Source organism: Myotis yumanensis, unplaced genomic scaffold (genome assembly GCF_028538775.1).
Source record: "Myotis yumanensis isolate MYYU_CA2020_CCGP unplaced genomic scaffold, mMyoYum1.0.hap1 SCAF_9, whole genome shotgun sequence".
NCBI classification, from domain to species: domain Eukaryota; kingdom Metazoa; phylum Chordata; class Mammalia; order Chiroptera; family Vespertilionidae; genus Myotis; species Myotis yumanensis.
This window is the reverse complement of record NW_027223760.1, coordinates 13,272,924-13,336,128: the sequence shown is the minus strand read 5'-3', so window position 1 is coordinate 13,336,128 and position 63,205 is coordinate 13,272,924. Positions and strand designations below refer to the sequence as shown.

The 63,205-nt window shown below is 42.7% G+C and overlaps 1 protein-coding gene across 4 annotated transcripts; it reads left to right on the top strand.

Moving 5' to 3' along the window:
• The first annotated feature begins 2,933 nt into the window (after positions 1-2,933).
• Positions 2,934-19,661, top strand: LOC139016774 (leucine-rich repeat-containing protein 37B-like). 4 transcript variants are annotated; one of them, XM_070424994.1, is made up of 11 exons: positions 2,934-2,989; positions 4,447-4,518; positions 5,144-5,218; positions 8,183-8,298; positions 10,096-10,227; positions 10,483-10,610; positions 11,425-11,523; positions 17,817-17,854; positions 19,158-19,212; positions 19,294-19,394; positions 19,509-19,661. In XM_070424994.1, the coding sequence occupies exons 1-11, from the start codon at positions 2,970-2,972 to the stop codon at positions 19,588-19,590; spliced, it is 918 nt and encodes a 305-aa protein (XP_070281095.1). In that variant the 5' UTR covers positions 2,934-2,969; the 3' UTR covers positions 19,591-19,661. The 4 variants fall into 4 exon arrangements, with proteins under 4 accessions (XP_070281095.1, XP_070281097.1, XP_070281096.1 ...); XM_070424995.1 differs by having other exon boundaries at positions 2,940-2,989; positions 19,161-19,212; XM_070424996.1 differs by lacking the exon at positions 11,425-11,523 and having other exon boundaries at positions 2,936-2,989.
• Positions 19,662-63,205: the final 43,544 nt, after the last annotated feature.

Below are 63,205 nucleotides of genomic sequence, written 5' to 3'. Positions count from 1 at the left end.
GAAATAAAATGAAGTAAACAACTGCTCAATAGGTTATGTCATTCATTACTTCTACTGTGAAATACTTTGTAAGCTACCTATTTGATGCTAGCATAAAATATTCCCATCCATTAAAAAATGCCTATCAATAAGCAATCTAAAACAGAACATGCCAAGCACTGTACCTAGAACTATAGGCACAAGATAGCTATGTCAGGGTTCCTACCCTTCTGATAATTGATGCTCTCATAGGGAAAATAAACATATCAACTCAAACCATAGAGCACAAGTACTAAATGGAAGACTATGTGCTGCAGTGGCACACAAGAGGGAGCCATGAAATAATAAAACTACATTTCTTTTAAAAATCATTTTTCTCTCTACTTCCCAGCTATTTGTTTATTTGATAAATATTTCAGTTTGCACCTGTTTGCATGTCAGTAGACAATGCTGATGAGCAAGACCCAGTCCATACTTTAAGGAGTTTGTACTCAGAGGAGATAGGATGCAAAAATAACTCTATTAAAATTTGGTAAGAAATGAATATATAAATTGGTTTTGGTGACAGCAGAGGGAAAAAAGACTTTATGTTGGATCAGCAAAGATGTCAGTAGAGCAATGCTGTTTGAACACGACCTTGAAGGGCTTTTGGGGATCAATGGACAGACATCTTGAGTAGAATAAGCTTGCAAAAGGAGCTTGGGAAAATATACCTTGAGTAGCTGTAGAGTACACGTAGGCGGAGGAGGAGATTAGAGCCAGATCTTCTGGAGTTTTGAATACCAAGTACCAAGTTATCACACCATTGCTCGAGGAGAAGCTTTAGCCTACAACAGAGTCACTTGGAGGGCTTGTTAAAACCCAAGCTGTACCCTCAGTTACTAATTCAGTCGCTCCACAGTCGGACTGAGAATTTCCATCTTTAATAAGTTCCCAAGTGATGCTGACTTGGTATTTGAGAACCACTTCTGGAGTGTTAATCTGGTGGCTGTGTGCAGGATGGTTTAGCAAAGGCGAGATTATAGATGGAAACACCAGTCAGAAGACAGTTAGAAAAGTGAGGAGAAAAGTGAGAAAAGTGAGGGACTAAAGTGGAATCAATGGAAATAAGACAGTGAATTATAGACAAGGGATGGTGTTTTCAAATAAAAATCCAGCACCATGTTGTGTTGTGTTGTCCGACCACTGTACAACTGAAGCCATTAAATACATGGATATTAAAACAATGTATAATAAGAAATGAATTGCTATTAGTATAATAGAAAGTATCATTAGTTCAACGTTCTGTATTAGTTCAAAGTTCTGTATTATTTAGAGCAGTCACTTACTTTTAAGTTATGTGAAAAGGCATCTTTTATTTCTTCTGGTATTGAATTTGTCTAAAACACAGAAGTAAACCAGGGAGGTGTGTAGATGTGAGTCTATTTTTTTTTAATGTTAGACATTTATAAATGTACACGAAGATATAAACTTTAGCTCATAGTCTAAATTTGATGAGACCACAAAGGGTCTTCTAATCAATTCTTCTGCTCTCAGGAATAAATACCTTCAAAATGTATCCAGATCTATAGTTGTATGTTGTATTTGTGAAGATCCTGATGGTGAGACTTTTGAGTGAGGGCAGTATAATGGGTTCTAGATGGTTCAAATCACAATTCTTAAGGTTTTCAGTTTAGACTAAACCTGTGTATTCAATATTATTGTAAGCTCTACCAGTTATTCCTACTAATTAGATACTAATAAGTAATTAAACACTATTTTTCTTTTACTTTTTCTAGGGACTTGTCCTGTAATAAGATAGAATTTATTGAAAAGAATGCATTTGATTCATTACCTCTTTTACAATATATGTAAGTTATAAATATAACCTCATTGTGTTTAGGAATTTCATGAAACGTAATTGTAAACCTTTTTGTTATTTATTTTGAAGTAAGATTAAAATTTTATTACTAGAAAACTACTAAAGTTATGTAGAAAATCCCATTTGTCTCTAGCATAGATTAGTGTGAGAATTCTGTCACATTCCGAATGAACCATTCTATCTGCACAGCAAAAGAAACCATCAACAAAACAACAAGAAAGCCCACTGCATGGGAGACCATATTTGCCAATGATTTTTCCAATAAGGGTATAATCTCCAAAATTTACAGAGAACTCGTACACCTTAACAAAAGGAAGATAAATAATCCAACAAAAATGGGCAACAGGTCTAAATAGGCACTTTGTGAAAGAGGACATACAGAACACCCAGAGACATATGAAAACATGTTCAAAGTCACTAATCATCAGAGAGATGCAACTCAAAACAATAATGAGATAACATTTCAGACCAATCAGAATGGCTATCATCAACAAATCAACAAATGATAAGTACTGGTGAGACTGTGGAGAAAAAGGAAGCCTCCTCCCCTGCTGGTGGGAATGCAGACTGGTGTAGCCACTGTGGAAGACAGTATGGACTTTACTCAAAAAGTTAAAAACAGTATGAACCATACTATAGCAGTGGTTCTCAACCAGGGTGATTTTGCACCAGGTGACACTTGGCAATAGCCAAAGAGAGTTGTAGTTGTCAGAACTGTAGATTTGCTAATGGCATCTAGTGGCAGAGGCCAGAATTATTGTTCAAGGCAAAGGACAGTTCCCCATGATAAAGAATTATCTAGCCCCAAATGTCAATAGTGTTGAGGTTGTGTAGCTTTATTTCAGAGAAATATAGATCAGTTTAATAGAAGCATTTTTTTTATCTAATGCACCACATGTATAAACATGAAAGCATAAACCATAAGCAAATATCTCCCATAGAAAGAATTTTGGTATATAGAGGGAGTATTGAGGTTGTTTTATCATATATAAATTAGAATCTCTGCTAAAGGATAAGTGATCTGAAAGAATTTTTTTCTCTTCTTTTGCTCTTGTCTTTTTTTAATAGAAATCTTGGTTGCAATTTAATCACCAAAGTGAACTTTGGAACATTTCAGACCTGGCATGGAATGCAGCTGTTACACAAGTTGTAAGTGAAATAGAAGATGAACACATGTAAAAGCTATGTGTAAAAACTTCATACAGTGATTGGTTGGCTGGGTATAAGCTCAGTTTTTTTTTTCTTCTTTAAATGAGGAAACTAAGGTACAAAGTGTCCAAGAGACTTGTTTAACTGACATATGCCATGCTCTGCTTTCCCAGAACTGACTTTTGGCATGGGCTTCTTTGTTTTCAAGAATTGAGGGGGGAGGGTGATAATACTGAATTGAGGGGAAAATTTATTTCAGCACTGGGAATAAAAGTTTGTGTCAATTAAGAAATTTATTTATTTGATTGATATGTAATCAAAATATTATTTATTTTTTAAACAAACATCCATTAAATTCCTAGTAAATGTCAGGCACTAATAGTCAAGAAATTGACAAGTAAATAGGTGATTACATACATTGTAAGGAAGCCTGTGATGCAAGAATACACATGGGAGTATGTGATAGGAGCATGGCTTTCACCAGTTCCTCTTACATCTATCCCATTTGTGGCTCCAAAAGCAAGGAATTAGGTCTATTTTTCTATTCATCTGGATGGTTTACACTGGATTTTTAAAAAGTTCTGGAGATGATAGAAAAGCACCTTGAATTATGAGGACATTGGAAATGGTATTTCCTTGCCCTGGCCGGCTTTGCTCACTGGATAGAGCACCGCCCTGGGGACTGAAGGGTCCCAGTTTAAATACTGGCCAATGGCACATGCCTGGGTTGCAGGCTTGATCTCCAGTAGGCGGTGTGCAGGAGGCAGCATATCAATGATTCTCTCATCATTGATGTTTCTATCTCTCTCTCTCTCCCTTCCTCTCTGAAATGAATAAAGAAATATTGAAAAAAAGAAAAAAGAAATGGATTTTCTGTAGAGCAGGAGCTTCCTCTCAGCATAGTTAATAATGGGGTTTTCAATCTGAAAGGTTCTTCAGTATATTTTTCTTTGCTATCCACTTCTTTCTTCTTCTTTTTTATTTTTTACTTTCTCTTCTGCACTTTATCATTCAGAGACTTGGGTAGTTCCCCAATTAAGAATCCTTTGTAGCCCTGGCCTGTGTTATACAGTGGTTGGAGCATTGGCCCATACAACAAGGGATTCTGGGTTCAATACCTGGTCAAGGGCACATAGCTGAGTTGTAGGTTCTATTTCTGGCCCTCATTGGGTCATGTGGTGGAGGCAACCAACCCATGTGTCTCTCTCACATCGATGTGTTGTTGTTGTTTTTTTGTCTCTCTCTCTCACTCTCTCTAAAAAAAGAAGTGGAAAAAATATCTTCAGGTGAGATTAACAACAACAAAAGAGAATGCTTTACAGATTCTAAGGGTGATCTCTGGGAATAGACGAAAAATGATTTTTTTAACCTTCACGTTTTGAACCAACAAAATGAATATAAACTTTCATAGCAGTTATTAAAAATGCAGACAATTTTAATTCTATTGCATTTTCCAGAATTCTACATGAAAATCCTCTGATGACTGTTCAAGATCCATATCTTTTTAATTTGCCAGCATTGAAATATTTGTAAGTATTGCAACAATTTCATGGCTCATGAGATGATTTCTGTTCTTACTTTTGTCAAAGAAGAACAATTTTGCATTTTGACAAAAAAACTCATAATTTAAATTTTAACTGGGTTATTCTCAAAAATGATTTATTGGCACAGAAAAGTGATAAAAAATGTACAAGGGCAAGACAGCCAGCAGAGAAAGGGAGCAGTGTTGAAAAACACATTCGGACATGGAACATGTAGATGCATGGAGAAATACCATGGATCTCAAAAAGAAAAAAGGAATAAGTTATACATTCTGTGCTTTTTTAAAAAAGTGATCAAATAGTGGTTGGAACAGAGAATGAGAAGTAGGATGATGGTAACACAAAAACAAAATAACACATTGTACTGTTCACCAAAGTCATTAGTTTGATGATGAAAATACATTAATTTGATGATGCAATACATTTAAATTTCTTCAAGAAGAGCTCTCTAAAATGATTATGTATGGAAAATAAACTAAAGCACCTTGAATTATGGAGCTGGCTTGACAGAGAAGCCAGAATTTAGGTCAACAGATGTTGTTAAGTGTCTTTTTCAAGAATAAAATTTTTGTCTTTGGGTTCATATCATGCATGTTTGGTCCTTCTCCTTCAGAGACATGGGAAGAACACAAGTGACATTGACAACACTTGATAACATTCTCATGACAGCTCCTGAATTAGAAAAACTGTAAGTTGATTTTTCTTTTTGTTTTTTAAATATATTTTATTGATTTTTTACAGAGAGGAAGGGAGAGAGAGATAGAGAGTTAGAAACATCGATGAGAGAGAAACATCGATCAGCTGCCTCCTGCACATCCCTTACCGGGGATGTGCCCTCAACTCAGGTACATGCCCTTGACCGGAATCGAACCTGGGACCTTTCAGTCTGCAGGCTCCATCCACTGAGCCAAACGGGTTTCGGCAAGTTGATTTTTCTTCTATTTATTTTCACTTGGTTCTTATGGTTTGCTTTTTTATTTTCTTAAGTCGGGTTTATTTAAGTATAATTTGTATTTAATATAATTCTCTCTTTTAAAGCGTACAGTTTCGTGAGTTCTGATAAATGTGCAGTCTTGATAAATGTAGCACCATCACATTAGAGATCCAGAACACTTTTATCATCCCCACAGGGCCCCTCATATTTCTCCTTTTTTTTAAAATGTATTTCTTTATTGATTTCAGCGGGGAAGGGAGAAGGAGAGAGAGATAGAAACATCAATGATGAGAGAGAATCATTGATTGGCTGCCTCCTGCACACCCCTTACTGAGGAATGAGCCCGCAACCCTGACATGTGCCCTTGGCCGGAATCGAACCTGGGATCCTTCAGTCCACAGGCTGATGCTCTATCCACTGAGCCAAGCTGGCTAGGGTCCCCTCATATTAATCTGCAGTCAGTTCCTCCTCCCACCTGCAGCCCCTGTCAAGTACAGGTCTGATTTTTTATTGTTATAGTCCTGCCTTTTACAGAGTGTCTTATAAATGAAATCATGTAGAGCAAGTGTGTCAAACTCAAAAGCTAACACGATCCAAATAAATGAGGCATGTGGCCGTGGGCTGTGAGTTTGACATGCTGTATGTAGTGTAGCTTTTTGTGTGTGGCTTCTTTCATGTAGCATGATCCTTTTGAGATCCATCTTAGTTGTTGCATCTATCAGTAGTACATTTCTTTTTTTATCGCTGCATAGTATTCCAATTGTGTGTATATACTAGTTTGTTTCTGTAGTAATCGGGTAATGGATATTTGAGCTGTTTCTAGTTTTTTGGCTATTATGAATAGAGATGCTAAAAATACTCACATGCAGGTCTTTGTGTGAACATACGTTTTCATTGCTTTGGAGTAAGATACCTAAGGGGGGGGCTGCTGCATTATATGCTGAGTGCATATCTAACTAGTAAAGAAACTGCCTAACTGTGTTCTAACGTGGTTGTTCCATCTCGCCTTCCCACCAGCAGTAGATGAGAGTTGCAATTGCTCCACAGTTTCACCTGACCTTTATATTTCTGTTTGATTTTTTAAATTAGCCTTTCTAGTAGGAATGCATTTGTATTGCAGTGTGATTCTAACTTGCATTTTCTAATAGCTGATGTGTGGAATGTCTATGTGAAAAATACATTTTTCAATGGAGTGTCTGTTCAAATCCATTTTAATTTGATATTTATCTTATTATTAAGTGTTAAGAGTGTTTTATATCAAGTCCTTTCTGTAAGATATGTGTTTACTAAATATCTTTTCCAAGGTTGTGCCTTCTATTAAACTTATCACTGAAGACCAGAAGTTTTTAAAAAATATATATTTTTATTTAGAGAGGGAGAGGCAGAGGGAGGGGGGAGAGAAAGAAGAGAGAGAGAGAGAGAGAGAGAGAGAGAGAGAGAGAGAGAGAAACCTCAATGATGAGAGAATCATTGATCAGCTGCTTCCTGCATGTAACCTAGTGGGGATTGAGCCTGCATCCAGGCCTGTGCCCTGACCCGGAATCCAACTGTGACCTCTTGGTTCGTACGTCAATTCTCAGTCTCTAAACTACACCGGCAGGCTGGAGTGTTTTTTTGTGTTTTTTTTTTGTCTTTTTTTAATACTAACCAGGAGATATTTTTCCTATCGATTTTTAGTGAGGGTGGAAGGGAGGAAGAGAGCGGGATAAAAGGGAGAGAGAGAGAGAGAGAGAGAGAGAGAGAGAGAGATCAATGTGAGGGAGACATATCAATTGGTTGATTGGTTGCCTCCTGCACACCACAAAGCCATCATTAAATCAAACTGTCTATAACCTCAAAAAGCTGTATCATGTCCCTTTTATAATTCTTCCTTCCCACTCCTCCTTGCCCTCCCCAATTCCTGTGCAAACACTGATCTGCTTTGTGTTACTATAGGTTAGTTTGCATTTTCTAGAATTTTATATAAATGAAATCGTATAGTATCTACTCTTTTCTAACTGGCCTCCTTTCTTCAGCTGATTATTTTAAGACTAGAGGCTCAGTGCATGAAAATCGTGCAATGGGGGCAGGGGGGCGGGGGAGTATCTCTCAGCCCAGATCTTGGTGGATGCCCAGTGACAGCTCCCTATAGGTAGTGGGCCTAAGCTAGCACTTGAACATCCTTAGCATTGCTGTGGAGGCAGGAGTGGCTCCCGCCACCACCACCACCACCACCACCGCTGTGTTCACCAGCCATGAGCCCAGCTTCTGGCTGAGAGGCATTCTCTCTGTGGGAGTGCACTGATCACCAAGGGGCAGCTCCTGTATTGAGCATCTACCCCCTGGTGGTCAGTGCACATCATAGCAACTGGTCGTTCTGCAGTTTGGTCGATTTGCATATTAGTCTTTTATTATATAGGTTTAGTCTATGTTGTTTTGCCTATCAATAATTCATGTCCTTTTATTGCTGAATAGTATTCCATTAAAAATGGATATATCCGTATTTTTCAACATTGATGGCTATTTGACTTGTTCCAATTTTTGACTATTACCAATAAAGCTATTGTGAATATTTATGTACAAGTCTGTTTATGGAAATATACTTCAATTTCTCTTGATAAGTGCCTGAAAGTGGAATGGCTATGTCATACAGTAGGTGCATGTTTAAGTTTTAAAAAACAACTGTTTTCCAAGTAACTCCTTTGTCACTAATATAATTCTGTATGTTTCCACTTATAGTATCTTACCTAACCATTTGGCCTGCTGCCTCTGCCAATTTAAAAATCATATTGAGGCTGTTGCAAAGACAGTCAAACTGAATTGTGAGATCGAATGTGTGACCGACACACCTTGTGGTGAGTCTCAATTGCCTGATGATAAACTTTTTAATTTTTATTTTGTTTTCATTTTTTATTTGTAATCAATGACGATACATTTTTAGGCAAATAAAGTAACTGTATTATTCTTATTCAATTGCTCAGAGTTCAACTCTAAAATTTTAAGAACTTCTCTTTGCTAAAAGTCAGATGAAGGGAAGGGTATTACCATTAATGGCTACATCGTGTGTGTTGTGCTCTCTGCTGGGTGCTTTGCTTCCAAATGAGAACTTGTTCATTAGAGTGTCACAGTTTGTAAACTCTTTTGTATGCATTAGGTTTCAATTGCCCTTTGCAGTGTAGACAGATGAAGATACATTTTAATTTGTTTGTTTTGCAAGTTTATGAAAAGAGTACAAATGATGCTGTTTTATGTAAGTTTTATTTGGAACCTGAGAGTTTTTGGATCCATCACCAGAAGCTGCTACCCAGCCCTTCTATGGCATGGGAGGGCTCTTTCTTTAAAGACTATGCACCTCTGAACTTGCTCTGAAGCACAAGGTGTTCTATCCACCAAACAGTCGTGTGCTTTTAAGTATTTTTCCACACGTTAGGTTTATTGGCAGCTACTTGATAACTTCCCAAATGTGTTTTCATGCCCAGAGAGCTTAAATACAAGTTTCTATCAGTGATCTGTGCTACTGATATAGAGTCAGTGTTGCTTATTTTGAAAACAATGTTTTGACCAATGATATTACTCCCTTCTGCCCCAACAGTGGGCAGAACAGGCATTTTCATCTCCTTTTAAGGTGAGTGAAAACAAGACCAGAAAGGGCTGACAGCTGTCACCTCGTGCCCAGGTCTCCAGCTCCCAGTTTGGGGCTCTCCACAAGCCCATGCTCTTTCCCAGGACGTTACCTCCTTCTCTCACCCTTATCACAACCAGCAATACTTTTAATTCTTCTGAAAATTCTTGTGTACCAGCTGCACAATGGTGCACTTGACCTTCACACAGTCAGAATCTTTGGATGGTTCCCCAAGTACAGCTGAAAATATAAGAAATGACATGAAATGATCACAAAGTAGGCATCTGACAAAAGTTATTTTTCCCTTATGTATTTTAGAACCCCAAATATTATTCCATAGATTTATTGAACATTCCACAGTGGTACACAACCTGGCAAGTCTCTTAATGTACATCCTAGATGCCTGCCTATATCTTAAGCACAGAGTGAGGGTAGACTTTTTTTTTCTGTATAGAGCCGTCTGTTATGGGGCTGGCATATGTGAAGGCAGGGCCCAAGTGAGGAATCGGTGGGTTAGTGGAGAAGGGTGTGTCCAGATGAGGACGTGTTAGCCGTGGGTGTTAATCGTGGTCATCTGTGATGGTAGCAAGAACACAAGCATTCTGAAGAGCGGAGAGAGGAAGGCTCAGGCCCCCTCTGCATCTGAAGCAGGACAGGATGGGTGCGTGAATGTGAGGAGCTCACAGTAGATCTGCAGAGCGTCTAACTGAGTGGGTCTTCCAGCCCTGGCTTTCCTCCAGTAACCGGCAGTTGGCCCTTGGGGACCAATGGAATAATCCTAAATATAGTCACCATATGTCATGCTATGGAATGTTCTAAGTAATTAACCACTTTAAAAAAAGAGACAGTTTCTCCTTTTGTTTTGTGGACAATCATAGATGTAAGTTGGGGTTTATATTTCTCTTCTCCAAACGGCACTCAGATACTTGCTGATTCCCTATATATTGGACTTGGATGTATGGCTGTGGGCTGACAAATAACTATCCCGTGAGTCTTTCAATATCAAATTCGATTTCTTCTTTTTTGACAGATGAAGAACTCATAATAAAAGGACCGCTAATGAACACATTACAGGCCCGGCAGGACTCCAGCACTGAGCTGACCATTGAGCCAGAGAGGGCATCCTCAGTCAAAAAAGGCGACACTTCCGCATCCATTATGAGTGAGCAGCTAGACTTTAATGATAAAAGTGATGTTAATAGTGCACTAAATTACCAATTGCCTTATTTCTTGGAGGGAAATCTAGAAGATATAGAATCAACTTTATTACCATTCATTAAACTGCCTCTTTCAAATGTATATGATGCAGATATGTCCCTGAATCATTTGAAAAACAACAGATGAAATCCTTCTCTTAAACCTGAACTTAACCATTCAAGTTTCAAAAATTAACCGAGGAAACTCTTTTCTGGAATAGGCCTTCTGATGAGACTGCTCACTGAGCAGCAGGAAGTAAAGATATCCAACGCAGAGTGGAATGAGAAACAATGGAAAGATGAGAGGATGCAAACCCTCGGGAAGCAGGAAGAGAGGGTGTCTAATGAGGTAAGGACAGGTCCTGAAACACCTGACCTGGACTTGTAGTCAGTTTAGGACAGTGATGGAGAACCTATGACACACCTGTCACAGGTGACACACAAACTCATTTTTCTGGTTGATTTTTCTTTGTTAAATGGCATTTAAATATATAAAATACATATCAAAAATATAAATCTTTGTTTTTCTATGGTTGCAAATATCAAAAAATTTCTATATGTGATATGGCACCAGAGTTAAGTTAGGGTTTTTCAAAATGCTGACTCGCCGAGCTCAAAAGGTTCGCCATCACTGATTTAGGACATGCCATGAAAGTACTCAGGTAGGAAGACCAGGAGCACCTCCTCTCAGTCCTGTCTTGATCATGTGACTTTGGCTTAGACAGTGATCTTCCACTTTGCTCATTTAGAGATCTGTGCCACTGTTCCTAGGGTACATGAGAAGAGGACCTAAATTCTAAAATAAACAAATTGTACAAGAACATGCTAATGATCAGATTACATAACACATCAGATGTGGTATGTTCTTTAAAAACCTATAAGATTTGGTATATTGCTTAAGAACCATGTGGAAAGGTGGGGTTTTAGAGTAGTAGTTAAGAATAGCTAGCAATTCATTAGAATAGGCTAGAGAATAGTTAGTTTTTATGCTTTCTGTATCTTTGTGGGTTTTTTTTAATGTTGTTGTTGGTGTTCTTGTTCTTCTTATTCTCCTCCCCCTCATTCTCCTCCTCCTCCTCATCCTCCACCTCCTCTTCTTCCCCTCCCTTTCCACCGACCCCTCTTCCTCTCCCTCGTCTTCCTCTTCCTCCTCCTCCTTCTAGCTCAGGCAAGAAGTGCCAAGATATAAGAAGGAAATCATCATTGCATCACCTGTGATTGCAGTAACAACGTTTTATTTTGTAGTTTTCTGTCTCCTTGTGGTAAGACAACAGTTAATTCAGATTTCCAATATATAGTCCATCTTTGAGGAGGTTCAGAACCCACAACCTGAAAATCAAAGCCACTGTCCTGTCTACTCCTACTTGATGTTCTTCTTTAGTCATGAGCACTGAGATATGCTTTATTCTTTTTTTTATTACAAATTATATTCTTGGGATGTCTAAAGGAAGCCCACTCCTTGAAATCTCTGAAAATGAAATCAAGATAACAAGCCATTAGACCATTTTAAAAATATATATTTTTATTTTATTTTTTTAAAATATATTTTATTGATTTTTTACAGAGAGGAAGGGAGAGAGATAGAGAGTTAGAAACATCAATGAGAGAGAAACATCGATCAGCTGCCTCCTGCACATCTCCTACTGGGGATGTGCCCGCAACCCAGGTACATGCCCTTGACCGGAATCCAACCTGGGACCTTTCGGTCCGCAGGCCGACGCTCTATCCACTGAGCCAAACCGGTTTCGGCAAAAATATATATTTTTATTGATTTCAGAGAGGATGGGAGAGGAAGAGAGAGATAGAAACATCAATGATGGGCTGCCTCCTGCAAGGCCCTTATTTTGAGCAAGCCCGCAACACAGGCATGTGCCCTTTACTGGAATTGAACCTGGGACCTTTCAGTCCACAGGCTAATGGTCTATCAACTGAGCCATACCAGCCACTAGACTATTTTGAAACTTAAGTTTTATAGGCCTGATTTGATATGATAGCAAAATTTCTTCAACTCAAAATGTACGAGGTTGAGTTGATGTACTCACCTATTACTCTCTTCCTGATTTCTTACTTTGTTGGATAAAATGAGGAGAGATATAGAATCTCCAACCTCATGGAGCTATGTCACCCTAGCAGATGGGACATGGCATAATGATAAAAGTGTGATCTTGTCAATTCTTAAGGTATACTTAGCAGCTTTCTTCTCCAGTGTGTAAGGCATGGTGTTCGTAGGTTCAGTTAAAACACTGCAACCTAAATCCTGCATCAGGCTTCTCTAAAGCATGTCATGTTAGAGTCACCTGTTCCTAGAGCTTGTCTGTGTCCCTTTTGTTCAATTACATAATGGTGTACTTTTCCCTATAGGCAGATTGCTGACATTAAAAGAACGATTTTGTAAGCTGATGATCTTGACTCTACCCCATAAATCCAACATATTTTCTTTACCCTTTCAACAGTCATGACAGCCCTCCATTCCAGCCAAAGGCACCCCACACCATAACCTAGCCACACCAGCCCCATTCCCACTTTTTAAAATGCCTTTGCCCATCTAAAATTCCCTTATTGTGCTCTCCCTGGGGAAGTCTGGTGAATATCTCAAAAGCCAGCTCAGGTTCATCTTTCTTCATGAAGCTTTCCCAGAGTCTTCCAGCCATGCTGTTCCTAGTTTTTTTGTGAGCTGTGTCACTATTTTTCTTTGAGGTAATAGTAAGGCAGTTCCATCCCCTGAGAACTTAAAAATATGGTAAACAATTTTTAAAAATGTGCCTCCCCAAGAGAGAAATACCTGGGTGAACACATCATGGAGCAGAGCAGAGATGTGTAAAGACCAAGTGGCTTCAGACCTATATGTTCCTAAGACTTTTGAAATGTCACATTTTAATATTCTAATCTGTGGAAGAAAATGAAAAATGGGAATAGAAAAGCCACCTAATTATTTGAGAGGGAAAATAATAGCAGATTTATATTCTCATCTTAAACAAACATATTTACAAAATGTAAAAAAAAATAGAACCTGTATAAATACTAGAAGTAAACAGAAGCAATATATTTATAATCTGGTGGTGGGAAACAGCTTTTTGAGCCTGATACCACAGGCAGAAACTTTGATAGATTTGACCACCTTGTCTGTGACACCATTAGCAAACTTAGCACTGGTTGATGCCAAGCACAGGATGAAGATGTTTCCATATACATGAGTGATTCAATCCCCACAATCCTGTGAGGAAAATAGTACCACCTTCTCCCATAGATGGAGATGGACTTAAGCTCCCAGTGGCAAAGGCAAAAGCAGGACCCTGTTCTGCCTGACTGCGAAGTCCGTGCTTCCTACTCCACTGTTCTGTGTCCTTAAAGACAAAAACACTGGGGCCATAGCCGCTGTTTCTCAGTAGTTAGAGCATCAGTGCAAGCACCGAAGGGTCCCAGGTTGATTCCAGGACAAGGGCGGGTACCTGGGTAGCAGGGCACCTGCCATGCAGGAAGCAACCAGTTGATGTGCCTCTGTCACATTCCTATTTCTCTCTCTTCTTTCCCTCCTGCCCCCTCCCTCCCACACTCTCTGAAAAACAATGGAAAAAATATTCTTAGGTGAGGATTAACAACAACAAAAAAGAGCACTGGGGAATATTTGAAACATTGAAATTCAGTGAAAGCCACTAAGGATTAAGTTACTTAATGTAAAAAGAGTTCCATAAATCAACAGGAAGAAGACAATCTAGGGTGGAAGAGGGCAAGGGCTGTGAAGAGTATGCTGTGTGTAGACATCTGTCACCCTATCTGTCCATCTTCTCTTGGTTTATAGGGTGTGGATTTTATTAGCGAGGTCTTTGTCACCTCACAGTATGAAAGTAGTCTGATATTTTCTTCTAGTCCTTTTTGTAATATTTGTTTTTTTTTCTCAAATTAAAAAAAACTATCATTGGTTTTATTTGCTTTTCTTGTGGTTGACTGTTACTCCCCTACATGAAGATCCGATTGTCTTAAAATGTTTTATTGAAGATCTCATTCTTTCTTTACTGACCTGAAATCTGTGGACTCTATTCTGTTGACCCAGTTATCTTTTTTTGTACCAGTAGCAGTATCACTATACATATATTTTGATTGATTTCAGAGAGGAGGGGAGAGGGAGAGAAAGATAGAAACATCAATGATGAGAGAATCATTGATCAGCTGCCTCTTGCACATCCCCTGCCAGGGATGGAGTCTGCCACCCGGGTATGTGCCCTTGACCAGATTGGAACCCAGGAATCTTCAGTTTTCAGGCCAACGCTCTATCCTCTGAGCAAAACTGGCTAGAGGATATAATTGTCACTATATAATTCCAGTTCCTTTTTAAACTCCTTTTTGGAAGCTAAACTCCTCCTTTTTGATCTTTTTCATACATTTCATTGCATATTTTCTCTACCAAATGTCAGTTGGTCGGTTTATGTTTAAAAATCATCTTGGAACTTGAATAGGATTACATTGCACTTGTAGGTTAATTTAAGGAGAATTGGCATCTTTACTACCTTGGAGGAACATAGTACTTCACTTGTGTATTCATTCTAAAGTCTTTTAGAAGAGTTTTAATGGGTCTTAACATTTTTTGTTAAGTTTGTTTCTTTATAGATTTTATTGATACTGTAAATGGTCTTTCATTTTTTTATGGGATTTTAAATTTTTTTAAATACTCAAATCTTCATTGTTCAGATTATTACAGTTGTTTCTCTTTTCTCCCCCTATAGCTCCCCTCCACCCAGTTCCAACCCTGTCCTTTGCCCCCCACCCCCACTGACCTCATCCATAGGTGCATGATTTTTGTCCTGTTTCTTCTCACATCCCCTCCATTTCCCTCCACAAGAACAGTTAGTCCACGCCCTTTCTATGCCCCTGATTCTATTATAATCACCAGTTCATTCTGTTCATCAGATTATTTATTTACTTGATTTTTAGATTCACTTGTTGATAGATGTGTATTTGTTGTTCATAATTTGTATCTTTACCTTTTTCTTTTTCTTCCTCTTCTTAAAGGATACCTTTCAGCATTTCATATAATACTGGTTTGGGGGTGATGAACTCCTTTAGCTTTTCCTTATCTGTGAAGCTCTTTATCTGACCTTCAATTTTGAATGATAGCTTTGCTGGATAAAGTAATCTTGGTTGTAGATTCTTGGCATTCATCACTTTGAATATTTCTTGCCACTCTCTTCTGGCCTGCATAGTTTCTGTTGAGATATCAGCTGAAAGTCATATGGGTACTCCCTTGTAGGTAACTGACATTTTTTCTCTTGCTGCTTTTAAGATTTTCTCTTTGTCTTTTGCTCTTGGTATTTTAATTATGATGTGTCTTGATGTGGTCCCCTTTGGATTCCATTTGTTTGAGGTTCTCTGCACTTCCTGGACTTGGAAGTCTATTCCTTTCACCAGATAGGGGACGTTTTCTGTCATCATTTCTTCAAATAGGTTTTCAATATCTTGCTCTCTCTCTTCTTCTGGCACCCTTATAATTCCGATGTTGGTATGCTTGAAGGGGTCCCAGAGGCTCCTTACACTATCTTCATAATTTTGGATTTCTTTTAGTTTTGCTTTTCTGATTGGGTGTTTTTTGCTTCTTCGTATTTCAAATCATTGGCTTGATTCTTGCGATCCTCTAGTCTGCTGTTGGAACTCTGCATAATATCCTTTATTTCAGTGAGTGTATGCTTAATTTCTAGTTGGTCCTTTTTCATACCCTCGATGTTCTCACTAGATTTCTTAAGGATCTCACTACATTTATTGGTGGTCTCTTCTGTCTTACTAAATTTGTCGACGGTTTCTAGAAAGTTCTTGAAAAACCTTAAAAGTGTGATTTTGAACTCTAAATCCAATAGTTTGCTTTCCTCCATTTCTGTCATGTTTCTTTGTCTCCACATTTTGGCTGCTTCCCTGTGTGGATAGAGTGGCCTTCTGTGCTAGATGTCCTATAGGGCCAAGTGGCTTAGTCTCCCCAATTACCTGAGGTGGATATTCTTGGTGCACCCCCTTGTGGGCTTTGTGCACAGTCTTGTTGTAGTTAAGCCTCGATTGTTGTAGTTATCACTGGGAGGAATTGACTTCCAGACCAATTGGCTGTGAGAATCAGCTGTGTCTGCAGTGGGAGAACTTCTGTGCTGAAGACACCCTTCTGGGGCAAGACTTGCTTCCTTGGGGCTTTGGTGATCACTGAGTCTGCCCCCTGAGTGTGACCCTTATGGATCTGAGGAGTTGTAATCTGGATGGTCCCACTCTGACCACTGGGTACACTGGCTCTTGGATCTAAGGAGGTGCTAATTTAGCCTCTGCCTGAGGCTACCCAGCAGGAGCTACAAAGAGATCTGCAGATTCCCCTTCTTTTTGGGGGGGGTTTGGAGGTGCCCAGATGAGGCCCAGCTGTGAAGCAATGCAAGCTGCTGTGGGGCCTTGGGCCTTCTCTTGCAAGTGCTGGGTCTGTCTGGCCCAGCTGCAAATTGTTGGGTAATTTTCAGATTGCAAAGGGCCAGGATATTCATATGCAAATCCTCTGCCTCATCCTGGGTGCGGCTGGATATCAGGGAATCAACAGGGCAGAGCAAGCAGCTATGGCTGATCCTCAGCCCTGCCCTAAGAAGCCCCGAATCTCAGTGTCCCAGTAATTGCTGCAAGGAACTCTGAGGGAAAGCCGCCCTCAACTTCCGAGTTTTGTCCGCTGCCAGACAGTCCAGTTTCTCCTGGTATGAGTCCTGGGTCCCCAGAGACTTCCCCGAACTGCAGTTCAGAGCAGTTGGGAGCTGGAGACTCTCTCCCGATTCAAAAAGAAAGCCACGTCCTCAGGTACCAGCACCTTTCCGTGCGCTAGACCCTCCGTACCTCTGCACTTTACTTTCGCAGCTCCTCTGACTCTCAGTGTGCTTTTCTCTCTCCTTCTAGTTGTAGAATTTCCACTCAGCCAGCCTTCCTGTAGTTCTGGATGATGTCTGTTTTGTCTTTTCATTGTATTTTTGAAGTTGTTGTGGGAGGCAGCAATTTCCGGTGTTTACCTATGCCGCCATCTTGGTTTCTCCCCTATTTCATTTTTTATTAATTATTTGTGGTATGTAGGAAAGCTATTGAAATTTGCATGTCTTGATTTAGCCTTCTTACTGAGTTGTCATATTACTGCCAAAAAAATTTTAATCTATGCTTTTGGGCTTTTTAGGTTGTGCATCATCTCATGTGCAAATAGGTTTTGTCTCTTTCTTCCCAGTACTTCATTTTTCCTATTACATTGATTAGGACCTCCTCGACAATGATAAATAGTAACAGAAAACAGAGCTGCTGTGTAGGTTTCGGGTAGATACTTTCATTTTCTTTGCTACTTCTAAGAGTTTTTATTGGGAATTATGTGCTGAATGTTATCTGAAACAGCCAAGAAAATGCATTGCCAGCTGCATGCAAGGTCCTAAGATAGGACTATGGAAGAGTAAAAGGACTAGGCAGAGTCTGTCCTCAAAAAGTTACCATCTCACTTAAAAGAGAAGGAATAAAGTTTTAGAAAGAGTGGTCATTGTATGAATAATCACGATGCTGTTTTCTTCCAAAATAGATTTTTCGGAGGAAGTTACAAAAAAGACGAAGCTCAAGGTAAATATGGGTCTGGAGATTTTTAAAGTAGAATTTTATAAGGAAAGGACCTTCCTCTTTCTGTAAGCGGCCAGAGGTGACCTCTGAAAATGGTTTATTATTCACTTGAGTCAGAAAACCTCACAAAATCATGGAAGTCAAGAGATTTAAACCTTTGTGTTCACTTTAAGGACACTCGTGAAAGTACACGGGTCATCAAGGGTATGCATATCTGAAAACCACCAAGCATCTCAAGGATGTCACTTTATAGGAGCAATGTGTGCATTACAGTGGTAGAGTTGGTAGGCGTGCTCAGGCCAGAGAGAGAGAGGCTGGGTCAGGATTGGGTGCAGGTTGGTGACCCCAAAGAGTGCTGAATTTTTGCTGCTGTTAACATAAAAAAAACATTGTAAAGAATTTTTGTGAGTTTATTTGAGCCAAACTGTCGACATGCTGGGAATCAGAACCTCTAGGAATTGAGATAATGCTCCAAAGAATGGCAGGTTACATCTGTATTAATGCATTGCAATCAAAGGAAAGGGATGTAGGTGGATTACATGAAATCCACTGGTGATAGATTAAAGAGGTGGGATAAAGCAAAGCAGGAAAACCTCTGGGATAGGATAAAAAGTGAAATGGTGGACATGTGCTGCTTTTACATAGATGGACACAGGATAGTTCCACATCATTAACAGTTGACAATTAACTTGACAACATAACAATGAGGAAATGTCCTGGTGATATTTGTTGCACCCTGAAGGTCCAGAAAAAAGAGGAATTTACAAATTACCCAGACATTTCACAGATATGTTATCTTAGAGGTAAAAAGACAAATGGGCTCAGTAAAGATCTAAGTTGATCTTTGTCAGGGAAAATACTGGCCTAGGACATGACAACCCACTATAACCTGTTTGCAGTTAAATATTGAATTTTCAGACCATCTTTTGTGGTTACTTTAGGTCTCTGAGTCTGCAAGACTGCCTTGCAGGCCTCCCCTGAGCTTTTCAGGTTGGCATGTGGCCCCTTTTGTCCACACTGCACATGCTTAAAAATGCAGTAAGCAACACTGAAAATCCTGCCTATACCCCATGCCAAGCCACATTCACAGGTCTCCCAGAGACATTGCAGGGCCATTTTAAACTGTCACAGAGAATTGGAAGCCCAGCACGCAAGGAATCATTTTCAAGGTCCCAGGTCTGTGGTGATTTTGCTCAGGAATATGGACCCAGGTATCCAAATAGTCCGAATAAGACCAGAACTATATGTGCGAGAGTCATGGAGAATGGCACGAATCACTAACTGTTGGTATGTATTTTCCTCCAAGCAGCTTTTTCTCCAAGTTCAAGACATCAAAGGCATCATCAGATATTGACATCGAGGTAAATTTGAGGAGGACAAAGTACTGTGGCGGGACAAAGCAGGGCAAATGTAGAGTTCATGTCTCACGATCTGTTTTCTAGGAACGTGGGTTTTGGAGAAAGCGGCTTCTTTGGCTAAAAAATATTTATGGAAGAAAGAAAAACACACCAAAGTCAGAGGAGCAGGAGGTCTTCCTAAAAAAGTAAATAATTGGGAACACTCAGAATTCTTATGCAAAATGAGGAAATAATGAATAGTTTAATTGTTCCTTTCAAGAGTCAAAACCTTGACCTTCTTCTTTTTCTTCTTACCCTAGGAAGCGGAGTACATCCTCCCCTTCTTTAACAAACATTGACTCAGAGTCAGCTGAGGACACAGGAGGGGAAAGTTCTACCTAAAATATCAAAATGAACGCCAACTTAAGGATGATTGATTATGGCTTATTAATAAAGCATCCCGGTGTGTGAAATTCGTGCATGGGGGGTGGTCGTGTCCCTCCGCCCGGCATGCACCCTCTCCAATCTGGGACACCTCAAGGGATGTCGGACATCCCTCTCTCCATCCGGTACCAGTGGCTCATAACCACTCGCCTGCCTGCCTGCCTGATTGCCTCTAAGTGCTTCCGCCTGCCAGCCTGATTGCTCCCTAACCGCTCCCCTGCCAGCCCAATTGATGCCTAACTACTGCCCTGCTGGCCTGATCTCCCCCAGCTGCCCTCCCCCACTGGTCTCATTCCCCCCAGCTGCCCTCCCCTGCCAGCCTGTTTGACCCCAGCTGCCCTCCCCTGTGGGCCCAATCGCCCTCAGCTGCCATCCTCTACTGAGACCCGTCTCTTCCACTGGGACCCGCCTCCTTCACATGAGGTGGAGGAGATGCCGATACTGGCCTCCTCTGTGCCGTGTGGAGGCATGGGAGTCCTAGACCTCACCACGTAGAGCGGCACTGGGCACGTGGCAATCTTTTGGTGGCTATCTTGTGATGGCCATCTTGTGATGACATCGCTTGCAAGGACGTGAGGACCACCTAGGCCAGGGGTGGGCAACCCCTGGCACGCATGCCAAACATGGCACGCCACTAAGTTCTGCTGGTATGCAAAACCCTCTCATAATCTTCCATTTACAATTTCTTTCTTAATATCGACTTTTTTATTTTTCAGATAAATTCAGTGTAGGTGCATCTTAGATAAATAAACAATTTAACATAGTTATCTTTAAGACCATAGACATGGATTGACGAGAGAGGGGAAGAGCAATTTCTATGCCTCTGCCTTAACTCTCCCTGCCTTCCTATATCCCACCAGTGTTTTGGTTTCAACCATATACGATTGTGACTCTTTGTTCTCACTGATGAATTTTGTTAAGTCTCCTAATAGGAATAGTCTGACGGATGAAAGTAGTAGCTCGTGCATATCTCTGAAGGTCACAAAATATAAACCTGATGTAAAATCTCTGTCATCAGTGATACAGCAGCAAAAGTCCCACGGATAATATCAGAGTCATAAAGTTTTCAGTCAGACTATCAGTGTACATGTATACATTGAAAAATAAATGTAGCCCGGACTGGTTTGGCTCTGTGGATAGAGCGTCAGCCTGCGGACTGAAAGGTCCAGGGTTCGATTCCGGTCAAGGGCATGTACCTTAGTTGCTGGCACATCTATCTCCAGTTGGGGGTGTGCAGGAAGAGGCTGATCGATGTTTCTCTCTCATGGATGTTTCTAACTCTCTATCCCTCTCCCTTCCTCTCTGTAAAAAATCAATAAAATATTAAAAAAATATATATGTGAAAAACACCGGAGTTTGCTGACTCGAACAACTACTTCAAAAATACAAATAAAAGACAGAATGGACATCATCCAGAACCACAGGAAGGCTGGCTGAGTGGAAATTCTACAACTAGAAGGAAAGAAAAAAGCACACCGAGGCTCAGAGGAGGCCCAGTGCGGAAGTAAAATACTAAAGTGCGTAGTGCATGGGGAGCAGGCTGGCGGCTGAGGGCGCGTTTGTCGTTTTCAATCAGGAGGGAGTCTCAGGCTCTGAGCTCCAGTTCCGGGCGGGTCTCTAGGGACACAGACTCACACAGGAGAAGTGCAACTGTCTAGCATCGGTCAGAACCCGAGGGCAGCTTTCTCTCCTTGGGGCTTGCAGTGATTCTCAGGACACTGAGAAGCAGAGCCTCTGAGGGCAAGACTGAGAGCAGCCATAACTGCTAGTCCCACCCTATTGATCCCATGGGACCAAGCCCTGCTGGGAGGCTTTTGCTGGATAGCCACAGGCAAAGGCGAGATTAGCACCTCCCTAGAGATTCAGGAGCCAGGAAGCCCAGAGGTCAGAGTGGGACCATCCAGTTGGCAGCTCCATGGGACCATAAAAGACACACTCAGGGGGCAGACTCCGTGAGCACCAAAGCCCCATTGAAGCAAGTCTTGCCCCAGAGGGGAGTCTCTAGCACAGAAGTTCTCCCACTGCAGACACAGCTGATTCTCACAGCCAATTGGGCTGGAGGTCAATTCCTCGCAGTGATAACTACAACAATCAAGGCTTAATTACAACAAGACTGTGCACAAAGCCCACAAAGGGGTGCACCTAGAGTGTCTACCTCAGGTAATTAGGACACTTAGCACAGAAAGGCACTCTATCAACACAACGAAGCACAAAACATGCAGAGACAAAGAAACAGAACTCAAATGACAAATGGAGGAAGGCAAACTGCTGGGTATAGAGTTCAAAACCACACTTTTAAGGACTTTAACACTTGGAGTGGGGGAAACGAGTTAAGTCGGCTCGCGTGAATTGCGCGTACTCCGCGGGAGCCGTCTTAACTCGGTTCATAGATTTGCGGTGGAGTGCGGGAAACGTGTAAACTCGGGCCGATTGTAACTGCGTATTACCAAATATTTGTTTGTTTGCCGTTCACAAAGATACCTACCTGCGTATGCGAACCGTTTCATATCCATTGGGGTAATAGGTATCATAAAAATCCCTGATTTTGCTCGGGAAACCTAAATAATTGCCCGCGCCATCTTATATTTTGGCGGGAAATTCACCCCACACCAGAGTGTTAAAGAACTGTCTAGAAGCCGCCGATAAATTTAGTAAGGCCCTCGAAAAGACTGGTGAGACCGCCGATAAATGTAGTGAGGCCTTCGAGAAATCTAGTGAGACCCTTGATGTTGTGATAAAGAACCAACTAGGAATTAAGCATACACTGACTGAAATAAAGAATATTATACAGACTCCCAACAGCAGTCCAGAGGATAGCAAGAATAAAGTCCAAGATTTGAAATACGAAGAAGCAAAAAACACCCAATCAGAAAAGCAAAATGAAAAAAGAATCCAAAAATATGAAGATAGTGTAAGGAGCCTCTGGGACCCCTTCAAGAGTACCAACATCGGAATTATAAGGGTGCCAGAAGAAGAGAGAAAGCAAGATATTGAAAACCTATTTGAAGAAATAATGACAGAAAACTTCCCCTACCTGGTGAAAGAAATAGACTTCCAAGCCCAGGAAGCACAGAGAACCCCAAACAAAAGGAATCCAAAGGGGACCACACCAAGACACATCATGATTAAAATGCCAAGAGAAAATCTTAAAAGCAGCAAGAGAATAAAAGTCAGTTACCTACAAGAGAGTACCCATATGACTTCCAGTTGATTTCTCAACAGAAACTATGCAGGCCAGAAGAGAGTGGCAAGAAATATTCAAAGTGATGAATGCCAAGAATCTACCACCGAGATTACTTTATCCAGCAAAGCTATCATTCAGAAGTGAAGGTCAGATAAAGAGCTTTGAAAACCAGTTTTAAGTGCAAGAGAGAAAATAAACCCTTGCTGCTGAATAGAGAAGCCGTATAGCCTCAGAGGCCAACCCCAAAACACGGCCACCCAGAGTCTGAGCCACAAACTGACTCTTAGGTGAACACAAATAAGGCAATCTGGATCACAAATATGTCCTGCTTCAAAATCAGGACTGTGATTTACAACACGGAGGAACAGTGTATCGCAGGGAAATTCAACATTCTCCTGAATACCTGGCAGGACTAAGGCAAGCCAGGCTGAAGAGTAGAAGAACCGAAAGACCTTCACTACTGCAAATTTCTTCTTTTTTCGCCTTTTAACTAAGAAACCAATTTTTTTCTTTTTCTTATTTTTCCATCACCTGATTTTACCCTTTTAATTACTACGTTTTTATTTTTAACCAGTATTATTACTGCTATCATTTTACCATTTTTTAAAGTGCCATTTTATTTTGTCTTTATTTTATTTTGGGAGTAGTGTTCTCCATTCTATTTTCATCATTCCTTTAGCATCAATTTTCCCTACCTCAATTTTACCTCTATGCTAAAACCCTCTTCCTCACTTTTCCCCTTTTGGTGTCCTGTTTCTCTTACCCTATTCCTGCTTTAGATTTTCCCTATTCCGTCTTTTTACCCCCTGTCTATTTTCACCCTACTTATATATCCTATTTCCAATCCACTGCTCTAAACCCTTATACACCTATCCCTTATCCTTCTTCACTATCCAAATACTATTTCTCTTATCTTTCTATTGTTTTCTTGCTGTTTGCTTGATTGTTGAGTATATTGATTTTTTGTTTGTTTGTTTTGTTTTGTGCTTTTCTTTGCTTTTTTAGGACTGGTTGTGAGGTTGTTTTGCTTTTTCTTTTTATTTTTTTCTGCTGGTTTTCCCCCTCCCTCCCCTCCCCCACCCCCCCGGGTATTTTTGTGCTTCTGTTTTCCCTTGACCTCTCTTGATATCATTGGTTGTTTGTAGTTTGCATTCATCTCCAGGGATCTGTTGCTGGAATTTGTTGGGATTAGTGGCAGTTCTATCAGAGTTTTCTCCTCATACAAATAATCTCTTCCCCTCTTCTACTTCATTCTCTTTTCGCTCTCCCCCCCCGCTCTTTTTTTCCCAATTTCATTTTTGCACTCCTTTTTTGTGATTTTTTTTGTTTTTCTTTTCTTTTTTCTCTTTTATCTTTTTCTCTTCTTTCTTCCTTATCCCCTAATCCTCTTACTTCGGGTGGTCACCTTTATTTGGGCTTGTTGATATTGTGAATATATTTGTGTTCAGTGCCTGGTACGTTGTGCCTTGTTGTGTTGTATTTTGTGCCTTTAAATCAACGCAGCAGATCCAAGCAACAGCAGCCTCCTGGTCACCACACCCTCTGTCTGAGGAACAGCAGCTGTACGTGAAGCCTCCCCCCACTAGTCAGAAGAGCCACCACACCTGTGAACAGCACCCACCAAAGGAGCTGCTACCAACTGAGAAGCAGCTTCTATCGCAACCACAGCCCAAGGAGCCAATGCCACCCAGGGAGCAACCACTGAAAGACTCAACATCTAGATATGTCAGTGAGATCAAACATGGGAAGGCAAAGAAACCCACAAAGGAAAGAAAAGGAGAACTTGCCAGAAAAGCAGCTAAGTGAGACAGAGGCAGGCAACCTGACAGAAAAAGAATTCAGAATAAGTGTGCTAGCATGCATAAACCGGATGGAGGAAAAAATCAACAACATATGCAAGAAGCAAGAAGAAACAGATGAAAAAATCAATAACTTATGCAAGACCCAAGAAGAAATGAAGAGTGATATAGCTGCAATAAAAAACACCATTGAAAGCATCAACAGTAGACTAGGAGAAGCAGAGGACCGAATCAGTGAATTAGAAGACAAGGAAGCAAAACACACCCAAACTGAACTGCAATTGGAGAAAAAAATCAAAAGACAGGAGGAGACCTAAGGGAGCTTTGGGACAACATGAAACGAAACAACATACAAATAATAGGGGTGCCAGAACAACAGAAAGAGGAACAAGGATTAGAAAACCTACTCAAAGAAATAATATCAGAAAACTTCCCTGAGGTGGGGGAGAAAATAGTCACAAAAGCACAGAGTCCCAAACAAGGTGAACCCGAAAAGACACACACCAAGACACATCATAATTACCATGGCAAATGTTCAGGATAAAGAGAGAATCTTACAGGCTGCAAGAGAGAGACGGAAAGATACATACAAGGGATCTCCCATTCGATTATCAAAAGATATCTCAACAGAAACACATCAGGCCAGAAAAGAATGGACGGAAATTTACAAAGTGATGCAAAGCAAAGGACTGAATCCAAGAATACTCTATCCAGCAAGGCTAGCATTCAGAATTGAAGGGGAAATAAGAAGCTTCATAGACAAAAAAAAAAAAGGCTAAGGGAGTTTATCACCACCAAGCCAGCAATGCAAGAAATGCTAAAGGGACTGGTGTAAAAAGAAGAAATGAAAAGCTCAGAAAGAAAACAGCCACACAAAAAAAGAAATGGCTACAAACAAGTACTTTTCAATAATAACTTTAAACATAAACGGACTAAATGCTCCAACCTAAAGACATTGAGTGGCTGAATGGATAAAAAAACATGACCCATATATTTGCTGTTTATAAGAGACCCACCTCATTAGAAGGGACTCAAACAGACTGAAACTGAAGGGATGGAAAATATCTTTCAGGCAAATGGAAAGGAAAAGAAAGCTGGGGTAGCAATACTTATATCAGACAAAATAGACCTCAAAGTGAAGGCCATAACAAGAGATAAGGAAGGCCACTTCTTAATACTAAAGGGATCAATACGAGAAGATATAACCATTGTAAACAAATATGCACCTAATGCAGGAGCACCCAAATACATAAAAAAACTCCTGAAAGATATCAAAGGAGAGATCGACAAGAATACAATCATAGTAGGGGACTTTAATACACCACTGACATCACGGGATATCCTCTAGACAAACAATCAGCAAAGAAACAGCAATCCTAAATGTCTCACTAGATCAGATGGACTTAATAGACATTTTCAGAACACTTTACCCCAAAGCCACAAAATATATGTTCTACTCAAGTGCTCATGCGACAGATTCAAAAATGTTCCACATATTGGGTCACAAGCAAAGTCTTCCCAAATTCAAGAAGATTGAAATCATAAAAAGCATCTTCTCAGATGACGATGGCATAATATTAGAAAGAAACTACAATAAAAACAACCCAAAATACTGAAACACTTGGAAGCTTGCGGTGGGCTGTTTCTGTTTCCCGCGACCCGCACGGGAAAACGACAGGTTCTTGAGCGGAGGAGCTGGGGATTAAGAAATTAAAGAAAGACCAAGATGCAGAAATAGATCTTAAGCTGGGGCCAGGTGGGCGCCATCCTCTCTGATGGAGAGGCAGCAAAAGCGGCTGAGCCACACAGCAGGTTTATTTTAAAGGCCTATATTTACATATCTAGTTCCCCGCCTGCCTGATTAACATGCCCAGCCTTATTGGGGAAGCATGTTCCCAGGGCGTGGCTGCCTATACTCTGAGTTCAGCTGATAATAATAAGAAAATGCCTAGGTGCCTCCCAGGCGGCCCTCTACATCTCCCCCGTTTTTGTTTTTTAAGCTACTATAATAAAAGTAAAATTTTAAACATTAATAGTAGGGCTCTAGAATTAAAACAATTGTAAACAATGCAAATGCAAAAACGAAACTACATCCATGTTATCATTTTCAAAATTTGAACGTTAAGAACAAAACTGCTTATTAAATATTAACAAAACAATGCCAATGCAAAACAACAATATGAGAAATCAGAACTATGGACATATTAACATTTTTTCTACTAAATGAAAAGAAAAGTCTCTTTTGCTGCTGGTGTATATTTACTCAGAGTCCTTGGACTTGGCCGTGCAAGACTTTTCAGAAGACTGGCATCTAACAGATGCTAGCATGAGCAGGAACATGGTTGAAGAAGTAGCTTCAACTTCTTGCTTTTCCACAATCTGTTGCGCTTCAGTCACTAACTTCTTCAGATGACTCCATATTGGTACAATAGTCCCTTGCGTCTTTCAGTTTTCTTCTTCTTCCTCTTTGCTATCATTAGGGCAGTACTTATTCCTTGAGTGAATGGACACAGGAGCTTGTCTGAGTCCATTGTGGTGATGGATGTAACACTCTGGCACCCTAATTGGCTGCATTACTCCTTCTTCCTTGCTCTTGGTCCTGGGTAACCTGCAGCAATGGACAGGTACTGGCTGCTATCATGACAAGGCGTCCTCACCATCTCCATCTTTGAACTGTCTCTCCTGTCTTTGTGGCTGGAGCAATCTGATCAGTTGGGATCTGTTGTTGCAGGAATCCACATGGACTGGGAGCTGTTCTTCTGAAATATACAAACATATTCTCGACCAAAGGTTAAGGGGAAAACCTTACTTGGGGTCTTTTCTCTAAAATGATCTTCTCCTGGCTTTCCCTGACATCATATGTTTTTTCTGGGTGTCTCGCTGTTAGCATTAAATGAAAAATTTTATCTAAATGTAATTTAGTTATAGGATATTTTTCTTTACATGGTATTTTTCCACTATCCCCCCTTTTTTATTTAATTATAAGGAGAATTTTGGAAAATTTACAATGCAGTCTAGATAACTTTAAATTCCAACTTTTTGCAGAAAAATATGACTGCTTTAGGTTCATAGCATGTTAAGCAATTTTATCACAAAATGAAAATTTTGGTTAATACCTTTTGAATAATTACTTATTTCAAATTAGCCCAATTTAATTTGAAAACTTTGACAACTATTTTACTGTGAAATTTAACATTTTAACAATAATGTTAATTTACACTGTAAATATTAATTGAAAGGATCACTTTACGTCCTTGAGGAGGCTTAAGCATTCCTCTTAGGCTAGATTTAAATTTAGAGTCTGTTAACTAAGCCTTCTGTTTTTCTGGGTACCATTTTCAGCTGGACCAAGTCTCTTCTGTTAATTGGTTCCTGATCTGGGCTGGGCATGGGAAGCAAGAAGCAGCCATGGGGACAGGAGACCTCCCTCAGAAGGGGCGAGTGTTCAAGCCCCTACACCATTGGGGGGGGGGTGAGGATCTGTGTCCCACCTCTGTTGAACCCCAAGTTTTCTCCTACTGGCCCCCCCGACTGTGCCTGTCTTAGGTCGCCCCACCCTGTGGGGTCTTACCCATCATTGACTACCAGCCGTACTCTCTGGGCCAAGTAGGGTGATGTGAGATTCAGTTCTGTCTCCTTGGTAGTCTATGTCCCTCTGGCCTCCATGCCCAGCAACTGCCTTTGGATCGCCTCGCCTGCTGGTGGGCCCCGGCATTGATCATAGGGAACCCACGTTTCTTCTCCAGAGAGGGCCCAGCTTACGCCATTGGGCAAGAGACAGATCCATGGTACCAGCTTTTCATGATCTCAGTATGAACGAATAGCTCAGATAACCGCTGTAGACAATTGGAATCCTCTTGGCAAAAAAAAAAAAAAAAAAAGGTCAAGAGAGGTCAACACAGAATGCTTAAGCGCCTTCACAGGAGGGAATAAATCCTTTCATGTAGAATTAATTTGTAAGTTTGTTTGGGATAAATGCACAATATACCGTTGTAAAGCATCAAAATTATTAATGAAACTTGTAGAATAATACCATGTAAGAATATTCTTTGCTCTAGGTCATGACAACTTAATTTTAAACTCAAGGTTTGGAATGTGGAACCTAGTTTTCAAAAAAAAAAAATTTACAGAAGCAGATACAGTATGCTATCTAAATTACAGTTTGGGGTGAACACATTATCTAGAGTCCTTGGTAACCTAGGTTAAACTTAGGCATGTTATCTAAATTACAGTTTTGGGTCTCCAGAACACTGAGCCGACACATTAACTGGAGCCCTCTGACCTTGGGATAGTCGTGCTGTCCCTCCCAGGTAAAGGAAAAATGTGCCTTTTACTAGGATTCAATTGCTTACAAGGATAGTAATTTAAGTAAGTATTTTTTTTTTTTAAAAGGCAAAGCAAGTAAATTCAGTGTTTAGTATACTTCTGATTCACAAGGGGCAAATGCTGACCCACCTCCAGCCTAATTTTAAAATGCAGTAGCAAGGAGCTTTTGTCATTTCAAATTACATCTTAAAATTCCACTGCTGTATTTTAAGAAATATTAAACAAAATAACTTGTTTTGCCCTTTCTCAGAGGCAAAAACATAAAATAAGTATTTATTAATTTTTATTTGATAAAGTTTTCCATGTGATTTCAAATATATTAAATTTGGTTAAATTAAAAAAAATCCTTTAAAAAGAGAGAATAGAGAGAACCAAGATGGCGGCGTAGGGAGCGGACCTGTGTGTGCTGCTCTCTCACAGCATCATTGAAACTATCAACTATGAAGTAAACAACCACCACTCAGAACCATGGGGAAGTTGGCCCAGTGGAAGATCTACAACTGGAAGAAAAGAAAGAAGCGCAGTGAGACTGAGTGGGAGCTACGGAGGCACCAAAACCAGAGGTACGCAGTCACACGCCAGGCGGGCTACAAATGGATTCCCGGTTTTTTTTTCAATTGGAAGCGGTTACAAACCCTCAAATCCTCTGGGCTTGCTCGGGGCGGGTCTCTGAGGCCCCAGATCCCACAGGGAGAGGCGGCCACGGCCTTGCAGTGGTCGGAGAGCGAGGGAAGCTCTGACACGCGGCTGCTCGCCAGCACTGAGGGACAAGAAGTCCTGGTGTCCCGGGGAGGCGAGGGGCGCGGAGACGCCGCCTGCCATCGCTATTTCCTCCATGCTGGCGACTCCCTGTGACCCCGCCCTACCCTCAGGGCTGTGCCAGAGGCACAAGAGGGAATGACTGTGCTTTTACAAACTCTCAAATCCACTGCGCTGGTTCGGGCGAGTCTCTGAGGCCCCAGGCCCCAAGGCGAGAGACAGCACGGCCTTCCAGTGGTCAGAGAGCGAGGGAGGCTCTGGCGCGCGGCTGCTCGCAGGCACTGGGGGACGCAAAGTCCTGGTGTCCTGGATAGGCAAGAGGCCGCTGAGTCTCCGCCCTGGAGACTCCCTGTGACCCCGCCCTACGCAATTTACATTCCCATCTGGGCTGTGCCAGACTCACAAGTAGAAATGCCTTTGCTTCTGCAAACTTTCAAATCCTCTGAGCTGGTTCAGGCAGGATCATGAGGCACCAGACCCTACTGGGAGAGGCAGCACGGCCTTGCAGCCATCAGAAAGCGAGGGAGACTCTGTCGCACAGCTGCTCGCCGGCACTGGGGGACACAAAGCCCTGGCAGAGATTCAAGGGGCCGAGGAGACTCAGCCAGTGCTATTTGCTCCGCCATGGCGACTCCCTGAGACTCAACCCTAATCAATTTACATCCCCATCCAAGCTGTGCCAGGTGCACAAAAAGACCCACCTGCGCTTTTGCAGCCTATCCCAACAAATTGCAGACTTCAACTGCTCGCAGACATGGGAGACACACTCAAGAAGCAGACCCAGGAGAACCAGGATGGCGGCATAAGGAAGAGACCTGTGCGTGCTACCTCACACAACAACATCGAAACGACCAAATATCAGACAAACACCTATCATACAGAACCATGGGAAAGTTGGCCCAGTGGAAGCTCTACAACTGGAAGGAGAGAAAGAACATTGAGACTGAGTAGGATGTGACACCAAGTACAGAGCCCAACCCAACAAACTGCAGATCTCAACTCCTCGCATAGAAAAAAGCGCATTGAGACTGAGTAGGATGTGCAGAGGCACCAAGTACAGAGCCCATCCCAGCAGGCTGCAGATTTCAGCTCCTTGCATCTGGGAGGGACGCAATCGGGGGGCAGAGTCGGGTCCGGGGCCGGCCAGGGCTGGGCCTGACTGGGCCGGCACTGTGGAACTGCTGTACCAGCAGGCACACAAACATGCCCACTGGTCCCAGTCTCTTGTGGGGCGCTGGGGGACAGCAGACAGGCAGTCTGTGCACTTGGTGGAGGGCAGGAGTGCTGGATGTTCAACCACCAGGAACGCCTGGAGACTTTGTCTGGTGGGGAGCCGCCGGCAGGGGACAGAGGGCCAAACTTCCTGTTTCCCCGGTAAGGCTGGGATGGCCCCGGTGAGGTCGGGATGGCCCCGGTGAGGTTGAAACGGCCCCGGTGTGGTAGGGACGACCCCGGTGAGGTTGAAACGGCCCCCGTGAGGTAGGGACGACCTCGGTGAGGTTGAAACGGCCCCCGTGAGGTAGGGACGACCCCGGTGAGGTTGAAACGGCCCCCGTGAGGTAGGGATGACCCTGGTCAGGTCGAAACGGCCCCCGTGAGGTAGGGACGCCCCTGGTCAGGTCGAAACGGCCCCGGTGTGGTAGGGACAACCCCGGTCAGGTTGAAACGGCCCCCGTGAGGTAGGGACGACCCTGGTGAGGTTGAAACGGCCCCCGTGAGGTAGGGACAACCCCGGTGAGGTCGAAACGGCCCCCGTGAGGTAGGGACGACCCCGGTGAGGTTGAAACTGCCCTCGTGAGGTAGGGACGACCCGGTCAGGTCGAAACGGCCCCGGTGTGATAGGGACAACCCCGGTCAGGTTGAAACGGACCCGGTGTGGTGGGGACAATCCCGGTGAGGTTGAAACTGCCCTGGTGAGGTCGGGACAGCCCCGGTGACGTTGAAACGCCCCCGTGAGGTAGGGACGACCCCGGTCTGGTAGGGACAACCCCAGTCAGGTCGAAACGGCCCCGGTGTGGTAGGGACAACCCCGGTCAGGTTGAAACGGCCCGGTGTGGTAGGGACGACCCCGGTGAGGTTGAAACGGCCCCCGTGAGGTAGGGACGGCCCCGGTGAGGTTGAAACTGCCCTGGTGAGGCTCAGACGGCCCTGGTGAGGTTGAGACTACTCTAGTGAGGTTGGGACAAATAAAGGGGACCAGTATGGACTGATGAACAGGGGTAGATACAGAAGCAGAGCAACATTGAACAGAATGTTAAACTACAGTGAGAAGCCTGGGGAGGGTTGGGGGGGGATTAAGAGACCAACTGAAGGACTTATATGCATGCATATAAGATTAACCAATGGACACAAGACACAGGGCCGGGGGTGGGGCGGGGGGTAGGGGCCGGGGAAATGTCAAGAGGGGGAAAAAAGGAGACATATGTAATAATCTTTGTAATACTTTAAGAAATAAAAATTATTAAAATATTTAAAAAAAATAAAAATAAAAAATAAAAAGAGAGAATAAACTTTTGAAAACATTTCAGGGTCCGTGAAATTTCATAAAGTCATTCCTTGGTTATAGTTTTGAAATCCAACTTGAAAGACCATCAAATATATATGATTTTAAAATTATATACTTCTTATAACTACTAGGAGATATCAATTAAATTTAAATTGGTTTTAAAATTTCGGTTGAGATCACAGAAATTGGATTACTGTTATCAGTCCCTTTTAAATACTTTGACATAATCTATTTAACTTTTGTTTACCGAGGGAACATAAAACTTTTAATTGTCCTTAGTTTAAGGAAAGTAGGGTTTTCTAGATTTAAGAAATTAGAAAAATAACTTAGCCTTGTAAAGGAATACGAGCTTTATTGTAGGCCATTATAAAGCCAACTGCTTAAAACATTGGTCTATCATATCACTTAAATTATATTAAGACCGTGATTGCTAAATTTATTAAGCATTAAAAATATCTTCTTAAAAATAGTATTAAATAAATCCGAGAGGCAAGCATACTTTATGCCTCATTCGCATTTTTGTAGTAAAATTCCGCCTTAAAGCTCCACCTCTGAAATCCCATCCTGCCTCAGTGAGAAGACATACCTTTTTGGCTAAATCTGAGGGAGGGGCCTTTGCTGTTTCAAGATGGCCGCCCCCAGGGGAGCGGCAGGCCATGTGGCTGACATGGCGGCTGCCAAGTCACGAAGACCAAAATGGTGGCTGTCTACACTGTTCTTTGATAGAGCAAACCAACATCCCTAAAAGATAGATGACCAACATTATATTGTAGACAAACAGAAATCTCATTAGCTGTTTATACCTTTCATAATTATCTTAAGGAATATCAATCAAATTTAAACTGGTTTTTGTATTAAAAAATTTTCAGTTGAGATCATAAAATTAATCCTATTTTTTAAATCAGACCAAGAAGTAACATATTTTGAATTTCTAATTATTTAAGAGAAAACACATTTTATTTTTTCAAAAACAAGTTATACTTTAGATATTTAATTAATTTCTCCAGATTCAATTTGTACTTTAAACTTTCAGAGCTTACAAGTCAAATATTAGCAGTTCTTTGATTAACTACACTCTTATATTTTTAAGAATAAATATTAAAATCGAATAATTAAATTTAAACCACGTTTTTTTTTCTGCCCAGGGAAACTGAGAAGCAAACTTGCAGGTATTAAAAAATGACTACTGGTGGAAAGTTGATTTCAAAGGAGCCGCTTTGGCCTCTTCACCTTTTCTGGGAAGGTTGACTAGCAAAAGGTGTAGCCATTGAAATGCAAATTAACATTCCTAAAGATGGCTGCTAAATTTCAAAATGGTCACAATTTTCCTGCTGGGAAAGTCAAGAAGGGAATCCATGGCTATTCACATGTAAACTTGACTATCAACTTCCTGGTGGTACTTGCCTCAGGGTGGGAAATTTCAAAAGAGCTGCTTTAAATCGCCTTGGGAAACCACCCTGTATTTCTTTCTCGGGTTCATCTCCGCCATTTTTAAGGCCAAAACAGTCTCGGGTTTTTATTCTGTACACAGCAAAAGGTCAATTCAGCTTAAAACTATGTGCACTCGTTTTTAAACTGGCCTTTTCTCTTTACATGTGCACAGAAATCCCGGATACATTTATGAATTTGTAAAAGCTTTAAGTCATTAGCTGGAAAAAAGGATAAAGATGGTGAAGATGAGGTGAAGAAGTGGCTTTCTTGGGGAGTGGCGTCCATATTGGATGGCCACGTGGGCTTCCCCCACCTCCTTGTTTCTTAGGGGGAAGATTCAGTAATGGTCTGGCATTTACTCTTTTTATTTTATTTATTTTTCAATTTTTATTTATTTTTATTTTTCAAGGAAAGAAAAGATTTTTTAAGATAAAGAATCATTGGAGGCAGAGGAGGTGTAGATGGTATTCTTAGAGACTCCCACCCTTCCCCTCCAGGCTGTAAGGCGGTGGCAGCACCCCACTTAGACATTTTTATACTCTCCTGTGCTGAATCAAGGCCATCGCCAATTAAAATAGGACTTTTCTCTGGACTTTTTGCTGAGTATTGGTCACACAACTGCTTTCTAACCTTTTCCCAGGTTTCATCAACAAAGCTTAAGCAAGAAATCAAGAATATGACTACAACTAACAGAGCATAGTTTAAAGCATACTTATAAGTATTTGAGAGTAGAGATCTCTTTCCCGAGACTCTGAATTACCAATATTTTACACCCGGTTGATTCAATTGACATAATACACTCCTTACCTTCAATCTGTCGTGTGCACACTTCTAGGAGCGACCCCCTCGATTTCTTCTCTTGCCTCCTTACTCAATCCCTGTTCGGTACGCCAAATGTGATGGGCTGTTTCTGTTTCCCACGACCCGCACGGGAAAACAACAGGTTCTTGAGCGGAGGAGCTGGGGATTAAGAAATTAAAGAAAGACCAAGATGCAGAAATAGATCTTAAGCTGGGGCCAGGTGGGCGCCATCCTCTCTGATGGAGAGGCAGCAAAAGCGGCTGAGCCACACAGCAGGTTTATTTTAAAGGCCTAGATATACATATCTAGTTCTGCCCCTGCATGATTAACATGTCCAGCCTTATTGGGGAAGCATGTTCCCAGGGCGTGGCTGCCTATACTCTGAGTTCAGCTGATAATAATAAGAAAATGCCTAGGTGCCTCCCAGCCGGCCCTCTACAGGAAGCTGAATAGCATGTTATTAAATATTGATTGGGTTACCAATGAGATCAAAGAAGAAATTAAAAACATCCTGGACACTAATGACAATGAAAACACAACAATCCAAAACCTATGGGACACAATGAAAGCAGTCCTGAGAAGGAAGTTTATAGCTCTACAGGCCTATCTCAAAAAACAAGAAAAAATGGTAAGTAAATCATCTGACTCTACAACTCAAAGAATTAGAAAGAGAGCAACAAGAAAAGCCCAGAGTGAACAGAAGGAAGGAGATAATAAAGATTAGAGCAGAAATAAATGACATAGAGACCAAAGAGACAATACAGAAAATCAATGAAACCAAGAGCTGGTTCTCTGAAAGGATAAACAAGATTGACAAACTTCTAGCCAGGCTCACCAAGAAGCAAAGAGAGAGGACCCAAATAAACAAAATCAGAAATGATAGAAACGAAATAACAACAGACCCCACAGAAATACAAAGGATTGTTAAAAAATACTATGGACAGCTTTACTCTAACAAACTACACAACCTACAGGAAATGGAAAAATTCCTAGAAAAATACAACATTCCAGCACTCAATCAGGAAGAATCTAAAAATCTCAATAGGCCAATAACTATGGAAGAAATTGAAGCAGTCATCAAAAAGCTTCCAGCAAACAAAAGCCCACGACCAGACAGCTTCACAGGGGAGTTTGACCAAACATTCAAGGAAGAACTAAAACCAATCCTCCTCAGACTACTACAAAAAATCCAAGAGGAAGGAACACTTCCAAGCTGATTCTATGAAGCCAGCATCACCCTAATACCAAAATCAGGGAAAGACAACACAATGAAAGAGAATTACAGGCCAATATCTCTCATGAACATAGATGCCAAAATCCTCAACAAAATCTTAGCAAATTGGATCCAGCAGTACATCAGACAGATCATACACCATGAAAAAGTAGGATTTATTCCAGGGATGCAAGGATGGTACAATATCCGAAAATCAATAAACGTGATACATCACATAAACAAATTGAAAGAAAAAAACTACACGGTCCTATCAATTGATGCAGAAAAAGCATCTGACAAAATCCAACACCCATTTTTGATAAAAACTCTCAGCAAGGTGGGAGTAGAAGGATCATTCCTCGACATAATAAAAGCCATATATGACAGGCCCACAGCCAACATCATACTCAATGGACAAAAACTAACACCATTTCCCCTAAGAACAGGAACAAGACAGGGATGCCCATGCTCACCACTCCTGTTCAACATAGTCTTGGAAGTATTATTAGCCATTGCAATTAGACAAGAAGAAGAAATAAAAGGCATCCAAATTGGAAAAAAGGAAGCAAAACTGTCCTTATTTGTAGATGACATGATATTATTCATAGAAAACCCTAAAGCCTCCATCAAAAAACTTTTAGACTTAATAAAAGAATTCGGCAATGTAGCAGGATACAAAATTAACGAAAAGAAATCTACGGCATTTCTATACACCAATAGTGAACTTTCAGAAAGAGAGATTATAAAAACAATCCCATTTACCATTGCACCAAAAAAATTAAGCTACCTAGGAATAAATTTAACTAAAGAGGTAAAAGACCTCTACTCAGAAAACTACAAGACGTTGAAAAAAGAGATAGAGGAAGACATAAAGAAATGGAAGAACATACCATGTTCTTGGATTGGTAGAATCAACATCATTAAAATGTTCATACTGGCCCAAAGCAATCTATAAATTCAACGCACTTCCCATTAAAATACCAAAGGCCTAATTCAAAGATCTAGAACGCACTCTCCAAAAATTCATCTAGAATAAAAAAAGACCCCAAATAGCTGCAGCGATCCTGAGAAAGAACAAAGTAGGTGGGATCTCAATGCCAGATATCAAGCTGTATTACAAAGCCACTGTTCTCAAAACTGCCTGGTACTGGCACAAGAACAGACATATAGATCGATGGAATAGAATAGAGAGTCCAGAAATTAGCCCGAACCAATATGCTCAATTAATATTTGACAAAGGAGGCAAGAACATACAATGGAGCCAAGATAGTCTCTTCAATAAATGGTGTTGGGAAAATTGGACAGATATATGCAAGAAAATGAAACTAGACCACCAAATTACACCATACACAAGAATAAAGTCAAAATAGATAAAGGACTTAAATGTATGACAGGAAACCATAAAAATTCTAGAAGAATCCAAAGGCAACAAAATCTCAGACATATGCAGAAGCAATTTCTTCACTGATACAACTCCTAGGGCAGTTGAAACTAAAGAGAAAATGAACAAATGGGACTACATCAAAATAAAAAGCTTCTGCATAGCAAAAGAAACCATCAACAAAACAATGAGAAAACCCACTTCCTGGGAAATCATATTTGCCAATATCATATTTGATAAGGGCCCAATCTCCAAAATTTATAGGGAACTCATACAACTTAACAAAAAGAAGATAAACAATCCAATCAAAAAATGGGCAAAACCTAAATAGACACCTTTCAAAAGAGGATATTCAGAAAGCCAAGAGACATATGAAAATATGCTCAAAGTCACTAATAATCCGAGAGATACAAATCAAAACAACAATGAGGTACCATCTCACACTAGTCAGACTGGCTATCATCAACAAATCAACAAACGACAAGTGCTGGAGGGGATGTGGAGAAAAAGGAACACTCATGCACTGCTGATGGGAATGCAGTCTGGTGCAGCCACTATGGAAGACACTATGGAGTTTCCTCAAAAAACTAAGAATGGAACTCCCATTTGACCCAGTGATCCCACTTCTAGGAATATATCCCAAGAAACCAGAAACACCAATCAGAAAGGTTCTATGCACCCCTATGTTCATAGCAGCACAATTCACCATAGCTAAGATCTGGAAACAGCCTAAGTGCCCATCAGTAGATGAATGGATTAGAGAACTGTGGTACATCTACATGATGGAATACTATGCTGCTGTAAAAAAGGAAGGCCTCTTACCATTTGCAACAGCATGGATGGAACTGGAGAGCATTATGCTAAGTGAAATATGCCAGTCAATGAAGGAAAAATACCACATGATCTCACTCATTCATGGATAATAGAGACCATTACAAACGTTTGAACAATAATAGATACAGAGGCAGAGCTGCCTCAAACTGATTGTCAAACTGCAGCAGGAAGGCCAGGGAGGGTTGGGGGGCAGGAGGGAGGGGGGTAAGAGATCAACCGAAGGACTTGTATGCATGCATATAAGTATAACCAATGGGTAGAAGATACTGGGGGGGGGGGCAGGGGATTGTCAAGGGCAGGGGAAAAAAAGGGACACCTATGTGATACCCTTTGTAATACTTTAAGAAATAAAATAATTAAAAAAAGAGCTTTACAGATAAGAAAAAGCTAAAGGAGTTCATCACCACCAAACCAGTATTATATGAAATGCTGAAAGGTATCCTTTAAGAGGAAGAAGAAAAAGGTAAAGATACAACTTATGAACAACAAATACACATCTATCAACAAGTGAATCTAAAAATCAAGTGAATAAATAATCTGATGAACAGTATGAACTGGTGATTATAATAGAAGCAGGGATATAGAAATGGAATGGACTGACTATTCTTGGGGTGGGGGGGAAGGGTTGTGGGGGGTGCGGCCGGAGATTGGACAATAATCGTGCACCTATGGATGAGGACAGTGGGTGGGGAGTGAGGGCGGAGGGTGGTGTGGGAACTGGGTGGAGGGGAGTTATGGTGGGAAAAAAAGAGTAACTAATGTAATAATCTGAACAATAAAGATTTAATGAAAAAAAATAAATGTTTTTTTCATCATCATATACTGTGTTTTTGTCGCTCAATTGAATTTTATTATTTCTTCAAGGTTCTTCACATACGTACACCTTAAGAGATATCAAGTAGGTGTAACATGTTCTAAAAAAATTAGGGTTGGCAGTCAGAAGAATTTTGAGGCAGAGATTTTGCTGGTTTTGGCATGAACTCACACAAAGGCTGCCTACCCCTGACCTAGGCTTTTATTAGTATAGTTACTAAAGCATGCATTTGAATGTATCAATTCATAGCTAACTCTAGCCTTAAGGTAAGGAATTATAGTGTAAATCGTCAAGTATTTATATACAAATAAGAAGGGCCATAGGCAAGAAAAGCTGGGCTGAAGCTGGAATCCCTGAGGAAGCCAATACTTCCTCAAGCAGCAGTGTGGTCCAACCTGGTGAAGAGGTCTTCTCTTCCTTGTTTCCCCAAGACACTCAGTCCCTGAGAACTGGAAGACACCTCCTCCCCCAGGGGTATAGGTTATTCTGATGCTCTATCCCCTTGGCTCACCAGTTATAACACTAGTGGCCCAGTGCATGAAATTCATGCACATTAAAAGAGGATTAATGAGAAGAAATATTTTAATATTGCTATTTGCTGTTTCTCTGTAATAGAAGTGCCAGAGATGAAAGAAATTAGTAAAATGTATAAAAAATTTCCCTCCTGTACGAGTCTGGGGCATGCTGAGGGACCTAGAGTCAAGTCCCTGCCCACCACCCTGATGCACTTCGAAAATGCAGGAGACCCAGACCCAGCCGGCCACATCCCCACTGGGTGAGACCTAGACCTGGCTGGCCACACCCCTGAGAAGCCCCTCCAGGTGGGGGTACAGCCTCAAGCCTCCCAGCCTGGTGCCGGGGTGGGGGATGCGGCCTGAGGTTCCCCATCAAACCCCACCAGGCAGGGGGCACCGCCTGAGGTTCTCATCAAGCCTCGCCGGGTGGGGGGCATGGCCTGAGGTCCCCCAGCCCAGTGTTGGGGTGGGGGGCGCAGTCTGAGGTCTCCCGGCTTGGCACCAGGGCAGGGGGCCCAGTCTGAAGTCTTCTAGCCTGGAGCCAGGGCGGGCAGCATGGCCTGAAGTTCCCCATCAAGCCCTGTGGGCCATGGGCATGGCCTGATGTTCCCCGGCACAGTGCTGGCGCGGGGGGTGCAACCTGAGGTCTCCTGGCCCAGAGTCAGAGCAGGGGATGTGGCCTGAGGTCCTCCGCCAAGCCCAGCCTCCCCACTCCTCCCTCTCCGCCCCCCCCCGCCCCCAGCATCATACCAGTGCTGAATGGGGATGCACCCAGGCAACTTGATGTTAGTGCTGGGGGCAGAAGTGCCCGCCCCGGCCCTGCCCACAGACTACTTGTGACTGGGACACCGTAATGGACAAATTAGAATATTACCTCTTTATTATATAGATTAGAGGCCTGTTGCACAAAGATATTTGTGCAATAGGCCTTCCCTTTCCTTGGCTGCTGGCACCAGTTTTCCTCTGGCACCCAGGACCAAGGCCTTTGCTCTGGCTGGGCTCAGGTCAGAGCCCCACCCCAGCTATCAGGCCTTGCGGCTCTGCTGATCCTGGGGCGGGGAGGCCTTGCAGCTCCACTGATCCTGGGGCTGGGAGGCCTTGCGGATATGCTTGGCGCCGTGCCCAGGAGGCCTGGCTGCTCGGCTGGCTTCGGGGCAATTTGACTTGGGGGCTTGGAGCCTATGTATGCAAATTAACCACCATCTTTGTTGGGAGTTAATTTGCATATCGCCCTGATTAACCAATGGGAAGCGTAGCAAAGGTACCATCAATTACCCTTTTTGTCTTTTATTAGATAGGATATTTGACCACCTATCCATAGAGGTGTGAACAGGAATGTGGTGGATTAATTATATTTTCTAAAACCAGCACTTGTTAACTCTCCTTAAGATGCAGCTAAAGGGATGGTGAACAGCTAGATGCCAGCAGCAGGGTGACCTGGGAGAACAGGCAGGAGGAGGAAGATGTGGGCCAGTGTTGCACATTCATCCCTGACAACACAGCACACAGACCATCACTAAGGCCCTAAGGCAGTGGTTCTCAGCCTTCTGGCCCTTTACATACAGTTCCTTATGTTGTGACCCTAACCTAAAATTATTTTCGTTGCTACTTCATAACTGTAATGTTGCTAGTTATGAAGCGTAATGTAAATATCTGATATGCAGGATGGTCTTAGGCGACCCCTGTGAAAGGGTCGTTCAACCGCCAAAGGGGTGGCGACCCACAGGTTGAGAACCACTGCCCTAAGGCATTGGCAGCTTTACCTGATGAGTGAGCTGGAACCTGGGATTGAGGGTCCTTTCTCTGATGCACTAGAGTAGCAGTTGTCAACCTGTGGCTCGTGACACATTTGGGGATCAAACAACCCTTTCACAGGGGTTACCTAAGACCATCAGTAATCACATATAATTAAAGAGTGTCCCAAAAAGTAAATTTGATAGAAAACACAGGTTTATGATAAAAAATTGTAAATTTTTTATTGAGTCATAAAGTATACAGTGTAGGGTTATGTATGAAATAGCATATCGGGTAAATGGCCTCCATGGCTTTGCTGCCACATACGCCTGCGAAACAATTCCATTACTGCATGAGTCATTTCCGGGTGGTGTAATTTCCCGTTTTGGTGATCAGAATTGGCCACCCAGATCATGGGATTTAACGACGTTGGACTTTTTTCTTTGGGGTTTTTTGAATTCTAAGGTTTATTCCAACAAGGCCATGACCACCCACGTCTTCATGGAGGAAATTGAGCACTGTATCAACGAAATTCAGCCACATTTATGTAAAACGGTCATGGAAAACTTCAACACAAGAGTGCGTATGTGCCCTGACCGATTTGGCTCAGTGGACAGAGCTTCAGCCTGTGGTCTCAAGGGTCGCAGGTTTCATTCTGGTCAAGGGCATGTACCTTGGTGGCGGGCATATCCCCAGTGGGGAGTGTGCAGGAGGCAGCTGATAGATGTTTCTCTCTCATCCATGTTTCTAACTCTTTATCCCTCTCCCTTCCTCTCTGTAAAAAAATCAATAAAGTATATTAAAAAAATAAAAAAAGAGTGCGTATGTGCCAGTGAAGCCATTGAGGCCATTTAACCCATATACTATTCCATACATAACCCTATATGGTATACTTTATGAATCAATAAGAAATTTACAATTTTGAATTATAAACCTGTGTTTTCTATCAAAATTACTTCTTCTTGTGACTTTGGGACAACTTTTACATATTGTTTTATGATTAATCACTATGCTTTAATTATGTTCAATTTGTAACAATGAATATACATCCTGCATATCAGATATTTACATTACAATTCGGAACAGTAGCAACATTACAGTTATGAAGTAGCAACGAAAATAATTTTATGGTTCGGGGTCATTACAACATGAGGAACTGTATTTAAAGGGCCAGAAGGTTGAGAACCACTGCACTAGAGCAATGGTGTCCACATTCACCCCTTTGATTAGGAGCTACAGTGATGAGATCTCACACCATCCCATGTGTTGGGGGTCTCATCCAAGGGTTAATTGAAACCGCATTGACAAAACAGCAAATTAGTCTTCTCTTAGACCAGTGATATCGAACCTTTTGAGCTCAGCGTGTCAGCATTTTGAATCTCTACCCCTCTCCCTTCCTCTCTGTAAAAAATCAATAAAATATATATTAAAAAAATATCAATTAGGGGGCTATAAAAGTAACCCCTAAAGCAGGGTGTAGAACTTTTTTTCTGCCAAGGGCCATTTATATTATCATTCATAGGCCATACAAAATTATCACCTTAAAAATTAGCCTGCTCTATTTGGTAAAACATTGTTAACTCACTCCTAATGCACTGGTAGGGTCTGACTAAATGATTTCCAGGGCCTCCTGACAGCCCACCGGCTGGATGTACCACACCCCTGCCCTAAAGGATTACAATATCAAAACTGCAATGAATCTAACAGACATTACAAAGAAAGAACCAATTTGGGACAAATTATATATAAGAGCAAATGAAATAATTTGAGATAAATAATTTTTCTTGGTGCAAATTTATTTTCAAATTAGTTATTGCTTTAACCACATAGTAAAAAAATACAATTATTGTGGGCATGAAGAAAATATATTTAGGTGGTAAAGAGTCAGGACTGTCCACCATTATTACTGATTTCACTTCTGTGAAAACAGGAAGATTATACTTTCTCACTCCCTTGAAGTTATATATGCCCATGTGACCACAATGAAAGAGAATAAATGCCAGCACACAACTTACCACTGGTTCTAGACACCAGTAAGTCACAAAGTCAAGACAGAATCTGGAAGGTAGTTTTCTTTCTTTTTGTAAATGTTAAGACTTCACTTCTGTGCCTTTGTGAAGGACTTCCTTCATCTCCATTCTGTGCTTTCAAAAGGAACAAGTAGATTTCCAGGTACATAAACAGCAATATGAATGCTATGCCCTCTTCATGTAAAGTTACACTAAGATATTCCTAATTGTCTACAAACATGTAAAACTGCTAACAAAGTTAAGATCAGCTCCTAAAGGTACATAAGGAAAACAGGTAAATAAAACAATGAGCATAGGATATGGACAGGCAATTTATTGGAAAAAATACAGGAAAAAAATCAGAAAAATCACCATTTCTAGTAAGGTTTTCTAAATAAGCTATTAACAAACCCTTTCTGAAAATATTTGTGGGACTTCAACAAAGATATATCACTTAATTCCTCATAACTAAAAAACAAGTTAACATTATAATACAAAATTAGGCCTCAATCTACCAAACAGCTTCAGTGACATTTACAACTAAATTTCTCTTCAGAGAAAGAAAGCAACATTTTTCCCAGGGTATTTTCTATTTGTTAAAATGGGCATTAACATTTGACAAGTTAATGATCACACAATGATTACGTAAAAACCTCGGACATTAGTTAATGTGTGCTGTCTTATCAACACTAATAAAACACCTATTGAAATTAAAGTGTCACATCATTTTACAAAACCTTTACCTCGTGACTGAGCAATCTCAATAGAACACCCACTTCTGCCAGGAAAACTGCCTTCTAAGTGTAATGCATTTTTTTATTTATTTAAAAAATGTGTCAGCAAACTAGGAAGAAAACCCACCTAATTCCTAAATCCAGAAATGTTTATTATATATACTTTTAAAAGTCTCCAACAATACAAATGTCAATTCTAAATTTAAGGCAAGATTGAAGGAGGTTTCAAATTTTATCATGTATTTAATAATCTAATAGAAACCTTTTAGACTTTCATAATTTATACTATCTTTTATTACCACACTAGAGGCCCGGTGCACAAAAATTTGTGACTTGGGGGGGGGTCCCCAAGCCCCGCTTGTGCCCTCTCACTGTCTGGGACCCCTCGGGAGATAACGACCTGCTGGCTTAGGCCTGCTCCCTGGTGGCAGAGGGCAGGCCCAATCCCTAAGTGCAGCCCGTGGTCAGGCTCAGAGCCGGGCCGATTGGGGAGTTGGGGTGCCACCCCGTCATGCACAGAGCAGGGCGGATCGGGTGGTTGCAATGCCACCCTCAGTCACTTTCAGGGTAGACTGATTGGGGGGTTAGGGCACCGCCCCGTTACACTCAAGGCAGGGTCGATGGGGAGGTTGCGGCGCTACCCCCTGTCACGCACATAGCAGGGCCGGTCAGGGGGTTGGGGCGCTGCCCTCTGTCACTCACAGAGCAGGGCCAATCAGGGGGTTGGGGCACTGCTCCCTGTCACTCACAGAGCAAGGCCGATCAGGGGGTTGGGGCGCTGCCCCCTGTCACTCACAGAGCAGGGCCCATCAGGGGGGTTGGAGCGCTGCCCCCTGTCACTCACAGAGCAGGGCCCATCAGGGGGTTGAGGAGCTCTCCCCTGTCACTCACAGAGTAGGGCCGATAGGGGAGCTGGGACACTGCCTCCTGTCACACACAGAGCAGGGAAGATCAGGGGGCTGGGGTGCTGCACCCTGTCACACTCAGGGCAGGGCCAATGGGGAGGTTATGGCTCTACCCTGTCACACACAGAGCAAGGCCGATCAGGGGGTTGGTGCGCCGCACCCTGTCAAACACAGAGCCGCAGGGCAATCAGGGGATTGGGGAGCTCCCCCCTGTCAGGCACAGAGCAGGGCCCATGGGGGGGCAGTATTGGGGCGCCGCACACTGTCACACACAGAGCAGGGCCAATCAGGGTGTTGGTGCGCTGCACCCTGTCAAACACAGAGCCGCAGGGCAATCGGGGGATTGGGGAGCTCCCCCCCATTAGGCACAGAGCAGGGCTGATCAGGGGGATTGGGTGCTGCCCCCTGTCACGCTGATCCTGGTGCCGGGAGGCATATTACCCTTTTACTATATAGAATAGAGGCCTGGTGCATGGGTGGGGGCCGGCTGGTTTGCCCTGAAGGGTGTCCTGGATCAGGGTGGGGGTCCCCACTGGGGTGCCTGGCCAGGCTGGCTGAGGGGCTGAGGGCTGTTTTCCCGCTGGCAGTTGACTAAAAGCTCCCAACCGCTCCTTGTTTTCTTTCTTTTTTTTTATTCTGGGCCAGCTTTAGCTCTGAGGCCTCGCTGCTGAAAACATGGATACAATGTTGCGGTCCGGGGCTGACTGAAAGCCGGTTTTGTTTAGCTTCTTATTTGCAACATAGTAATAGTTGCTTAGAGTTGCAGTTGAGAGGCCGGCAAGTGAGGCGGGGAACGTTGGAGTCTGCAGTCCCTGGAAGAAGCAAGCCTCCCTGCTCGCTTCAGTGCCTGGCTGCCGGCCGCCATCTTGGCTGACAGTTAATTTGCATAAGGATACGCTGATTAGCCAATGGGAAGGGTAGTGGTCGTACACCAATTACTATGTTTCTCTTTTATTAGTGTAGATTACCAATGCAAATAAAAAAGGAATGTTAAGTCCATACTTTGGCACAATTGCCAAGTTCCACTTAAGTTGATCACAGGCTACCTTGTTTTCAGGGCTAAATATTATGTCAAATTAAAGTAACAATGTTTTTCTGTTCATATAGTGCTTCCCATTGCAATCTGTAGACTTTTTAAACCCAAATATTCAATTACCTACAACAATTTAGGGAAAGGGAGGGAAAAACCCAAAGACATACGGCAATGTAACACAGACATGTGTTTTGCAACAATGAGAAAATATGTAATATAATCCCAAATACAGAGAAAATGGAAAATATAATTTCATTCCAATGGTAGATCCTGTTCAGATTAAACCTCTGCTACACTCAAAGACTTAAATGCTCTCATGCCAATTTTCTTTTATGTACAAATAACATAGCATCTATCTCTAGTTGTAAGGAGTATATTAAATAACAGTTAAAAGTAATTAACACAATAACCAGTACACAGAAAACATTCAATACATGTTTCCTTTAAAAACTAAAAAGCATCACCCCAGAAACAAATTCTAAGACCCCAATAAATAAGACAGTATTAAATTCCCATATTTGCTAGACAAAAAACAATGCACTAATTATTGCCAATAGCAAGATCCAAGAGAAACGTAAGATGTGATTTGTGTTAATTTAAAAATGGTTTTCAAGCTGCCATTTTTTAAAAAAAATATATGCTTTAGTTAATTTCATAGAGGAAGGGAGAGAGCGACTCAAACATCAATGACGAGAGAGAATCATTTATCCAGTGCCTCTTGCATTCCCCCCTGTCTCCCCACCCGCCAAACTGAGGATCAAGACCACAACCCGGGCATGAGCCCTGACCGGGAATCGAACTGTGACCTCCTGGTTCATAGGTCAATGCCCAACCACTGAGCAACTCCGGCCAGGCTCAAGTTATCATGTTTTGACTATTAGTCCCACTGGAGGGAAAATAAAAAAGAATTTTTAAACATAAGAAAAAATAAAACAACAAAATAGATCTTTATGTACTTATATAGAAAGCTAATCATTAAATATTAAGTCAATGCCATTTTCCACAAGATTAAAAATGTCTACATGGAACAGAAAAAATTAAAGACCTAACAGACGAAATATAAGTAAAAACCAATTTGAAAATGTAGACAATGCTAAGGGTATACGTAAGAAGCCACAGCCAGACAGGTAGGAGGGGGCTAGTCCCACATCCATGTGTGGTGGTTAAAAATCCAGAGAGCTATTTCACATGCAGAGGTCCCCCTTTCGGAGCAACCCCTCACCAGGCCACCCAGCCCAGGGTTCTAGTATTAGGAAAAGAAGTCACCGTAACTTCTGGCTGTGAAAACCAGCAAAGATTGTGATTGAGTGAGAAAATAGGCTGCTGTAGTCCCAAATGTTCCTCTTAAAGGGCCCACACACATATTCACTGAGAGACTCACTCACTCTGAACTCCAGCACTGGGGCAGCAGTTCAAGGCACCAGGGAGAGATGTGCAGGAAGTGAACTGTCTGGCTTCAGGACAAGAGCTGTAGGGGTAGCTTTCTCCCAGACAGAGTACTGGGGAGAGCCATTGTTCCTTTGTTGAGCCCTTGCCCAACTTAGCCTGCACACACTGATGGGTGCCATATCTGTTTGAGTCTCCATCAACCTGGCTGACAACATTTGCCTCATCCTGATGAGTCCCTGAGACCCCAACATTCCCAAATTTGGGGCCCACTCAAGTAAATTCCAATGGCTTTTCTATACAAATGGCCTATCTTGGCTCGTGCTCGTCTTTCCTAACATCTCTCAAAGGTATACAACCCCAAACAGCAGTCTCTTATCCTATCTAATAATGAGGGAATATGCTAATTGACCCTCACACTGTCACAAAGATGGCAGCACCCATAGTCAAGGAGGAAATATGGTAATTCAATGCCCCACCCTCAAAGATGGCAGCACCCACAGCCACAAGATGACCAGCACTGGAGGGCCGTTGTGGGTGATCAGGCCAGTAAGGGAGGGTTGCTGGGGGTGACCAGGCTTGCAGGGAAGGGCAGTTGGGGGTGACCAGGCTGGCAGGGGAGGGCAGTTGGGGGCGATCGGGCCAGCAGGGGAGTGGTTAGGTGGTGATCAGGCTGGCAGGCAGGCGACGGGTTGGGAGCCAGCAGTCCCGGATTGTGAGAGGGATGTCCGACTGCAGGTAGTCAGACATCCCACGAGGGGTCCCACATTGGAGAGGGTGCAGGCTGGGCTGAGGGACACCCCCCTCCACAGTGCATGAATTTCATGCACTGGGCCTCTAGTCCTCTTAATAAACAGCTCCAAGCCCAGCATTAGAGGCAGTCAACCTCAGTTCACAGCTTAGCATCCTCCAGGGACCTCCATGCCAATCATAAGTGGGAAACATCCTCAGGTCACTCTTTAGCTCAAACCAAGTGGTTGTGGGCAGGTGCAGGCAGCAGCTGACCTTGGCCTGCCCCAGAACCCTTTCCAAAAGGTCCAGAACCGATACACCTGGTGGCCAGTTTCAGACCACACCAGTGCACTGCACAAACAATTCTACCAACCACACACTAAAAGGGTTGTCTCAGCCAGCACTAGAGCCCCATTAAGCTCCTTAACTGCCAATAATCACAACCAATCACCGGAGGTTCAATCCCTCCCATTAAGGTGCCAACCTCAATCAAAGCGGGCACACATAACTCATATGGAAGAAACACATGGAGGATCCTAATCAGGTGACCATGAAGACTGTGCTGCTGGACCTCATTGGACACCTAACACATAAGGCCACTTTACCAAGACTGAGAGATGTAGCTGCTCTGCCTAATACATAGAAACAATCACAGGAAGGCAATCAGAACAAGGAGTCAAAGAAACATGTCCCGAATGAAAGAACCTAAGAAAACTCTAGGAAAAGAACTAAATAAAACTGAAGCAAGCAATCTTCCAGATAGAGAGATCAAAACACTGGTTATAAGAATGATCAGCGAATTTAGGGAAAGAAGAGAGGAACTTAGAACTTCAACAAAGAGATAAAACACATAAAAAAGAAGAGAGAAAACATAAAAAGGAACCCTCATAAATGAAGATTACAAAAAAGGAAATGAATACATTAGATGGAATCAATAGTAGATTAGATGAAGCAGAGGATCAAATTAGCAATTTGGAATACAAGGTAGCGAAAAACAGCCACTTGCAATAGCAAAAAGAAAAAAAAGAAAGGAAACACACACAAGAAGAATAAAAAAATTAGGATGGTCTGAGGAAACTTGGACAATGTCAAGCATAACAACATTCTTATCACAGAGGTATCAGAGAAGAGAGAGAGCAACAGACTGATAAATATTCGAAGAAATGATGACAGAAAACTTCCCTAAACTGGTGAAGAAAATAGACATACAAGTCCAAGAAGTACAAAGAGTCCTTAACAATATGAGCCCAAAGAGGCCAACACCAAGACACATACATTAAATGCCAAATATTAAAGACAAAGAGAATCTTAAAACCAGCAAGACAAAGGCAGGTAGTTACTTACAAGGGAGATCCCATAAGACTTTCAGCTAAGTTTTCAACAAAAATTTTGCAGGCCAGAAAGGACTGGTAAGAAATATTCAAAGTGATGAAAAGAAAGGACCTACAATCAAGATTACTCTAACCATAAGGCTATCATTTAGAATCAAAGATAAAGAGCTTCCCACACAAGACGAAGTTGAAGGACTTCAACAATAAGCCAGTATTATAAGAAATGTTAAACAGACTTCATTAAGAAGGAAATAAATATTTATAATAAATGGCAATAACTATACATATCTATCAACAATTACTTTAAATGTAAATGTATTAAATGCTCCCATCAAAAGACATGGGGTGGCTGACTGGCTGACCAAACAAGACCATTGCATATGTTGCCTACAAGTAAATCACTTCAGATCAAAAGACACACACAGATTGAAATGTAAAAGGAGGGGCCAACCGGTGTGGCTCAGTAGTTGAGCATGGACCCATGAACCAAATGTTCATGGTTTGATTCTTGGTAAGGGCACATGACTGGGTTGAAGGCTCGATCCCCACCCAGTCGGGTGCATGCAGGAGGCAGTCAATAGGAGATTCTCTCTCATCATTAATGTTTCTATCTCTTTCTCCCTTTTCCTTCCTCTCTCTGAAATCAATTTAAAAAATATGTTAGAAAAAAAAGAAAGAAAAGTACAGGAATGGAAAAAGGTATTTCATGAAATGAAAACAAGCAAAACTGAAGTAGCAATACTTATACCAGGCAAAACAAACTTTAAAACAAAGACTATAACAAGAGACAAGAAAGGACACAGCATTTCCTTTTCTGGGTATTTGATCTGAATTAATCCCAAAACGAATTTGAAAACACATATGCACACATATTTTCACTGCTACATTATTTATAATTGGCAAGATAAGGAAGCTACATGAATGTCCATCAACAGATGCATGAATAAAGAAAAACTACATAACCCGCCTAACCGGTTTGGCTCAATGGATAGAGTGTTGGCCTGCGGACTCAATGGTCCCAGGTTCAATTCCAGTCAAGGGCATGTACCTTGGTTGTGGGCACATACCCAATAGGGAGTGTGCAGGAGGCAGCTGATCGATGTTTCTCTCTCGTGGATGTTTCTAACTCTCTATCCCTCTCCCTTCCTCTCTGTAAAGAAAACAATAAAATATGTTAAAAAAAGGAAAGAAAGAAAAAAAAAGAAATGTTTAAAAAAAAGAAGAACTACATAGAACATTGCTTAGCCATAAAAAATAACAAAATTTTCCCTTCAGCAACAACAGGAATGATGTATCTCGGGGCATTGTGCTAAGTGAAATAAGTCAGAGAAAGACAATACATCACATCCAACACTATGTGCATTCTTTGCATGTGCTTATGTTAGGTAGTAGGCCCTGTTTAATTATGCGAATTTCATTCTTCACTTACAACTCAAGTTCCATTGTCCACAAATTCACATAAAACTTTTTTGTTATAACAGCTAATATTTACCTAATGCCTATTGTTCTAATAACTTTATTAATGTATTATCTCATTTTAACATCCCTCCCTGAAAAATATCTTTGATAAAATGTATCCCATTGAAAAGGGGGTGGGGGATTGAAGCTTAGGAATGTTTGGTAACTTGGTCAAAATTACAGAGCCACCCATGGCAGGGCTAGTACCTAAACCCAGAACTGTACTGTTAACAAAATGACTTCCTTTCCACTATACAATGAGGCATCTCTAGGGTAGAAGACAAACGTTTTTCTATATACAATATTATTTAACTCTTTTGTGTGTGAATGTTTTTATTTTCTATTTTCCAAAACCATTTACTGCCTCCATGCATTTTCCACCTTCTCTATCCCTGCCCCCTACATCACCACACTGCTGTCTATGCCCATGAGTTCTCTCTCTCTCTTTCCATTTTGCTCAATCCTCCACCCACCCCCACACCTCCACTCCAATGGTAAATGCCTGGTGTTCCTTTGGATAATTTCAATCATTATGATCAACGACTCACATTTCTACGTCAAGGCAATTCCTAAAAATAGTATTTGATCCACGGAAAATAAAATGTCATGGGACCCAGGGCCAGAATTATGAAGCTTGACACAAAGAAATTGATGCTCTGGAAGTTTAAATGACGTTTCCAGGGAACCACACTGACCAGTCAATACAGCTGGGACAGATAACCAGATATTCTGATTCCTACCCCAGGCCTCATGTTACACACACACACACTCTCATACACACACATATACACACGCACACGCACACACACACCAGGCACAGGAGAAGACTGTAGCTGAGATGTACCTAACTAGAATCAACTCTTGAGAACATATTAATAGATTAAGAAATGCTGAAAAAAGTAAAGAAAAAAAACAACAACAGTATTAGTTGGGTAGGACTGGTCAGAGTAAGCGTCTTGAGGTGGAAGAACTAATGGAAGGTAACAGGGTGGCATTCAAACTAGAGGAAGAAAAGGCAGAGAGAACTCAGAGTCAGAAAGATTTGCAGGACACTCGATCCACTAACATTCACTGTGACCCCCTGAGAAAAGCAACTCACACCTTTTAAAATCAGAAACAGCTGTGAACTTAGACAATGGCGTTGGGCTGAAACTAGCCCGTATTTCTCACCAGAACTGAGGAGCTCCTGGACCAAGGAAATATCGCCTGTGGTCAACGCTTTCATAAACGTTTCATTCTTGTCTTCAGTGGGTCACGGTTCTTTTAATTTCTAAAAAAAGCAGACCTTTAAAAAAAAACAATTATACACGTTTTCATTTCCACCGTAACCGGTAAATCGTTTTGGAAGAGGGAGGAGGGGGGACGGGACGGTGGTGGTGGGCGATACCCGAAGTTTGCAAAGAATTCGTGTCTCAAATGACCTCGAAAGGGGCCCGGGTAATGGCGAGTCCGAGCCCACGGGACGAGCTACCACGTGGACAACCTAGCGAGGCGCTGGCGATGGAAAGCACAGTAAGGAAACCAGACCAACACGCTGCGGGTTTCTCTCCAACCCCAGCGCCTGTACTCCCACTGGAGAAACGAAGGAGGAAGGGCAAACAGGGGAGGAAGGAAGAGGGTTCCCGAGGAGGCCAGGGCTTCCAGGGCCTGGGAGGCAGACCTCGGCGCGGAGAAGAAACAGCCTCCCCTGCTACCTGAGAGGCCCGGTCGAGATACCCAATCTCCCAGCCGTCATCCTCGCTCTCGCTACTCTCGCCTCCACCAGCCACCGCCAGGCCACGGAACACTCTGCAGGCCTTGTCCTCCGCCATGGCCGCTGGCCCCTCCCTTCCGCCCGGCCCGTGTGCGACCCTCCCCCTCCACTGGCTCGCGCCTGCGCCTGCGCCTGCGCAGTGCTGGTTTACCCGGGAAGGCGGGACCTGCGTGCTCCAGCCAGGGCCTGGGGCTCCTGGGCGCAGGTGCGCAGGCGCGTGTCCTCGCGCAGTGGCCCTCATCCCTCTGGGCGGCCCGTGGCTATGAGATGGGACCTGCATGTCTCATGGAGCAGGTGGGGCTGGCAGCGTTTGAAGAAGTCCTTGGGCTTTCAGGGTTGCCCCACTTGTCGCTGGGGCGGAATTGGGATTTGTACGCCAAGGTATGCCTATGCTTTCTCCCCTTCAGCCGCCCCCGTCTCCCACCCGCCTCCAAACCCACCTCCGGACATGCTACCCTTGGAGAGGGGAGCATATTATCCCTAAGGAGCACCATCCATGCAGGCAAGAAGCCGCGAGACACATGGGCGCTGGCGAACGAGCCAGGAGAATCCTTCCCTTTAAATGTCATGGGGTTTGCCCTAACCGGTTGCCTCAGTGAATAGAGCGTCGGCCTGGGGACTGAAGGGTCCCGGGTTCAGTTCTGGTCAGGGGCATGTACCTGGGTTGCAGGCACATCTCCAGTATGGGATGTGCAAGAGGCAGCTGATCGATGTTTCTATCTTGTTGATGTTTCTAACTCTTTATCCCTATCCCTTTCTCTCTGTAAAAAATCAATAAAATATATTTAAAAAAATAAAAATAAACTTCATGCGATCGGATGTCGTTGTAGATTCAGAAATATAAGAGCATCAAAACGCTTCCCAGCCCTACCTGGTTTGGCTCAGTGGATGGAGTGTCAGCCTGCGGACTGAAGGGTCAAAGTTCGATTCCAGCCAAGGACACATGCCCGGCTTGCGGGCTCAATCCCCAGCAGGGGGCATGCAGGAGGCAGCCTATCAATGATTCTCATCATTGATGTTTCTATCTCTCTCTCTCTCTCCCTTTCCATTCCTCTCTGAAATCAATAAAAATATAGTTAAAACAAAAAAACCCCCCACGCTTTCCCACCTAGAGAGTGTAAACCCACTCAAGGAAAAATTCAGTCAAGGAAGGAAGGGGAGAGAGTGGACCAAGAGCTGGGAAGAAGAAATTATTTAAATGTTCAGAGAGCAAGTCAATAATACAAACAGCTCCAGGTGAAGGCAGCCCAGACCCACGTTTCCGCGGCTGACCTCCATGAGAAATGCCACAGAAATGTAGATCCACCGAGGAATAGCACGGACTATCACCCGAGGCTGATTGAAAAGGAAGGTAACCATGTGCTATTCTTTGAAAGTTTTGCAATGATTTTTTTTTCCTTAAGGAATCTTTGATGTAAGAGTTTGGAGTTATTTACTTCAGAGATTTTCAGAGATAACTGTTTTTAGGTAGTTTGGTACTTTGGGGGTCATGCCTCTCTTTCTAATGCACCCATTCAATAAGCGTTATGGATAACTGAACACAGCTAGCTTTGGGGAGACAACATCACAGACAAAACAAGCTGTCTCTTGGAGCTCACAAGTGTTTTTGTTTGTTAATCCTCATCTGAGGACATGTTTTTATTGATTTGAGAGAGAGAAACACACATTGATGTAAGAGAAACATTGATCTGTTGCTTGCTTCGATTTTATTTAATTCTTTTTCTGCAATCTTGTCCTGGGGTTTGTGTGTGTGTGTGTTTGTTTTGTTTTGTTTCTCATTTGAGACATACTGTTCCTTTATCTCCTAATTTTGGCTGCCTGTGGATGTTTCTATGTATTGGGTAGAGTTGCTGGTTGAGTGGCCTAATGTAGTAAGTGTCCTGTAGGGCCCAGTGGCCCACTCAGACTTCTCAGTCACCTAAACGAGGTGCTTCAGGGGTTCACCCTGTGAGACTTTGCGCACCCTCCAGCTGTAGCTGAGCCTTGATTTCTGTTGCCACATCACTGGGAGGGACTTACCCTCAGGTCAGTTGGCTTGAGGACTGCCCAAGATGGCAGCAGAGGAGCTGCTGTGCAGGGGCCAACTCCACTTCAGAGGGGTTCCACTGCCCACTGAGTTCACCCCTTAAGTGTGTCATTGTGGGGGTGCTTGGGTGGTGCTCTGGTGTGATCTGAAGCCGTCTACGGGATGCCCTGGCTCTGGGACCTTTCAGTAGGTGCAGACCGGGATCATTTGCCACGAGTGCCCTGTTCCGCAGGAGCTACAGAGAGATCTACAGATGGCTGTTACCTGTGCTGGGTTTGGAGATACCTGGGAAATGCCAAGCTGCAAACCAAGACCAGCTGCTATTGGTGCTGGGCCTGGGGCCACTTAGCAAGAGGTATGGAGCATGCTGAGGACAGATGTTACTTGTTGGGGGTTTGTGAACCTTTGAGAAATTCTAGGAAAGTTTGCTGCATGAGCCAAGACAGACCATTTGTATGGAGGAGCCACTGGAAAGTTCGGTGGGTCCAAAAGTTGGTTGGGGCAGGGTCTCAGGGAATCTCCAGAGTGGAGCAAACAGTGTTAGCTAGATGAATGGAGTCTCAGACAAGGCACCTTCTCTGTGGGGTGAAGGCTCAGCAAAGGAACAATGGTCTCTGCCAGCACTTCTGTCTTGCAGAAAGCTGCCCCGCCAACCCTTCCCCTAAAGCCTTTAGAGCTGTTACTTCACACACACTGGAGCTCAGAACAAGTGAGTTCAAGTAACACTGGGCATGGGCCGTTTAAGAGGAAAACCTGGGACTCCTGAAGCCCTCCATTTCAATCAGTCACAGTTCCTGCTGGTTTTCAAAACCAGAAATTATGGGCACTTCTCTTCATAGCACTGGAACCCTGGCTGGGGGGCCTGGTGTGGGACTGGGACTCCTTGCTCCTCAGCTCCTCAGGAGGAATCTCCAATGATGAAATATCCCTCCCGATTTTTTCCTGCCACACATGGATGTGGGACCAGCAACTTTTGCTTCTGTGCCCCTCCTGCTAGTCTTTATGTGCCTTCTTCTGCGTATCCTTAGTTTTAGGACTTCTGTTCGTCTCTATTTCAGGTGCTTCTGATGTGGTTGTAGGAGACTGTGAGCACTGCATTTACCTATTCTGCCAACTTCACCAGAACCTGAAATGTTTTTAAACTAACAAAGACATGTTCTGCTGTGCTTGTGTGTGTGTGTATTTAAAGACACTAAAACTCTTCTGTTTGTTTTTTGTTATTGTTTTATTATCCTTGCCCAAGAATATGCTGTTTTTTATTGATCTTAGAGAGAAAGGAAGGGAGATAGAAACATTGATCATTTGCCACACACACACACACACACACACACACACACACACACATGCAGGCACCCTGAGCATGGATCACACCCTCAGCCTAGGTAGGTACTCTCACTTGCAATTGAACAAACAAGCTTCTGGTGTAGAGGACGATACTTTAACCAAATGAGCCATCCAGCCAGTACAAGAAGCTTGTATTTTGTTTTGTTTTGAGCATCTGGCTAAGTAGTGGTGCCATTTTCTAAAAGGGGAAAGACTAGAGGATAAACTTGAAGATAAAAGGAGCATCTCAAAATTAACATATTCAAAACAAAATACTGAAGTGTAGCTGTCAAGTGGTTAGTTGGATATTCAAATATGCATCTCAGGAGAAAGGCTGGAGTTAAGAGATAGAAATATGTGACTTATTCATTTAATTGAATATGTAATTGATTTTTCAAACTTGGGATTTACTCAGAAAAAAATATTTGTAAGTACAGATGCTCTAGACTAAATGTTTCTAATCTCCCCCCCCGCCCCCCCCCCCGCCAAAAAAAATTTTATATGCTGAAACCTAATCCCCAAAATGATGGTTTGTGGAGGAGGAAACTTTGGAAGCTGGGTAGGTCATGGGGAAGGGCATAACCCTCATGAATGGGATTAGTGCCCTCATGACAGAAACTCCAGAGAGCTCCCTTCTCCTCCCACCATGTAAGGACACAACAAGAAGATGCTGTATGAATCAGGAAGCAAACTCTCACCAGACACCAAATCTGCCAGCACCTTGATCTTGGGCTTCCCAGCCTCCAGAACTGTGAGAAATAAATTTTTGTTACTCGCTGAAACTGGTTTGGCTCAGTGGATAGAGCGTCGCCCTGTAGACTGAAAGGTCCCAGGTCAAGGGCATGAACCTTTGTTGCGGGCACATCCCCAGTAGGGGATGTGCAGGAGGCAGCTGATTGGTGTTTCTCTCTCATCGATGTTTCTTACTCTCTATCTCTCTCCCTTTCTCTCTATAAAAAATCAATAAAATGCATTTTAAAAAATTTTGTTACTTATAAAACACCCAGTGTGTTTATTCTCTTATAGCAGCCCAAGCAGACTATGGTAATAGATAAGATTATTCTAAAATATATGTGGAAAGGCAAAGAACCTAGATAGCTAAAAGAATTTTGAGAAAGAAGAATCAATTAGGAGAAATTCCTCTACTTGATCTAAAAACCTACTGTGTAACTGTAGTAATCAGACTGGATTGTGTTAGAGAAGGGATAGATACATAGATTAATGGAACAGAATAGAGAGCCTAGAAGTAAGACCAAATGATTTTGACAAAGATGAAAGAGCAATTCATTGAAGGAAGGATAACCGTCAACAAATGATGCTAGACCAACTCAAGATTCATAGATTTAAAAAAGAATCTATCTAACCTTCCATTCTTTTCAAAAATTAACTCAAAATGTATCATAGGTGTACACAATGTTCCCAGCAGCATTATTTCTATTAGCCAAAAAGCAGAAACAACCCAAAAGTCCATCAGCTGATGAATGGATAAACAAAAGGTGGCATATCCATACCATTTATATTAGTTTCCTAGGACTACCATAAGAAATTACTACAAGCCGGATGGCTTTTAACCATAGAAATATATTCTCTCACCATTCTGGAGTCTGAAATCACAATGTCCTAGTAAACAGCACCATGTACCCTCTGAAAATTCTACAGGAGGATACTTTCTTTCCTTTTGGTGGTATCTGACAACCCTTGGCATTTCTTACCTCATATATACATCATTTTAATCTCTGCCTCTCTTTTTAGGGCTCACCCTAATTCAGTATGACTTCATCTAAATTTGATTACATCTGCAAAACCCCTGTTTCCAAACAAGGTTACATTCACAGGTTCTGAGTGAACAAATGATTTGTGGGGATACTGGTCAACCCCAGTATATCATATATGTCTACATTGTAGTATAATGTCAAAATCTACATTGTAATATATATATATATATATATATATATATATATATATATATATGTATATGTATACACACACACTCCATGTTTTCAAAATCTACATTGTAATTATATATATATATTCATTCCATGACTCTTTATGCTAAATAATGTGTAGTATTAATTTTAGAGGGTAATTTCAGGAGATGCCAGGGCTCATTAAAAGGCTAATGTCATTGTGAATTGGAGAAATGGCAGGAAAAATGGAGAGGAGAGCATGCATTCAAAATTTCTCATGAATTAGCATCAGTAGAATTTGGTGACTGTATATGAAGGATAAGGTGGGAGGAGTCAAAGCTAATGTGACAAGAACACAAGAAAACATTTTGAAGAAACAGAGATAAGCTTTGTTCTGCACAGAGACAGTCTGAAATGCTGAGGAACATCCATGTTCAGATAAGATGTGGAGCTCCCAGAGGGACCTGGGCTATTAGTTCAGCTTTAGAAAATATCTTCCTAAGACGTAATAATGGACATATTAAAGCAATGATATTGCCAAGGGGAGAAGGGATAGGATGAGATCAGAAGGCTGGGAACATATCCTTAGGGAATGACTATTCTTTTAGAAATCCAGCAAAGGAAAGGAAGCAACAAAGGAGCCTGAGAAATAGTGATTAAAGAAGCAGGAGACCTGGAAGACATCAACGTCTCAAAAATCTTGCACTGAATTGTAACCTAGGATGATGATAATAGCAATAATAATGATAGTAGCCGAAACCAGTTTGGCTCAGTGGATACAGCGTCGGCCTGCGGACTGAGGGGTCCCGGGTTCGATTCCGGTCAAGGGCATGTACCTGGGTTGCGGGCACATCCCCGGAAGGAGATGTGCAGGAGGCAGCTGATCGATGTTTCTCTCTCATCGATGTTTCTGACTCTCTATCTCTCTCCCTTCCTCTCTGTAAAAAATCAATAAAATATATTTAAAAAATAAAAAAGAAATAATAATGATAGTAATTTCATTTTATAGTACGTCCCACATTACAGTCACTGTCCTAGGCGCTTAACCTATATTAAGTCCTTCAATACACAACCCCTTGAGCTCAATACTGTCTCAATTTTACAGAAGAGGAAATGGAGACACAGAAAGGTACAGTCACCTACCCAAGATCACCTACCTAATGGGGCTGGAATTCAAAGGCAGGAAACAGCACTGTAGTCCATGCTCTAAGTCATTACTATCTAACACGTAGCACTTCCCTAATCACTTTATAGTCATTAATTCACAAAATCTTCACTGGAACTTATTGAGGTAAGTGTTAAAATTATTATTTTCATTTTACAGATGAGGACACTGAAGTACGGAAAAGTTATGTAAACCACCCACGATAATACAAGTACTAAGTGGGATGGTCACTGTAGGCTTTCTGGCTCCAGAGTGGGGCTCAAGTGTAACTCAGAAAGTGGGATGCCCACAAAAGCACTCTCTCTCCTAGAGGGATAGCTGTTTCTCTCACACCAAAACACTGCCTCTGAAGCACTCCTTTACAAAGCAGATGCCATCATCAGACTAGTAAACCAGACTCAGAATAAACCTGGATGCATTTACAGGTTTATCGTAAGTATCATTCCTGGTCAGATAAGAAATCAGTAATTTGGATTTGTCTGAAGAGATTTGGGAATTCCCCCAGGGAGATTCCTGGAGTAGGTCAGAAAGCCACCTACCTACTTAGTGAATGACTACAGTGTTCTGCTTGGTTCACTGATGAGAGGAGACTGCTAAAACAAAGAGGGCAAGAAACCAGGCGGATCTGATAAATATTTCTGAAATTTAGGCAGCCACTAGTCCTGGGTGTTTGTGTGTATGTGTGAGTGTGTGTGGGTTTTTTTTAAATCTTTTAAGCTTTGACTCACAATTCATTGTACTATTACACATGATAATACTGGGAACTTGTTTTAAATTTAATGTTACCACATTTTTGTAATTCTTGTTTATTTTCTATCATAGTATATGTGGTAGTACTTTTAATAATTTGAAAAAAATTCTGTTGAGATTCTTAATACTTAATTTTGTCTGGGTGCCAGTTGGGCTAACTCGCTCTTTTAAAGATGATTTTGGAGACATAAAAATAGTAAGTAGATATTTTTTCAATAATCAAAATTCATGTGCACCTGGTAGTTGTTAGGTTAGGTGGCTCAGGAGGCGGCATAGGAAATAAAGAGAGTTGATCAGAAAAGGAAGGAATGAGAGGTTTTATTCTGCGTCCCTGGGCGACCCATGAACCCCAAAGACAGGGCATGTGGATCCGCACCAATAGGGAGGGGGGCACTTTTTTTATACAGCTGTTCAGTGAGGGTGGGGGAGCATGAGTTGTGAGTGTTCCCGCCTCGGGGGTTGACATGGTTTCCAGGTGTCATCATCTGTCTGGTAGCTGATCTGTTAGGAATTCCAGGGCGGGACCAGTATCTGCGTCACTATTGACCTGGTGAACTGTCCTGTTACAGATTCTAGGAAGGGCTCAGTATTTATGTTACCATCTGCCTGGTGGAGGCATGCATCAGCTCCTGGACCCCCTTTCGACCTAACATCCCGGTGTTTTGGTGATAGGGGGCGCAGGTTCGTTCTGACTACTCCCAGCTGACCAGGGACGAAGGGCGGGGGGGAGGTTAAAGGCCAGGGTCAGGCAGAAGCAGGTTGGAGGGTAGCCGAGTGTAGGGATGGAGCAGAAGCTGATTACCAGTCACCCGTGACATCTCCGCAGTGCAGGAGCGGATGCACTTAAGCAGGCAGGGGGCTAGGAGAAAAAAGACACAGATGAGAATTAGGGGTCCTATCATGGGTAGGATTCAGATAGCTAAGGGGCTTTGGAACCAGTCGAAAGGAGAGTTGTTCTGGGAGTGTCTTGCACATAGTTCTTCACTCAGCTTAGTCAGGATCTGCACTTTTTGTTCCACTACTCCAGACTCGTTGATGTAGTAGCAGCATTCTTCCTGAAGGAATATGCAGGTCCCTCCTGTTTCTGCTGTCAAGAGATCTAAGGTACGCCAGTTCTGTAGGGCTACCTGGGGTATTGATGTTACTTGTTATTGTAGGGAGGCTAAAAAGGTGGTTGTAGACTCCAGGGCTAACTGGAGCATGTCAGTGAATTCCTGAGCAGACTGGGAATTCCTGAGCAGACTGCATAAATTCCTGAGCAGCTGGGCCTCCCTCCCCCACAAGGGCTACGGAGGCAGCGATACCTACCCCTAACATGACAGGGAGGAAGGCGGCCCAGCAGGCCCAGGAGCAGGATGAAGGGAACAGCCAGGTGAGCTCCAACTCTCCATACAAGGTTAGTTGGGGAACTACTGTGACCACGAAGCAAGGCCCGGGGTCAGAGGAGTTTATGCAGTTGCTTAAGGTGCCATTGCACCAAAAGAAGGTACCCGGGCTGGCCTTGGTGAGACTGGCTGTGGTGTAGTTTTGGGTACAGTTCCAAGTTTCTCGTCCCCCAGTTACCGGATTACTGGTTTGGTAGCATATCCGTGGGGGAAGCATGGGTTCTGAAGTTTTGGGTTCCAAAAGGGAATGACATCCAAGGGAGGCTGACATTCACCTTGCCCCTGGGCTCCTGGAGGAGTTATGAGTGGGACGGCAGCCAGCAAAAGCCTTTGGAGAGAGTCGCATAGAAAGCAGCGGGAGACATTGGGCAGGGTGTGGGTCTCATTGAGGAATAGTAGAGTATGTTGAATAAGTCGGAGTCAAGAGGATAGGACTTCTACCCGGGGGAGTCAGGCAGCTTCCCTTTAAGGATGCTGTTGGAAACCTGGATTTGAGCCTCCTGGTCCAAGACATATTCCCAGGAGATATAAATGGTCCCTGAAGGGGTAGAGCTCCAATCATTCCAGTATAGCATTCCCATAACACCCGTAACCCATCGCTGGTCACAGAGATCCCTGACCCTGATGTTGAAGGTCCCATCCTTCCAGAAAAAGGGCCTAGTCCAGACCTCGTCTTAGGCATCATGAGTGACCCAGCCTCTCCAGTGGCAACGCCCATAGGTGTCGACATCTTGATTTCAAGTCTCTGGGTCCTGCTGGTCATAAGCAAAACAGACATAGGATTGCCCCCGGTTGGACACTGACTGGAGGTCGACAGCCATCAGGATCTCCATCTGGCATCTGACCAGAGGGCAGTCCTGAGATCCTACCTGCCGGGTGACTTGTTTGTCATCCTGATAGTAGGTTTCACAGACCTTGAACCTCCATACATAAGCGGGTGGGGTGGGTGTAGGCTGCTCAGGGCCGGGAGGAGAAGGAGGAGGGGGAGGGCGACTAAGGCGGACCTTTGTGGAGCCCAGCACCTCACATTCTAAAAGTCATGCTGCTCCGGGGTCCTCTTGAGCCTGGAGAGGTGGTGCCACGACGGATCACCAAGCAGTTTGGCCATGGTGAGGGTTGTTAGGATTACAGTGTGAGGTCCTGTCCACCTAGGCTCCAAGGCTTTTGGATGTAGATTCTTAAAGAGGGCCAAGTCACCAGGGTGAAGGGCTAGTCCTAGAGATCCTTGGTCGGTTGGTTCTGGCTTGGGCAGAAACCTCTCTGTGTGTTCTCAGAGCAGCTGCCTGAGTAGGGACAAATATGGAAGATAAGGACCCAAGGGAGGAGGATCAATAGGGAGATAGTTGTTGAGCAAGAAGGATCTCCCATATAGAAGCTCAAAAGGACTTAAGAAGGTGGGGCTCCTTGGTGTAGCCCGGATTCTGGTCAGAGCCATGGGCAGGAGGTCTGGCCAGGAGCTGCAAATTTCTAGAGAGAGTTTAGTTAGATGGTCTTTAAGGAGTCCATTAATTCTCTCAATCTTACCTGATGATTGTGGTCGGTAGGGTATGTGTAGTTTCCAGAAGATGCCAAGAGAAGTGCTAAGCTGCTGGACCACCCTTGATATCAAAGCTGGGCCGTTGTCTGATTGGATGCAGGTGGGGAGGCCAAACCTTGGGATTATGTGTGTTATTAGGGTCTCACCACCACTTCAGCAGATTCCTTGCTGGTGGGAACGGCCTCCACCCACTCTGTCATGGTGTCTACCATGGTAAGCAGATACCTGGTCTTTTTGTGGGGAGGCATATGGGTGAAGTCTACCTGCCAGTCCTGCCCTGGAAGGTGTCCCCTCATTTGATGGGTGGGAAAGTTGGGGCGCAACCCTCCCTGGGGTGAGACAGCCGCACACGTGGGGCAGGAGGAGCAGGTACTTGTGATCACCTCCCGCTGTTTGGGCAAGGTGAAGAGGGGTTCGAGGAACCTCCAAAGTGCCAGTGGTCCAATATGCAAAGACCAGTTGATTTGTTGGGCAATGGCCCCTGTCTGGGCCTGAGGAAGGGCGATTTTGTTGTTTATAAAGATCCGTCCCTCAGGACCAGAGAGCCTCCACCTGCAGGAATTTGTTTTTTTCTTCTGTGTATTGAGGCGTAATGGATGGAAGGGAAAGGAACAGGACCGGGGCTGCGGACCCTTCACCCTGAGTTAAGCCTGTGGCTACCGCGTCTGCTTGGGCATTTCCCTGCGAGGAGTAACCAGCAAGGAGTCTGTCTGATGGCCTCAGCAGTGCATGATGGCTACCTGGGAGGGAAGCTGTAAGGCATCAAGTAAGCGTGTTGTGAGTCTAGCATTGATAATAGGTGAGCCTTTATTAGAGAGGAAGCCCCTTTCCTTCCAGATAAC

Coding starts and splice junctions, on each gene's coding strand:
- LOC139016774 (XM_070424994.1), top strand. CDS start 2,970: ATGCAGCTGTTACACAAGTT. Junction 5,219..8,182: donor GCTCCTGAATTAGAAAAACT/GTAAGTTGATTT, acceptor TTCCACTTATAG/TATCTTACCTAACCATTTGG. Junction 19,213..19,293: donor CATCAGATATTGACATCGAG/GTAAATTTGAGG, acceptor TCTGTTTTCTAG/GAACGTGGGTTTTGGAGAAA.